The sequence below is a fragment of the Lepus europaeus genome, chromosome 1, assembly GCF_033115175.1.
Source record: "Lepus europaeus isolate LE1 chromosome 1, mLepTim1.pri, whole genome shotgun sequence".
Taxonomy (NCBI): domain Eukaryota; kingdom Metazoa; phylum Chordata; class Mammalia; order Lagomorpha; family Leporidae; genus Lepus; species Lepus europaeus.
Genome location: NC_084827.1, coordinates 66,514,467 through 66,583,957, shown reverse-complemented (window position 1 = coordinate 66,583,957; position 69,491 = coordinate 66,514,467). Strand labels below are relative to the sequence as shown.

At 56.7% G+C, this 69,491-nt stretch overlaps 1 protein-coding gene across 2 annotated transcripts; it reads left to right on the top strand.

The window, feature by feature from the left end:
- The first annotated feature begins 27,208 nt into the window (after nt 1–27,208).
- STEAP3 (STEAP3 metalloreductase) lies at nt 27,209–68,867 on the top strand. 2 transcript variants are annotated; one of them, XM_062184962.1, is made up of 5 exons: nt 27,209–27,388; nt 47,342–47,841; nt 49,719–50,246; nt 58,356–58,520; nt 64,902–68,867. In XM_062184962.1, exons 1-5 carry the CDS (start codon nt 27,283–27,285, stop codon nt 65,181–65,183), a joined length of 1,581 nt encoding a protein of 526 aa, XP_062040946.1. In that variant the 5' UTR covers nt 27,209–27,282; the 3' UTR covers nt 65,184–68,867. The 2 variants fall into 2 exon arrangements, with proteins under 2 accessions (XP_062040946.1, XP_062040988.1); XM_062185004.1 differs by lacking the exon at nt 27,209–27,388 and adding an exon at nt 32,648–32,722.
- The last annotated feature ends 624 nt before the right edge of the window (nt 68,868–69,491 follow it).

Here is a 69,491-nt window from a genome sequence, read left to right as displayed (position 1 = left end):
ACATGCTCCCAGCCAGAGGGTGCCCCTGGGGACCAGCCAAGGGACTGGGAGATCTTTCCCTCCTCTTACTTCCCTGGTCTTCCTTCCCACAATCGCCCACTCACTCTCCCAACACCCAGATTATGCAGTTCTAAGGCTCTGGGCTATCTCCACTTTCTAGGGTGAGTTCCAGGCAGGAAGAAAGATCAGGACTCTCCAGTCAGCTGCGTCCCTTAGTCCGTTGTGTGCCACTGACACAGACATAGACATAGACCCCAGATTGGGCAATATAAAGAACAGGGCTTTATTTCAATCAGTTTGAGTGGCTGGGAAGTCCAAGTTCAAGAGCTCTCTATCTGGCTTTCACGCTACATCATCCCATGGCGGAAGGCACAAGGTCAAGAGCGCAGGAGCTCAAACTCACAGACTTATGTTTTTATAGATCTATTCATGGAAGCAGAATCCCTATGATCCAAACACCTCCCATTAGGGGCCACCCACCCCCCACCAACATTGTAGCTTTGAGAACTAAGTTTCTAACACAAGCTTTTTGGGGGGAGACCCATTTTCTAACCATAGCAATCATGAACCTGCTGTGACTAGTCTCTTTCCATCTCTGGACTTTCAGACCAGGAAATCTAGACAGTCTCTCATGCCTGACAGGCTACAGGCAGCAGATCAAGGGTCCAGAGGTGGGAGATACGGTCCCTACAGCAGAGGAATCCTGTATCCTCCCCTGCACCAGGCCACAGGCAAAGGGACAAGATGCCAAGGCCATAGGCATTGGGAGAGCAGTGGCTTAAGCTGCCATGTGGGATGCCCTCAATCCCTTATTGGAGGCTGGTTCAAGTCAGGGCTCCTCTGCTTTCCATCTAGCTTCCTGTTAACAACCTGAAAGGCGAAAGATTGTGACCCAGCTGCTTGGATTTTCTGCCCCCTAAGTGGGAGAACTGGATATAGTTCCTGGCTCTTATCTTCAGCCTGGCCCAGCCCTGGCTGTTGCAGACATCTGAGGAGTAAACCAGAGGATGACAGTGTGCATTCTCTCTCTCTCTCTCTCTCTCTCTCTCTCTCTCTCTCTGTCTTTCAAATAAAAATAAATAGATGAATAAAATAAAAATAAATGTTTTTAAATCAAAATAAACACATCCTAAAAACATAAATAGATTTTTAAAAATAACAAGAGACCCCAAGTCCCCAGAAGGGACCCCTAGTACTTCGGCCTTCACTGTGCACTGGCTCATGGGCCAAGGCTGCGGAGTGGCACTCTGAGATGGCGACCTCCCGGGTGACACACTGGGCCCTACACTGCGGTCCCATGGACCTGCCCCGTCACCTCTCCTCGGGTGCTAGAGCAGTGCCTCTGAATCGCCCGCAGCCTGGTTAAGACCCAGCTGGCCTGGCTCCACCCCCAGACGTTCTGACTCAGTGGGTCAGGGGCGGGGACCCCAGCATTGGCAGTTCTAACCAGCTCTGAGCTGACACTGAGGCTGCTGGCCCGGGAGCACACCTTGAGAAGCGCAGTTCAGAGATGAAACATCGTAGGGATGTCATCCACTGAGCCGGGATGCACACTCCCTGAGGACAGGGCACGGGTCGGATGCCCTGTCTGCTGAAGCTGCCTGGTGAACAGGGAATTAGATTCATAATTGGAAAGAGCACCAGGTGAGCAGTGAAAAGCTGGGGCGGGTCCCAGACATTGGAGCAAACGAGCAGCCACTACAGGTCACTACAGGGGCTCCCGAAAGGCTCTGACAAACGTCTCCGGTGCCAGCAGACAGCTCTGGGGGGAAGCCAGTGAACCGGCCATCTGCTGCCTTTCCCTGGGAAGGAGAGGCTGAGCAGGACAGAAAGGTGACACCCCAGGTGAGGCTCCTCGTGTTGTGGGAGGGGCAGGGAGTCTGTGACGGACAGAGGAGCTGAAATGCTTCCATCAGGCTTTTTTTTTTTTTTTTTAACCATTACTCAGAAGAATTCTTCTTTTTTTTAAAGATTTATTTTATTTTTTTTTTAAGGCGCAGAGGCAGAGAGATAAAGAGAGAGAGAGAAAGTCTTCCATCCACTGGTTCACTCCCCGATTGGCTGCAACGGCCAGCACTGAGCCAATCCAAAGCCAGGAACCAGGAGCTTCTTCCAGGTCTCCCACATGGGTGCAGGGACCCAAGCACGTGGGCCATCGTCTACTGCTTTCCCACGCCATAGCAGAGAGCAGGATTAGAAGAGAAGCATCCAGGATTCGCACTAGAGCCCATATGGGTCAGGACTTGAATCAGCACCCATATGGGATGCAGATACTGCAGGTGCTGGCTTTGCTCACCAGCCACAGCTCCGGCCCCCCTCCATCAGTTTGTGCCACACCCCTGTCTCCACGCCCTCCCATGGAGTTCAGCACACCACTTTCCCATGATGCACCTGGGCTTGACCCACCATGAAGACGCCATGAGGACTACCAGTGTGCTGGGCACCACCTGGTGATGCCAAAAAACATTCCCAGGGCACCTCATGCGCACTGAACCCCACCCAAACTCCACCCTGCTTGTATATTCTGTTAGGGCTCCACCCCCTGCTCAATACAGGGGTCCCTGAACTGAGGTGGGGGCACACAGGTCACCCCATTGGGGGCCGCTGCACCCACCTCTGAAAGTGTACTCTCGCCCTCTGTAGATGAATTCCGCTCCCACTCCTGCACGTGACCTGCACCGACAAGACCCAGCAGGGGAACCCATCCCCACAGCACAGAGTCAGGGGCACGGTGGGTGAAGCCCTCGTGCCTGGCTCAGCCTTCCCCACAAAAGGACAGAGGTAGGCTGCACAGGTGAGCCACGGCTCTCTGCAGTCTCCTTCCAGGATGCGGTGCAGGGAGCAGACGCCCCCTGAACCAGGCCCGCCGGGCCTCATCCCTCCAAGCCGTCGGTGCTGCGCAGGTTCATATCACTAGCTACGCCTGAGTTCCTGCAGTGCGCCAGACGCCCGGCTTCAGAGGGGAAGCACTGGGCAGAGAATTACCGGAGACGGAACCAGTACTTAGTGCGTATCTGAGTGAGTGTCACTGTAAGGTGTGCACTTACGTGGTTAAAGAGGCTGTGCAGTCTCAGGACCGGCTGTGCGCAAGCGGGAGACCCAGGGAAGCCGGCAGCTTGGACTAAAACCAGAGAGCTGGTGCCATAGATTCCAGTCCAGGGCACAGGGCCTCAGAACCACGAGTGCCAAGGACAGAAGGTCGAAGTCTTTAAGGTTTAGATATTGTTTGAGTGTGTAAGTTTCCGCGCAGGGAGCTTGGTGCCTGGTGTGGTAGTGTTGAGGTGGTGGCACCTTTGAAAGATGGAGCCGAGAGCTTGGCAGAGTGGGGTGCCTGCAGCCCATGTTTGAGTCCCAGCTCTGCTCTCCATCTGCCTTCCTGCTAATGCACACCCTGAGAGGTGGCAGGTGGTGGCTCAAGTACTTGGGTTCCTGCCACCCGCAGGGGAGACCTGGGTGGAGTTCCTGGCTCCTGGCTTTGGCCCAGCTGAGTTATGGCTGCTGCAGGCCTTTGGGGAAGTGAATTAGTGCTTGAGAGATCTCATTTGTTCCCTGGGTATCCCTGCAAGAGTGAGTTCTTTTTTTTTTTTTTTTGACAGGCAGAGTGGACAGTGAGAGAGACAGAGAGAAAGGTCTTCCTTTGCCATTGGTTCATCCTCCAATGGCCGCCGCGGCCTGCGTGCTGCGCTGATCCGATGGCAGGAGCCAGGTGCTTCTCCTGGTCTCCCATGGGGTGCAGGGCCCAAGCACTTGAGCCATCCTCCACAGCAGAGAGCTGGCCTGGAAGAGGGGCAACCGGGGCAGAATCCGGCACCCTGACCGGGACTAGAACCCAGTGTGCCGGCGCCGCAAGGCAGAGGATTAGCCTAGTGAGCCGCGGCGCCGGCCAAGAGTGAGTTCTTATAAAGGGAGCAAGCATGGTCCTTGAGTCCTTCTTCTTTTTTTTTGTTTTGTTTTGTTTAAAGATTTGCTTTATTTATTTGATAGGCAGAGTGACAGAGAGAGAGAGAGAGCTCTTCCATCTGCTGGGGGTGGGGGGTGGGCCAGGGCAAAGTTTGGAGCCAGAAACTCCATCCAGGTCTCCCACAAAGGTGGCAGGGGGCCGAAGCACTTGGGCCATCTTCTTCTGCTTTCCTGGCCCATTAGGAGGGAGCTGTATGAGAAGCAGAGCAGTCGGGTTTTGAATCAGCCCTCCTATGGGCTGCTGGTGGAGCAAGCTGCAGCACCACACCTCCATGCCGGCCCCGCCCACCGAGCCCCTCTGGGTTCCTATCTTGGGGTCTCCGCTCTGCTCATGTGTGTTGCTGAGGCCCAGGCAGAGAGCTCTCAGCCGAGCTGAACAGCTGCTGGCAGCACGCTCTTGTGCCTCCAGAACCAGGCGCTAAATAAACCTGTGGGTTTTTCTTTACAAGTATTTTGTCATAGCAACGGAAAATGGACTAATACAACGTCCTGGCTCACACAATCAGCAGAGATTGAATTCAGCTTCCTTCCACTTTTTTGTTCTACTCGGATCCTCAAGGAGTGTAGGACAGCTCCACCAACACCAAAAGACACAGCTCACAGGTCACCGCTGGGGGAGCGCAGGGGGTTCCACTACAGCCTGAAGACCAGCGGAGCTGGCTCCGGTCTTGCCTTCTAGGAATCGGACATAAAGCGGCCAATGCATCTGTGCCAGCACGTTGCTTTTGCTTTTGCCTTTCCTTTGCTACACCCCCAGTGGCATGCTTTGACGGACATCCAAGTGGAGTCGGGGTTGGGGCTGATTTTGTAACAATGTCTCCATCATGGGCTTGTTCATTCAAATATGCAATGTTTTACATTTGTTATAAAACCAACAACAGGGGCTGGCGCTTTGGTGTAGCAGGTAAAGCTGCTGCCTGCTGTGCCAGCATCCCCTATGGATGCTGGTTTGAGTCCTGGTTGCTCCATTTCTGATCCAGCTCCCTGTTGTGGCCTGGGAAAGCAGTAGAGGATGGCCCAAGTCCTTGGGCCCCTGCACCCATGTGGGAGGCCTGGAAGAAGCTCCTGGCTCCTGACTTCGGATCAGCTCAGTTCTGGCTGTTGCAGCCATTTGGGGAATGAGCCAGTGAATGGAAGACCGATCTCTCTCTCTCCCTCTGCCTCTCTGTAACTTTGCCTTTCAAATGAATGAACAAATCTTTAAAAAGAAAATACAACACAATAACAACTTTGCCACTCTTTTTGTTCCTGGGTAGCCAGTTCGTGTAAGAAAATCCATCTTTGGGACCGGCGCTGTGGTGCAGTGGGTTAAAGCCCTTCGGTGCCGGTTCTAGTCCCAGCTGCTCCACTTCCGATCCAGCTCTCTGCTATGGCCTGGAAAAGTAGTAGAAGATGGCCCAAGTCCTTGGACCCCTGCATCCGTGTGGGAGACTGGAAGACGCTCCTGGCTCCTGGCTTTGGATCTGCACAGCTCTGGCCATTGCGGCCACTTGGGGAATGAACCAGCAGGTCGAAGACCTCTCTCTGTGTCTCTACCTCTCTCTGTATTCTGTCTTTCAAATAAATAAAATAAATTAAAAAAAAAAAAAAAAAGGAAATCCATCTTTAGGTAAAACTATGGCGCTTGAGCCAGCATTTTTCCCTGGAGTCCAGATTCTGAAGTTGTTGATTCTGAGGATCTGGATGGGCAGGAATCTGCGTTTTGAACAAGTGAACAGAGTGAGGCTGGTGCTGCAGGTACCCTGGAGCCTTCGGCACCTGCTCTTCTAATCCACACTGAGAAGACAGATCTCACATATACCATGCAACACCGGAAGCGCCGTTTGGGGCAGCCCCTGTCTTGTTTGCCAAATGAGAGCAAACTTTGTAAACACCAGGTGGAGCCCAACACAGCACATTCTGACCCAGGGTCACAAGGGGGCAGAAAGCAATCTCTGCCTCAGAGCATTTCACAATCAGATGAGGGAGGGGCACAGACAGGGAGGGGGGCTGCACCCCGGATGTCTGTGGCGGTGAGAGCTGGAAGCAGAGGCCAGGTCAGAAGCCTCAGGGTTGTGCATCAGGTGGGCATTGAGATACAACACTATGGAGCCTCCTTAACGGAGCTGGGGGCGGGGCGGGGAAGGGACTACTTTCTCCTGGGACTGTCTTGGGTCCTCATCAGCCCTCCGGGGCCCAGAAGGAGCTCTGCTTGGGTGGGTGTTGAGGGCTGGACAGGAGGACATAAATCGCAGAGGACAAGAGATGGACAGAAAGACCTGCAGGTAGTCATGCGCCCCAGCACCACAGCTCCGTGGTGGGGTCCAGGCGAAGACCCCAGGTGACTGTGTCCCTGCCTTCCCTCTCTTTCCGTCTGTGGGGCTTTTTTCCTCCTTCTCTCCTGGAGACAAAGGCTCATTTCCGGTCCTTTTCCACGCGGGGCTCACCCTGAGTCCGTCTTTGCCTGGCTCTGCAGATGACTCAGAGAGCAGGGCACGAGCAACAGCAGCCCAGGGAACAGTTCCACTCCTTCCGGGCAGGGATCCATTTTCCTATTATCTCTTCCTCCCATTTACTTAATGACCAAATCGAGTGTCATCCCATACTGTACGGCCATGAGCAGACCCGTGATGAGGAGAAATGGTTCAGCCTCTGCCACCGAGGGGCTGTGCTCCTCTGAGCCTGGAGGGACCCGGGGATGCTGGCAGGCTCCACCTGCCTGCACACCCGCCACTGCCTCCAGGGCCTGCCTCCCCCTTCCCATATTCAACTCTTCTGCCTGCCCCCTGCTGGGACCCCGTCTTTGGCAGCAAACCCCAACCCTAACAAAGCCCTTCTGACTCTGGCCCCACTGCCTCTGACACCTGCCACTGCTGACTGATAGCCCATCCCTCCCCCCCACCCCACCCCCCACCACCACCATCCCAGCCATGGCAAGGCAAGAAGCACTGTGCCAAGTGTTTGTTTTCAAGTATTGTGTCCTTTAGTCCCCATGACAACCACAGAACCCAGAGAAGTTAAATGATTCCTCCAAGGCCACAAAAAAAAAAAAAAAAAAAAAAAAAAAAAAGGCTACAACCTGGACCCAGCTCAGATTCCAGTTTCCAAACCCTATAATGCTATAATGTCTCAGCACTGCCCCGGCCAGCCCCCAAGGCCACCAGAGGGCTCCCAAAACCAAGCTCAACACAGCTCTCGGGCTCCGCCTTCTAGACCTGCAAGCAAGGGGTTAGACCCTAAGGAGCCCTCTGAAGCCCTATGCCTCTGCTCCAGTCTGCAGTTGGTGTGCTGTTGACTCTTCTTTCTACCCTGCACCTGCTAAATCCGGGTCTCTAGCCCTCTCTAAACCCTCCGCTTCAGATGCGTGTTTGCAAAAGCTCCCTCCATGCTCCCCACACTTCCTCCACCAGCGGGACCCCTGTGTCTCCATCTTCCTGTCCACGCAGTCTGGAGGCTCCGGGGCCGGAGATGCCTCCTGCCACTGTGCTGTACTGTGCACAGCCGGCCGCCCACACGTCCCTCTGCGTGGATTCTCATCCTTGCTCAAGGTGAAAGGCACCGGGAGCTCGTGATTGCCACCTGTTCAGGACCCTGGAGCCCACTCACGGGCACCAGTCCTGGAGTTCCTCATGCAAGCTGAGCTCTCGGCATTTAGCTGGCCACTCAATGGGTCCACGCTGACCCTGCCCAGAGGCCACCTCCACCTGGAAGCCATCTCACACAGCAGGGTGCATTCTTTTCTCCCCTGCACTGAATTAACATGCTGTGTCGCTCTGTGCCATGTGCTAGTGACACCGGTGAAATGAACGTGTGCCCCAGAAAGTGCTTTGAATGGAGGAAGTTAAACAGGAAGGCTTCCTGGAGGAAGCAAGCAAGCAAACAGGAAGGCATGGAGGAAATGCATACCTTGGCCTAGGTGGGGTTTGCAAGCAGGGGTTGTCACTGGTCAGGAAAAGACAGAGCCAAGACTGGGAGGAGGGAGACGCAAAACAGAGATACAGTCCCAAGAGGGGCTGCCACAGACCCTGGGAAACCATGCTGCACTTCAGAGCTGTCCCAAATGGATGCAAAAAGACCTTCTAGAATAGGGACTGCTCCCAGACAGGCCGAGGGTTTGGGTCAAGCATCTGCCTTCAGCAGAGAGCAGTTTCCCGCGAGGGCGGCAGTGTCCATGCCACCTGCAGCCAGCACCCAGGGCAGCTGGGGAAAAGCATGTCTCTGTGCAGAAGGGGCTCTGGGCAGCCTGCCCTCAGCAGGCACTACAGGGCACATACAAGGCTACCCAAAGGAAGGGCTGGTGGCCAAGCCCGGGAAGGAGAAAGACGTAAGGGAGCAGCCAGATCTTGCCATTTGGCCTGGGCCTTGAAATACAAACAGGTGTTGGCAGGCAGGCAAGCGAAGCATCATGACTCCTGCAGCTCCTCTTCAGACAAATCCACCCACGATGGTTAATGCTTTCTCTGCCCTTACCGTGTGCCTGGCCCCGTGCTAAGCTCTCCCCATGCACAGCCTATGTAATTCTCCCAGAACCCCAAGAATTCGGTGATGTCGTTGCCCCCATCATAAGATGGTTATGTAAATGGGAAGTGAGAGGTGAAATGTCTTGTCCAGGCTCACACAGCAAGGAGCAGGCCGCCTCCTCTGGCCCTTCTTCTCCCTGCCGTTTCATCCTTCACAGCTCAGCCCAAACCTGCTCTGTTAAAGCCTTTGCTATTCTCCTTGGGGAGACTGGTCTATACCTGGTCCTCAGGCAGCAAGCTGCCCTGAGCCACACACTTCAGTTTCCAGCTGTTACCATCCTGGGCTAGGTCATCCAGCAGGTCCCAGTGGCGAATGTCCCTGTTTAGCCACAGCCCCCAGCAGAACTTCAAGGACATGTGGCCTTGCTGAGTTAAGTGTAATTTCTTTTTTTTTTCCTTTGACAGGCAGAGTTAGTGAGAGAAAGAGACAGAGAGAAAGGTCTTCCTTCCGTTGACTCACCCCACAAATGGCCACTATGGCTGGCACACTGCGCCGATCCTGGTCTCCCATGGGGTGCAGGGCCCAAGCACTTGGGCCATCCTCCACTCCCTCCTGGGCCACAGCAGAGAGCTGGCCTGGAAGAGGAGCAACCAGGACAGAACCAGCGCCCCAACTGGGACTAGAACCTGGAGTACCTGCGCCGCAGGCAGAGGATTAGCCTAGTGAGCCGCAGCGCCGGCCTAAGTGTAATTTCAAAGCCCTTGCTCTGCATTTGGTTTCTCTTGACACCTCCTACCCCCCCCCCCCCAGTGGCATGGGCTTATTGGAGCCACACTGGGGTCTGAACCAGCACACCTTTCACACCTGCACCCTATAGAGCTGCCTCTCCAACTTAGCCTATGCTGGGGCAGCTGGTCATCTGGTCTACCCAGCTGAGCCAAAGGACGCTAGGTGAGACTCAGGGGTCCTTGGTGCTCAGAAGCTTGGCTTTGAAACCCTCACTGCATTCATTGGGGGAGCATCTGGAGTGGATAGCAATTTTTGTTTTGTGCTCCTGGATGCCATACATCAGGTCTCCCTAGAGGTGAGCATCCTACAACTGATTGAGGACATGCTCCCAGGGGAAACAGGTAAGCGGGTAGAAGAAGCAGAACAGGAAGGGGAGGAAACCAAGAAGATGGGCTCCCTGCAATTGAGAGATGTTGCTAACAGGAGGCTCCCCAGCTGTCCATCATGGTGTAAAGGCTACCCCAGGAGGCTGCCAGCTCCCAGCACTCCCAGGCCTCGGAGCATGCAGCCGGTGTGTTGGCCCCTGCTGCTCAAGAGAAGTCAGCTAGAGAGAGTCGTAGACGTAGAAGATTAGATACAAGGCACTTGAGCCAGAGATGGATGCACAGATATAATGATGGGGGTTCATGGCCCTTACGTGACTGCAGGTATACATGGGTATTTTTAAAGTTTGTGGGAAAATGCAGTGGAAAGGTAATTTTATTGTGGTGCAGAAAAATTTAGAATCCTTGCAGAGCTGTTTCATACTATGCCCTGTCCATGAACTTTTTGAAGACCCCCTCCCTATTGCCAGGAAGGTCTTGAAGCCTTTGGGTCCCTGGGTTGTGCATGGTTCTACGTTGCTCAATCCACAAAACTCGGAAGTGGCCAAAGCAGCTGTGGAGATAAAACAGCTACCAAGGCTCTCGTTGTCAATAATCTGGGTTTAAGCTGAGCACCTTGCCCAGTGGTTAAGATGTTGGGTAAGATGCCCACATCAGGGGCTGGTGTTGTGCTGCAGCAGGTTAAGCAGCCACCTGTGAGGCCAGCATCTTATGTGAGTGCCACTTCCAGTCCCAGCTGCTCCACTTCCAATCCAGCTCCCTGCTAATGTGCCTGGGAAAGCAGCAGAAGATGGCCCAAGTGCTTGGACCCCTACCACTACTCATGTGAGAGACCCAGATGGAGTTCCTGGCTCCCAGCTTTAGCCCTGTCCAGTCCTGGTCACTGCGAGCATTTGGAGAGTGAACCAACAGACAGTTCTCTCTCTCTCTCTCTCTCTCTTTCTCTCTCTCTCTCTCTCTCTCTGTACATGTTTGTGTGTACATGTGTGTGTCTACCTTTCAAATAAAAGTTGTATATTCTTATTTTTTTTAAATCTACACTCATGATGTTAAAGACACTGGATTTCTCCAAAAGGACTCCATGGAGGAGAGGATTTGAAATCTCCCCCAGGGCCTAGAAATGACAATTAGAGATTTCTGCGAGCATCTCCAAGATGGCAGGAAGAGGCAGCTTCACCTGAATCTCTTCCCAAGCAGACAGAAAACCCCAAAGAGGAAGGTGCCAGCGAGGGGGGACTCCTGGCCTCCCCCCATATCTCAGCTTGCCCTGGAAGCTGAGGGGCACACCGAGGGTTGGGAACTTACTGGGATAAGCAGTGAGAAAAGCCAACCAGAGGGGTTCTCCCCCAAAAGGCTCACTTTAGGCAGTGCTGCCCCAAACCTACAGAGACAGAGTCCTCATCCATCTTGACAAATGGGGGCTTGCAGCCAGTTCGATCTGATGCAAATAAAATAAAATAATGTGACATGCTTTCACCGCCAGCAAGAACGGATCCCTTCCTCTGTGCTCCTACAGCCTGGAGGGTGTTCCCCTGATCCTGGCTCTTGGCAGGACTGTCCTCCCCAGGACACCCTGATCTCCTTAGGAGAGATGCTGTGGGTTTTTTCACCTTGCAGTTCAGGTCCCCAGCGAGGGCCCAGCACCCAGCAGGTCTACGATTAATGGAATCTACTGTAATCAGTCTTCCTCCATAGCAGCATATAAGACCTGGAACTATTGTTGTATATTTGCATGTCTGCATTGCTTCCCCGCTCCCCGCATCTTGCAAGTGCTCATCAGTGTTGCGTTACAAAAGGAGGTGGATGGATGCATGCGTGCAGGCAGGCAGGCATGCGTGGATGGATGGTTGGATGGACAGACCAGCAATTAGCACTAGTGAGCTAGTGAAGGAATGCTTGTCCCAGACTGATCTGTCTATTTGGGCCATGCCATTTCCTGTTGGCTGAGCATTGAGCACGCCGCAGGGCCAATCAGCTCCAAATGCAAGGGAGTGTGTGGCCAGAGGAAAGTTCCTGCCGTCTCTCCTTCACCCTGACAGCTCCTGCCCCCAGGACCAGCAGAAGCCCTGGAGACCAGCTCTGCCATCAGGAAGGAAAAGCTCTGGCAAAACATTTGCATTCAGGAAATTAGCATTTATAGCACAGCCAGAAAACTATGAAAACAGCTCCCCTGCCAAGCGCCGGGCAGTGCCACGTGGGGGAGTTCTGATGAGCACAGACAAACTTACTCTCACCTTTCCCACCCCACCCACCCCCATTGCAAATACCCGCATGCAGAGCAAACACCCTTCTTCTGTGCTGCCATGGGGTTGCACAATCTCCAACACAGGAACAATCGGGCAGCATCCACCCACACTTTAAATGTGCATACCATTTGATCCAGGCGTTTTATCCCGGGAGAATTTATCTTGCAAATAAAGTCCTCTGCATGTACAAGAAGCCCACAAACACTGCATGCAAAACCAAAGCATGGGAATTATTTAACTTCCAATCAAAGAGGGACTGAGGGAATGAATATGGACTATTCCGCAGCCATCAAAAGGAGTGAGAGGGGGTCAGGGCTGTGGCTTAGCGGATAAAGCCACCACCTGCAGTGCCAGCATCCTATATGGGCACTCAATTCTCTGCTATGGCCTGGGAAAGCAGTAGAAGATGGCCCAAGTCCTTGGGCCCCTGCACCCGCGTGGGAGACCCAGAAGAGGCTCCTGACTCCTGGCTTTGGATCGGTTCAGCTCTGGCTGTTGAAGCCATTTGGGGAATAATGGAAGACCTCTCTCTCTCTCTCTCTCTCTCTCTCTCTCTCTCTCTCTCTCTCTGCTTCTGCCTCTCTATAACTCTTTCAAATAAATAAATAAATTTTTAAAAAATAAAAAAAAAAAGAGTGAGAGTTCCACACGTTATGATGTGGCACGATCTCCAGGACATATTGTTAAGGGGGTATGGGAGGTGGGGTATACAGACCGTGGTATGTCATTTACTCCCATTTGTGTTGGTCTTAAATAGCATGCACCAAGCCTGGGAGGATCCTAAAACAGAGGTCCCAGGAGTTGCTTCCAAGGAAGGGACCATGGGGACTGGGAAACACTCGCATGGACTGGCACTGTGGAGTAATAGGTTAAACTTCTGCCTGGGACTCTGGCATCCCATACGGGAGCCGGTTCAAGAGGCCCAGCTACTCCAAGTCCAATCCATCTCCCTGCTGATGGCCTGGGAAAGCAGTGGAAGATGGCCTAAGTGCTTGGACCCCTGCACCCACTTGGGAGACCTGGATGGAGTTCCTGGCTTTAGCCTTGTCCAGTCCTTGTCACTGTAGCCATTTGGGGAGTGAACCAGCAAATGAAAAATCTCTCTCTGCCTGTAACTCTGCCTCTCAAATAGATAAATAAATCTTTTAAAAAAAAGAAACACTTGCCACGTCACACAGTTTGACTGTTGCATATCCTGTGCATGTATCACTTGTGCTTCATTAGATCCTTAACTTTGATATTAATGGTTTTAAAAATTAGTAACATCTCTTCACCCAGCCAAGTGCCACAGTATGTAACAGCTGCCAGTTGAGAATGATGAGGTTAAGATCCCAGTAACCATGACTCGTCAGAGCTCTTCCTAATGCACACTTCGCTAGAACTAATTGAAGTGTGATCTGTCTTACTGTTGGACTTGCTTCTTCCCAGCATCCAGAAAACTCACATTGAGCATTGATTCTTCTCTGTAGCTGTGTGGGCACTGGGGAGCCAGGGCTGACAGCAGTGAACACTATATATATATATATTTAATTTTGAGGTTTTTCTTAAAGATTTATTTTTTATCTGAAAAGCAGAGTTACAGAGAGACAGAGGCAGAGGCAGAGACAGGGAGAGAGAGAGGTCTTCCATGCCCCAAATGGCTGCAATGGCCAGAGCTGCACCGATCTGAAACCAGGAGCCAGGAGCCTCCTCCGGGCCTCCCCTGCGGGTACAGGGGCCCAAAGACTTGGGTCATCCTCCACTGCTTTCCCAAGCCATAGCAGAGAGCTGGATCCGAAGTAGAGCAGCTGGGACTCGAACCAGCACCCATATGGGATGCCAGTACTGCAGGCGGTGGCTTTATCCGTTATGCCACAGTGCCACCCCCAGAATGAGCTGCTAATTAGTGCCACTACATAGGGTCCAGACAGCCCTGCCCTGACATTTTAGGCAAGGATACCAGTGGAAGGTGAGGTTAGAATTTAGGCTTCTCAGACTCCCTGGGCTTCATGCTGGCAAGAGAGAGTTATCCTTGGCCTGTGGCCCATGTCCTTTCTCTTCCCAACCTCCTGCCCCAATTCACACACAAGGGGACACTGCAGCCCTCATAGCCAAGCCTCTTGAGCCCACACCCCTTCCCACACTGCTCCCTGGGACCCGTTAGACTTCCAGGCGAACCTGTACTTGCAGCTCTGCCCACCTTCAGGACAAAGAACCCAGGAAAGAGTCCACAGAGCCCTGGGAGTGGGCTTGATGTCCTGTGAGCATGGAATCCTGGAGTTAGAGATGCTCAGAGAATGACCTAGACCTAGACAGAAGAGGGCCCAGATCGGGCTGGCATGGCCCTCAGGCCCTGCAGGGGAGTGGGACCAGAGGAGGACAAAGTGCAAGACCCAGCTTACAGCGCTGTTACAATTTGGACAGGATCAGGGTGCTCCCCAAAGGCCATGCCTTGGGAGCTTAGTCCCCAGAGTCTTACGCTGAGATTCACAGACAGATGGTAATGGATTGAATGTGCAGACTTGGTTTACTTCTGGTCTCTCGGTGGTGGGCCCAGCAGGAGGTCTTGAGCTCCCGGTGCCCTCAGAAGGTGGCTCCCCAGTCGGTTGGTTAAACAGGGCAAGTTCATCACAGCTGCTCCCAGCCTGCCATGCGGTTGTCCATCCACCACATTCCACACCAGCAGGGCCCCCTGGTTTGGGACCGTGAATCTCCAAACCAGGAGCCAAAACACACTTTCTCCCTTCCTCAGTAGCTCCTCCCCGGGATTTTCGTTAAAGTTACAGAAAGCTGAATCCTACAGCTCCCTTGCCCCAACCCCGCAGCAGCAGCAGTCTTGGGAGACTCCAAGGTGCAGAAAAGACACGAGGGAGGCGGTGGCCCGGGACAGCTGGAGAGGGCTTCCCAGAACCCTGCATAAAGGGAAAGAAGAGCTTTCACTTCCAGGCAGAGCGAGCAGCTGCACCAGAGGCTGTGTGTAGAAGGCTAGCGGGAGAAGGGAGCGAGAGGGCCGGGACCCAGGTCTCCCTGCCTCTCAGCACCAGCCCTGCCCCTCTCTGATCTCCCCTCGCTCTCCATGCATCCATCCTTGCTACTCACAGGGTGGCCAGAGGACCAGCGCATCACCTGGGGGCTTGTTGAAAATGCAGACTCTCAGGCCCTCTGAATCAGAATTGGTCTATGAGCCAACGCCCCAGGTAAGGGTGAGCGCAGGTTACTTTGAGAATCGCAGGGCTACACCAGGCTCCAGCCCCTGGATCGTGCTCCAATTAGCAGGGGTGAACTTACTGCCTTGTAACTTCTGGAACGCAGCTTACAGAAGTGGGGAGAGAGGGGGCTGCACTATTCAGGTCCCCTTGTGCTCTGAGGGGCCCTTGGTTTCTCACTGTAGTCTGGGGGTGGCGTGAGCCTCAGCCAACCTGCATACTGTCATTCTCTCCTGATGCTGCTGTCCTTGGCCCTGGTCTTTTTGGGACAGCCCAGGACACACTGGTCAGAATGTCCAGTGAGTCACTCTGGGTACTGAGAGGGAGCAGGCAGCCCTCACCACCTGGGCCTTGGCTCGGGTCCCTGGGCACCCATTCTCAAGCTCCCTTTTGTTGGCTGTGAGCTCTTTGAGGTCAGGCCCATATTCTGCACACAGGCCAGGAGGTTACAGAATACACAACAGTGTTCACCCTGTGAGTTTCAGGATTGGTCCTTGGGTAAGGACTGGGAAGGGTGGGACCTGCCTCCTCCAGGAAAACTTAAAAGGCAGGCCCACAGCATCGTGGTGAAAGGGGTCAAGCCACCACCTGCAACGCTGGAGTTGCCTGCAGATGCCAGTTTGAGTCCTGCTTGCTCCACTTCACATCCAGCTCCCTGCTGGTGGCCTGGGAAAGCAGTGGAAGATGCCCCAAGTGAATGGACCCTAGGAGACTCTAACAAAGCTCCTAGATTCGATTTGGTTCAGCAGCAGCCATTGTGGTCATTTGGGGAGCGAACCAACAGATGGAAGTGCTCTCTCTGTCCCTCTTGCGCTCTCTGTAAACTCTGCCTTTCAAATAAATAAATCATCCTTTTTTTTTTTTTACAGGCAGAGTGGACAGTAGAGGGAGCCAGAGAGAAAGGTCTTCCTTTGCCGTTGGGTCACCCTCCAATGGCCGCCACAGCTGGCGAGCTGCGGCCAGCGCACCACGCTGATCCGATGGCAGGAGCCAGGTGCTTCTCCTGATCTCCCATGGGGTGCAGGACCCAAGCACTTGGGACTTCCTCCACTGCACTTCCTGGCCACAGCAGAGAGCTGGCCTGGAAGAGGGGCAACCGGGACAGAATCCAGCGCCCCGACCGGGACTAGAACCCGGTGTGCCGGCGCTGCTAGGTAGAGGATTAGCCCAGTGAGCTGCAGCGCCGGCAATAAATCATCTTTTAAAACAAGGCAGGTCCCAACTTGCTGTCCTTGTCCTGGGCAGCCAGGTAGCAGGATGCTGCCCCATATTCTGACAGTCACAGAAGCTCCCCTGAAAGAGTGGGCAGCACCTAGAAGTAGGATGGGCAGAAGTCCTGCCAGCATTGGGGGCTTTGCTGCCCCCAGTTGCAGAGACAGCCGAGCCAGTGGTGACATCTGGGGCCCACACCGATGACCACAGGGCCTTTGCAGCTGCTCATGGTTCCCCCTGGTCCTCTCCAGCCGCCCTGGATTCCAGCAAGGGCCGTGTTCTACTGCAGATGCCAGAGTCCAGATTTGTTGTGGGCAGATGCCTGCAAGTCACTGAGGGGAGGTTGGGGGAGCAGGGGCAGACGCCTGCGAGTCACTGAGGGGAGGTTGGGGGAGCAGGGGCAGATGCCTGCGAGTCACTCAGGGAGGTTGGGGGAGCAGGGGCAGGCTGCTGCTAGCATCTGGGGCACTGCAGGCCCTTTTCAGCCTAAGTTCCCATCCCATCCACACCAAGGATAATTCTGCTGTTCTTGGTACACACCTTAGCCGTCACCTTTGCTCCCTGGTACTGGCCAGATGCCTGCCTCCTTCATTTGCTTGCAGGTGTGTGGAGAGCAATGGAGGTGATTAGATTTGATTGGGTTGGGTTGGGTTGGGTTGAATTGGGTTAGATCATCTCTAGGGCCACTCCCACTGGCCCAGGCATTCGGCCAGTCAGTTGGTCATCAAGCACGTCTTCCTGCCAGGCTCTAGCAGGGTTGCAAACATGGGGAAACTGAGGAAAGACGCATCAGCCAAGGTTAGAGAAGCAGAAGTGCAGGTAAGGGAAAGAGAATTTGTATTACCATAGGACCCCAAAGTACGCCTCAGGAATGGATGCCCGCTCTTTAAATGGAGTCCTCAGCGCCTGCATTTCAGCTTCTACATGTCGATCAATACTATGCATTAATAATTGGAGATGGACAAAGACTCTGGTAAACATCCCCAGGTCTTCCCAGATGTGTCCAAAACAACGGGAACTCATCCCTCAGGGCTTGGCTATCCGTGCCCAGTAGACCTATGTGCACACATGGGCCATCTTCGGGAGTCACCTAACTCCTCTCTCTTTCCACTGTCATCAAGCAGGTGTGGCCATTGCATGAATGAGCAAATGCGCCTCAATTTTCCCGTCTCTACATAAAAAAGGTTGGACTGACTTAACAAGAGGCTCCTTGGAGTTCCTTCCTGCTCTGACATCCTCATCATCCAAGGCTGAGTGGTTGTGACACTGGGTTATGTAAGGTCCTCTGGCCTCCCTGACTGCCTGGTGTGACCACCTTCTGCCCGGCTGGCTAATGACGGGCCTCAGGAAACAGCCGTGTGTGTGAGTCAGTGTCTGGATTGGGTGGCCCTGCCCCCTGCTGGGCCAGACGTCTCATGTGCCCCATTCCACACCCCTCGGCCAGCAACTGACCACAGCCTTGTCCCCTGCAGGCTGTCACTCCCTCTCCTGCCACCAGGGCTTCTCAGACACTGCGATGTGTCACCTGGAAGGGCTGTCCCATATGCAGGCATGCACAGCTCAGGACAGCAGGGCCATCCAGGACTGGTGGCGCAGCCCTCAGTCACAGGGGTTGGTCTGCAGGGTGCACGGTGGACAGGAGGGAGGGTTTATAGAAGAAGTTTCCAACAGAACAGAGATCAGCTCGGTGACCCAGTCCTGACTTGACTTCCAATTCTCCACCCCACTCTGCCAGCCTTTCACTCTGCCCCCGAGCCAAGCTCCCCTCCCAAGTAAACTGCACGCATGCACACACATGCACACTCACACGCATGCACACGTGCACACGTGCACACACACTGCTCTTGGCCTCCAGACAGACACACGTGCACACACACTGCTCTTGGCCTCCAGACAGGCACACGTGCACACACACTGCTCTTGGCCTCCAGACAGGCACACGTGCACACACACTGCTCTTGGCCTCCAGACAGGCACACATGCCTTGGGGATTTGAGTTTAGGCCAGGAAAGGCAGGAGTAGGAGTCCCTCTAGGAAGAGGGGCAGCTAACGTGGAATAAGGAGGCGAACACCCAGGAGAGAAAACTCAACCAGGGGCCTCCTCGCAGACACGTCCCTGGCTCAGTCTCAGTGCCCTGGGGTCCTGGCAGGGACACAGCCTGCTCCCTTTCCCTCTGACCCTGAAGCATGTCCACAATGAGACAGCAGCTCCCTGAGCTTGGGAACATCACTGGCACGTGGGACTGAATGGCCCAGGTGAGTGTTTCTTTTTTTTTTTTTTTTTTTTTTTTGACAGGCAGAGTGGACAGTGAGAGAGAGAAACAGAGAGAAAGGTCTTCCTTTTGCCGTTGGTTCACCCTCCAATGGCCGCCGCGGTAGGCGCGCTGCGGCCGGCGCACCGCGCTGATCCGATGGCAGGAGCCAGGTGCTTCTCCTGGTCTCCCATGGGGTGCAGGGCCCAAGGACTTGAGCCATCCTCCACTGCACTCCCTGGCCACAGCAGAGAGCTGGCCTGGAAGAGGGGCAACCGGGACAGGATCGGTGCCCTGACCGGGACTAGAACCCGGTGTGCCGGCGCCGCAAGGCGGAAGATTAGCCTAGTGAGCCGCGGCGCCGGCCCCAGGTGAGTGTTTCTAAAAGCTGCCCCTAGACCCCACTCTGTCTCAGGACCTCCTTCCCCCACTTCCCAGATCCTTCCTTCCACCTGGCTCTGGTCTCCGACTACTCAATCTTTTCTCCAGGTTGCCTAAGAGGCAAAACCGCTGTTCAGAAATGTAGGGCAGTTTCTCTAGGGTGCATGGGTCCCGTGCCCAACAGGTATGCGGGGAGAGGTAGGAGGGGGAGCTTGCCTTTCTGGGCTAAATGGCTCCTTACGGGTGCAGCCCCCGGGGGCCATCTCTGACTCTACCCCAGGACAGCTCTGCCTTCCTCCCAGTCTGAGTAGTGGCTCAACTTGAACCCGCCTTTGGAAAACAAGACCTTGTCTGTCCTCATTAAAGGAACGTCTACCTGTACCACCGCGAGAGGCTGCTGAGTAGTTCTGGTGCTGCCCTCAGGGGACTGGAGAGGGCGCAGTGAGGTGAGGAATGACAGGCAGAGGGCTTCCAAGCCTGTGAGGCTCCCACTGGGCCCCCCGAGCCCCCCGAGCAAGCCTGCCTGGCCCCCTCCACCACCTTAGCCAGCCACCCTCCTCCCCTGCCCTGGCCAGCTCCCTGTGGCGCTGCCCCCACCTCAGCCTCAGGTGGCTCCTCCACTCATGGCTCTGGCCTCTAAATGGGCAGGATTTGAAGGGCTGGGAAAGAAAAATGGAACACGGTTAAGGGAAAAGGAAGTCAAGTTCAAGTTGGGACAATCCCCAAAAGTCAAGGCTGGAGAGACCCCTGGATGTCACTGGTTCAGACCTTCCCTGTAGGCCGGCACCGCGGCTCACTAGGCTAATCCTCCACCTGTGGCGCTGGCACACCGGGTTCTAGTCCCGGTTCGGGCGCCGGATTCTATCCCGGTTGCTCCTCTTCCAGGCCAGCTCTCTGCTATGGCCCGGGAGTGCAGTGGAGGATGGCCCAAGTGCTTGGGCCCTGCACCCCATGGGAGACCAGGAGAAGCACCTGGCTCCTGCCATCGGATCAGCGTGGTGCGCCAGCCGCAGCGCGCCAGCCGTGGTGGCCACTGGAGGGTGACCCAACGGCAAAGGAAGACCTTTCTCTCTGTTTCTCTCTCTCACTGTCCACTCTGCCTGTCAAAAAAAAAAAAAAAAAAACTGTTCCAGACCTTCCCCGCACTCAGAAAAGGACATAACAACAAACAGAGCGGGGCCGATACTATGGCATAGCGGGTAAAACCGCCATCTGCAGTGCCAGCATCCCATATGGGCACCGGTTCAAGTCCCGGCTGTTCTACTTCCCATCCAGCTCTCTGCTGTGCCCTGGGAAAGCAGTAGAAGATAGCCCAAGGCTGGCACCGCCACAGCTCAATAGGCTAATCCTCCACCTGCAGCACCAGCACACCGGGTTCTAGTCCCTGTCGGGGCGCTGGATTCTGTCCCGGTTGCTCCCCTTCCAGTCCAGCTCTCTGCTATGGCCTGGGAGTGCAGTGGAGGATGGCCCAAGTGCTTGGGCCCTGCACCCCATGGGAGATCAGGATAAGCACCTGGCTCCTGGCTTTGGATCGGCGCAGCGTACCAGCCATAGTGGCCATTTATGGGGTGAGCCAATGGAAGGAAGACCTTTCTCTCTGTCTCTCTCTCTCACTGGCTAACTCTGCCTGTCAAAGGGAAAAAAAAAAAAAAGATAGCCCGAGTCCTTGGGCTGCTGCACCCATGTGGGAGACCCAGAGGAGTCTCCTGGCTCCTGGCTTTGGATCAGCACAGCTCAGGCCGTTGCAGCCAACTGGGGAGTAAACCGGCGGATAGAAGACACCCCCCCCCCCTTGCTTCTACTCTCTCTGTGTAACTCTGAATTTCAAGTAAATATAATAAATATTTAAAGAAAAAAAAAAGAAACAGAGTGAAAGGGCACTTGGGTCCCTGCACCTCTGACCCCAGCTACACCCTCAGGACATGCTCAGAGAGGATGTGTGGCTGGGATCGCGCTCCATCCATGTTGCTCACCTACGGTGTTAGGAGCCCCAGATGCTACAACCAGCCCCCAACAATGGCAACCGTGATGCCCTGGCAACATTTGCCTCCCAGCCTGGGGCGCCAGCCAGCGTTTGCCATGTTATTGCAGAGTTGGATAGACAAGCTTCTCCTTTGGTGAAAAAGAATGACCGGGAGCAGAATAAAAGCGTACGTGTCAGAACTGCAGCTGGTGGCTAAGACGCTGGTTCGGAAACCCCTGTCCCACATAGGAGTGCCTGGGTTCCAGCCCTAGTTCCAGCTCCCGACTCCAGCTCCCTGCTAATCGAGGCCCAGGGAGGCAGCGGCGATAGCTCAGGTAGTTGGGCTCCTCTCGCCCACATGAGAGACACCTGCATTGAGTCCCTGGCTCCCACCTTTGGCCTTGCCCAGTCCTGGCTGTTGTGGGTATTTGGGGACTGAACCAGGGGATGGGAGTGCTCTCTCTCTCCGCCCCTCTTAAATAAATAAATATTTCATATCACCCATTTAAGACCAAGCAGTGTCCCCTAACACTTGTGTCCCACTTGTGGGCACACAGCCTGCATTTGCTGTGCGTGTGCAGGGGCAGGCTGTGCGATCACATGAGAAAGCTCAAAAGCCACTGCCTTCTCCCACGCTGGGCAAACCCAGCAAAGGCTTTCCAACGTGAACCTCGGCCAGCCGACAGGAGAGGCCTGCAGGCTGGACGAAGCTCCTGTACCCAGTGGCCAGAAAGGCACTGGGGAGGGACTCCCACTCACCGCTGCAGCGGATGGTTCAGAAAGTGCTCCTGGGGGAGCAGAGTTCTCAGCCGGGAAACAGGTGGGTGGAGGGCTTTCTTGGAAGTGCCCAGAAGATGCTGGAGCCCAGAACAGGGGAGCCCGTGGCACACAGGAGCCCCTGAGCCCTGGTGAGGAGCCCGCAGCTGTCAGAGGGAGCAGCTGTTGCTTGCTGCCCTCTCTCCAGCACACCTTCCTGCCTCTGCTCCAGAGCGAGGCTTTCCTGAAGGAAGAGGCTGTGGGCAGGGGTGGCTGGGGAATGGGGCTGACCTTTACAGGCGCCAGGAGAGGGCTCCCCAAGGTGAGAAGGCAAGATCCAAGACTGGAGACTCGACTGGGCCCCAGCAAGAGACACCCCATCCTCAGGCTCACAGCCCAGACCCAGCCTCGAGGAAGCCTGGGGCAGGGCAACCTCTGTTTTCTCCTCCCTCTCCTTTTCCAGAAGGCAGACAAGGCCTGGCCTCCTCATGCCCAGCTCTTGGTCCCCACCATGCCAACGGAGCACCTGCAGGAAGCACCCCACACACACACCCCTGCAAAGTGCATTACCCAGGTTTGTGGTTAATTTTGCAACAGCCACTCACCTCGCTAATGGTCCCGGGAAATGGACTGGGCCTCTATCCCACCTAAGTGCTTGGGCCTTCCCCACCTCTGCCCTGGCCAGGCACCAGGCCCGGTGCTGCCCCGCGGCCTGGCTCTCCACGCTGACATCAGCTCCAGGCTGGCCTGTGCCAACTGCCTGGCCTCTGCTGTGAGCTTTGGCACCTCATTTTCCCAGGTCATTGCTCCTGCTCACCGGGGAAGTGAAAAGCTGTGTTGCATTTCACGTGGGATCTCGAAGTCAGATCCCGAAGTCCATGAGCTGGGGAAGATTCTTAGGGACCAGAGTTTGGTGGGGAAGGGGCCCGAGGACCCCAGACTGCTAAAGGCATCCTTGGTCCACGGCTAGCTCAAGCCACTCTGATGCCCTCGGCTAGTCTTGTTCTGCCACACTCTGCCTGGACAATCCACAAATCAGATTTAGGCTGATGGGTCTCTGAGCCCACCAGCCTGCGATCCCACGGAGACATTACTCTTGGATTTAAGGCTGGAGTCATTGTGACCTCAGCCCTACCGCCCTCTACCAACAACATACCCCCTGAAAGGTGCACCCCCCTCAAAGCCCACCACTGGGGCCTCTAAGGAACCCAGAAAACCAGCCCCATGGGTAGGGAGCCCTTCCTGCAGCCTCGTGCCTGGCCACCACTCCAACATCACACTGATGCCAACAGCCATGTGCCTGCTTGTATCGGCACACGGTTCTCTCCACTGGGAATCGCTGATGACTCACAGGTTCTGGAGAGGGTGTGGGGTCCCTCGTTGGCCACAGCGCAAATTAGTGCCAGCTGTGACTTGGAGCAAGATACCCTTGAAAGCCTGGAGCTGACCCAGGTGGTGCCACACTCAGAGCTCACAGACCTGACCCTGACCAGCAGCTCCACTCCGCTGGAGCCTGTGCCCCTTGGAGCCTCTGGGGCTGAAGGTGGAACAGGGTGACAGGGAGACAACTGGGGTGTTGCAGCTTGAACCCCACCAGTAAGAACACTTGCCCTCTCCACATCTGAGCGTCCAAGACAACTCACTCCAGGCCCCGAACAGGACCCCCGTTCCCCAAGTCCAAGGCTCCCCCACCTTCCCACCCAGCACCAATTCCCTTCCTGGATGGCTAAGAGGACACCCCATTCCTGCTCCCAGAAACTGCTGCCCCTCTCCGCCCGCAGAGCCTCGCCTAAAAGAGCAGCAATGAAGACCGTGGTAGCAGAAACAGACTTAAGGACCTAAAAAATGAGCTAGCACTCGCTAACAGCATTTAACAGCCTCCAGGGCCAGGGGTGGAGAGGTAGCCAGGGCTGTCCTGTGAGGTGGGCCTGGGCCTCGTGGCTCCAGTGAGCGGCCCTCACGTGGAGTCCAGAGGCTCTGGGCCACCCCGTGGCAGACACGTACACACGGGATGCGCTCATCAGCTCACCAGGTGCACGGAGAGAAGGCAGCAGCCTCTCCCTGGGAAGTCCCCAGGGGCTTAATGCAAAGTCAGAAGTAGAAATGGGAGGGGCGCCCCATCCCCAACCCATCCCAGGGCCCCAGCCTAAGGCCAGCTACATTTGCATGCTATTTGCATACATCTGCATAATCTCTGTATTCCTGGTGTCTCTTGTAGCCAATTAGTGCGTTCAGACAGCTTTGTGCTCCAGGAAGGGGCTTCAGCAGAGAGCTGGCCTCCTGAGCTTTGTGACAAGAGGGCACCCAAAGTCCCTCCCCACCCTGAGCAGAAAACCTCCTGGGCCTGCCTTGTGCCATCCCTGAGCTCTCTTCAGGTGCTTCTGCTGCCTCCTGTGGTGGCTCCCACCCACAATCCCAAAAGGGCTCAGCACCTCCGCTTCCCCCACCCTCCTGCATCCTCCTGCCTCTGGGGATGCCTACGCTAGGGCCATCCATGCCTGCTGGTGCCACGGATGGACCAGGCAAGAGCATCCTGGGCTGCAGGGTCTGAAATCTCTCCCTTGCTCTCTGCCCTCTATCCTTAGATGTACCTGCTGGGTGCCCGAGCTGCTCAGTGGCTCTGAAATGCTCCCCATCTCATATTTGGGGGAGCAGAGGGAAGTGAGACCCTGAAGCGAACACTTCAGCCCTTCTCAGACAGAGGCCTTGGAAGCCAGCTTGGAAGCAAGGTCCCTCTTGGCCTTGTCTTGCTTCTCCCCTCCAGATGCAGGGGGAGACTGGAATTCTCCAAGGAAGGCTGTTTCTAAGAGAAAGGCGGGGATTCTCTTAAGAATCTCATCAAATAGACCAAGCACCTGAGAAAGAAGACATCAACTGGCCACACCCAGGACACCTGGCCCACCTGGGGGAACACCTTTGGCTGCCTCTCCTCACCCCTCCCATGCTTGTTGTCACCACTCTCCAGGCCACTCCAAGCCCCTCCCTACCCAAGCCCCTATTCCCGCCGGTGGCTCAGGTCCTGTTTTACTCTCATGTCAGCCCCTCAGAGACGCTGCTCTCCTACTAAGATTGTCCCCTGTGCACCTGAATACACTCATTTGCCTTTTTCCTCCTATTGTCGGCTCATTTCCGGGAAGCTTCAGGGGGCTGCCCTACAGAGAGGCCCAGGGCGGGCAGGCATTCCCTGAGGACCCAGCAGGGCTGGAGATACTCCCAGGAGGCGCCCAGCCTGGCAGAGCAGCTCCTAGTGTCAGGCCTCCCGGGAGATGTATTTCTTCAAGGAACTGACTCTTTCAATGTTCTGTTTTCCTCTCTCTGAACACCTTTGCTTTTCCCTCTTGGATGGTGTGACTACTTTTTTAAGATTTTATTTTATTTATTGAAAGAGTTACAAAGAGAAGGAGAGACAGAGAGAGAGAAATTCCAACTGCTGGTTCACTCCCCAAATGGCCGTAATGGCCAGGGAGGGGCCAGACTAAAGCCAGGAGCCAGGGACTCCATCCAGGTCTCCCGTGTGTGTAGCAGGGACCCAAGCACTGGGGCCGTCTTCCACTCCTTTTCCAGGTACATTAGCAGGGAGCTGGCCTGGAGTGGAGCAGTCAGGACACAAACTGGCTCTCCTAAGGGATGCTGGTGTGCAGACAGCGTCTTAACTCACCGCACCAAAACACTGGGTCCAGTGTGTGACTGCTTTTTTTTTTTTTTTTGACAGGCAGAGTGGACAGTGAGAGAGAGAGACAGTGAGAAAGGTTTTCCTTTTGCCGTTGGTTCACCCTCCAATGGCCGCCGCGGCTGGCGCGCTGCAACCAGCGCACCGCGCTAATCCGATGGCAGGAGCCAGGTGCTTCTCCTGGTCTCCCATGGGGTGCAGGACCCAAGCACTTGGGCCATCCTCCACTGCACTCCTGGGCCACAGCAGAGAGCTGGCCTGGAAGAGGGGCAACTGGGACAGGATCGGTGCCCCGACCGGGACTAGAACCCGGTGTGCCAGCGCCGCAAGGCGGAGGATTAGCCTAGTGAGCTGCGGTGTGACTGCTTTTTAATGAACACCTATTAAGTGCCAGGCCTTTCCCCAGCAATTTCTCACTTAATGGGCACAACCAACCGAGGAGGTCTACACTTTCCCATTTTGCAGGGATGTGTGCATGGTGGGGGGCTGAGGCTCAGGGGAGAGGTCAAGTTTGAACCTCGGTCCCTACAGCTCCAAAGCCTGTGCATGTGCTAGCTGCCTCCACGAGTCAAAGTCCCGCCCGTCCCCTCCCCTGAAGGCTGCAGGCCTGGCTGGGACACACACAGCTGGACTCAGGGCTGTAATCTCCTGGCCACCAGGACAAAATTCAACTCCCAGTTGCTCAACGCTGGCCGGTCAGGACACCAGAGTTAACTCAGGGAGACAGTAGATTGGAGCAGCCACCCAGGGGACACAGCCTGCATGCCCTAGTGTGCTCTCTTCCCTTTGCTGGGTAAAGGGAAAGCACAGGAGCTGGCGAGGTGGTTAAACAGGTTTTGGGGTCGGAGGGAGCCTTCTTTGATAAGAAATCTGCCAGAGATAGCTCCCTGGTAAATTCCTCTCCCCTGGGGTTGCTGCTGGCCCTCTCCCTGTAGCTACAAGATGAACAAGAGGAGAAAGGTGTATTTTTTTTTTTTTTTAATTGCAAGTGCGAGGCTAGTCCCAAGGTTAGAATGCAAAAGAGAAAAGGGAGGGACTTGGTTTCCCCCTTAGGCAGCAAATGACCAAAGATGGTTCTGGAACGATGGCTCTCTCGGGTGCCAGACAGAGGAGACTCTCGGTGACTTACCTGGCATTCCCCACAGTTGCTTCCGGCTGTGCGGGTCTCAGAAGGACACAACACGGGGCTGGCATCCCCCTGCAGGCCAGGTGCACCATGAGCAGTGTTTGGGAGCAAAGCCCCTCATGTAGCTGCCTCCAGCCACGCAGCATGGACTACACCTGCAGGGCGCTCACCCCTGGCTGGCCCCATCCTGGGCACTAAGGGAGGCGCCCCAGGTGTGCGAGGCGGGCCACAGCCCTCCTGGCAGCCCTGTAACTACAGGAGCAGAGCAAGCAGATCTGGAGTGAGGGAGATCTGGCTCAAACGCAAACTCTGCCATCACTGTGCCATGCCAGCAAGTCACTGCCTCCTCCTTGGTGACGCGGGGCTGACCCCACTCACGTTGCAGGACTTCGTGGGGAGTAAAGGTGACCAGGCTGTTCCGCTTCTGATCCAGCTCCATGGTATGGTCTGGGAAAGCTGTGGAAGATGATCCAAACCTTGGGCCCCTGCACACACGTGGGAGACCCAGAAGAAGCTCCTGACTCCTGGTTTTGGCTTTGCCCAGCTCCAGCCCTTGCAGCCATTTGGGGCGTAAACCAGCGGATGAAAGGTCTCTCTCTCTCTCTCTCTCTCTCTCTCTCTCTCTTTCACTCTGCTTTTCAAACCAATAATAAATAAAAAAGGAGAGTGCTCTCAATGTCACCCAGTGCTTGCCTCAAGGTCACCAAATGTCACTTCTCTTCCCTGGTGGGGGCCAACACCAAAGAAAACCAGGCAGGTGGCAAAGACATCCCCTGCCCTGGAGGGAGGCCTTATCTCTGCCCCTGACCTTCCAGTGTTTGCAGACCCTGAGGCCAGTGACCGGCTTGCCCCGCCTATGCTGGGTGGGGCTGCCACCTACCTGTCCCTGAGCCTTGGCTGACACTAGTCACTGTGCTGAGGGAGCTCCAGGCACCCAGCCGGGGGTCCCAGCAGTGGAGGGAGCAGCACACCCGGAGACATGGCAGAGGAGGCTCCTGGAGCTCTGGGCCCCTGCCCCACGGTCCCTGGTCTGGGCTGTGGAGAATCACCTAACACCCAGGACAGCGCCTCAAACACCAGACCTGGTGAGCTGGCCTCTTTGGGCAGGGAGGATCTGGGTTGAGGACCTTGGCCAAGTCCACGGATGCGTCCATCTCTAAGCCTCTCTGTCCTTTTCTCAAAATGCAGCAGAGGATGTAGCAAGATCACGACAGGCACGGGGAAGGGGGTGCGGAGAGGGAGGATTGCCCACCGCAGTGCACAGATACACCCTATTTGTTCTGCTTACACGGTCGGCTTATTCCAAAGGCCACTTGAGACAGCTTACCATGAAAAGCCTAAAAGGCTACTACTACTAGTAGACCAGGTACAGAAAAGCCGTGGACTGGGGGAAAAGAAAGTAGAATTTAAATGTGTTTGATCAAAATAATATAGTCGTGCACATGAGTGTGAGCTTCCCAGCCGCCATGGTGACGAGGGAAATGTGCTCAGCTATTGGAAAGGAGTAAGCCTGCTTGTGTTCGAATATTTTTTAGTGCTTTGAGCTTTGTCTGCTGGGTACTGAGTGTTGCAAAGGGTCAAATCGCTGACCCCATATTTCTGGAAAACCGGAAGCAGGTGAAATGAGGCTCTTCGGCTCACAAGGACCCTGAGAAAGGGAAGAGCATGATCTTGACTCTCAGTCCAGTGAGAGTGAGCGGCCTGGAGTTCAGGGTTTCTATCCGTCTACCCTGACCCAGGTGTTCAGTCTACTATGGACTCAGCATCTCTCCAGCTTCAGTGTGCCATACAATTCCCCAGGGACATCTGATCCGGGGGCACGGGGCAGGCCTGACAGTCCGAAGTTCTGAAACTGCCCAAGCCAGAGGGCACCACCCCCGGGGTGGTGCCAGGGACTAACGTCCAGACTTCTGTCTGGGGCCTTTCGAATCCTCCCCAACTGAGAAAGTAGTGCTGGGTTAGTGCAGACAGACAGGATGAACCTGCTCCCAGGTGTAGAAAAAGTCCCTACCTCCCTGTTGGCCACCTGGGTCTGAGCCCCATCCAAGACTCTGGATCTGACACAAACATTTCCTGAGACCTACTGTGTGCCAAGGGAACCCTGTTAGAAGAGCAGCTGGTGCCCAGCCCAGCCCCCATCCTCTGTCTACATCCATGTTGAACCCCCGCCTTTAGAAACTTCTCTACTGTCTGTGCTGGCCACAGATGAAGCCTCCCAGTGGCTGCAGGGATCCTACACTGGGCTCAGAGAGCTCGGGTTTCAACAGCGCGTGGAAGGAGGGCAGCCTGGTGCCACCGCAGACTGTTACTCAACTCGGGCGCAGGGAGGTTTGGGGTGTGCATGGGGGAGGGGCGGTTCCAGCACCCGCAAGGCACAGCTTGCACACAGCCATGCTATGTATGACGCTGCTTCCCAGCTATGTGCCGAGAAAAATGCAGCCTAGAAATTTTCCTCCCAGGCCGCACGCACACTTTGGCCAGCGCGCCTAAGACCCTTCGCAGGGCTGCTCCCTGCTTCCGCTCCAGGTGTGGCTGCTGTGGTTTTAACCTTGGCTCAAGGTGATGGCAAAAGCAATTCCTCCATGGGCCTGAATCACCGGCAGGAATCTGCACTCGGAGTGCAGCCTCACTGCCTCTCTCATTTACGGGGGCAGCTTCCTGCGTTCCAGGAGCTAGGAGTCTCAGGGTGCTTGGTCATGGCAGCATGGGGGAGTGGCGGCTTCTCTGGGGCCATAGCCTGAGCCCACTTGGCTCATGCAACACCAGATCCAGGGGGCCTGACTGCTGGCAGGACTCTCACAGTACATGGGGGCACACGGCTGTCTGTGACCATCTCATTTTTTTTTAAAAGATTTATTTATTGGCCAGCGCTGCGGCTCACTTGGCTAATCCTCCGCCTGTGGCGCCAGCACCCCGGGTTCTAGTCCTGGTTGGGGCACCGGTTCTGTCCCGGTTGCTCCTCTTCCAGTCCAGCTCTCTGCTGTGGCCCGGGAAGGCAGTGGAGGATGGCCCTAGTGCTTGGGCCTTGCACCTGCATGGGAGACCAGGAGGAAGCACCTGGCTCTTGGCTTCGGATCAGCGCAGCGCGCTGACCATAGCGGCCATTTGGGGGAAGAAAGACCTTTCTCTCTCTCTCTCTCTCTCTCTCTCTCACTGTCTAACTCTGCCTGACAACAAAAATTTTTTTTTAATTTTTAAAAAAGATTAATTTATTTATTTGAAAGTCATAGTTACAGCTGTGACATCTCATTTTAATAATCAACTAGAGTATTTTGTGAGATGGATGGGCCCTGTCCTGGCCTGTGCATGCTGGATCAAGCCAAGAAGGCCACAGTAAACAATATCCCTCTTCCATTGAGCCACAGTGGGAGTCTAGATTCTCTTGCTGGGCACTGTTGAATCTCAAAGATCTTTGCACCAAAAGAAACTGAATCTTTTAATTCTGTTTTCCATGAACGTTTTGAAACACAGCCATTGGTTTGCTTTTCTGAGCACCTACTATGTGCCATGCCCTGCTCTAGGCACTAACGATACACGGGGGTGAATAAGAGGAGAAAAAATGTTGCATGAGGAGCTCGCTTTTCCATGGGGGAAGACAGTTGCTAAACAGCAAACGTGCAAAGTCTGCGGCACAGTGTGTTCGAAGGTGACAAAGGCTAGGAAGGAAAGCGAGAAAGAGCAGGTGTCTCGGCTGTTTTCCGCTGCTACAACAGAAAACTCAATGTTTATGCTTGGGTCTCAATGCTGGAAACTGACCATGGGGCTGCATCTGGCCTCACCTGCATCATAATATGTTGAGAGAGAGAGAGAGAGAGGGAGGGAGGGAGGGAGAGAGAGAGAGAGAGGAGAAAAGGGACCTCCCCTTCCATAGCTAAATCAACCCTGCAGTAACAGCCCTAACTCACGATGTAGGCAGTGTCCCTGTGACCTTTGGCCCACCTCCCAGTAACCTAGCACTGGCAATTAAATCCCAACAGGATGCAAACCACAGCAGCTGGGAGCATGGGTGAGGGATGGGGTGACCAGGGTGCGTGTCACGGAGATGAGGTTTCAGCACCGACTTGAAGGAGGAAGCGAGGGGCCGCGGGACACCTGGGATCAGGCAGAGGGATCAGCGAGGGCTGGGGACACTGTCTGAACTGATGTGATGGGTGGTGCGGGACAGTCAGAGGAGGGGAGAGGAGGCAGCCAGCCGACAGGCTGCCCCGACAGCCCTTCCACACTTGATTTTGCTCTGGGAGCCCTGGGGAGTGCTGGGAGGGTTTTGAGCCGCGGAGGAGTAATCGGATCTGCCAACATGCTAGAGGGAAGGCTCTGCCCACCCCGCACTTGGCCTGAGCGGTTCTCAACCAATCTGGGCGCAGGCCCTGGCTTCCTGGAGCAGGAGAAAGCTCCTCTGCTTGGGGGAATTCAATCCTCAGACTCCCACAGTTCCTGCGCCAGGTGTGACAAGGTCACACGCAGGGCACTCAGAGTCCCCGAGGCATGGCTCACAGGCGTGCCCCCAACGGCCGGCAGCAGGATAGAGCTCTGTCCACCAAGGCGTGTGGGTCCCACCAGGCCTGCCTGCGCATTTCAGGGGCCCCTCAATGTTCTCTAGCACAAGCCCATGTGGCCCCCCAGAGCAATCCTCTGGAGACCTCTGCCAGCTCAGCTCAGCTTTTACATCTCTCTCTCTCTCTCCAACTCATGGGGACTCCCCCCCCCCCCCCGCAAACCAGAGACTCACCATGTCCCAGGGATGCTACAAGGCTCCTAGGATCCCACCCAGGATGCTGGATGACCTCCCAGCACCCCCATTTACCCAGCTCCATCTCCTCGTGCAAGCACTGGTGCCTCAAGAAGGACACTCGGAGACTCCCATCAGCCACAGCGGTTATTTAAAGAACTCCTCTGTGTTTGTTGTGTGAGCAAGGGCACCGTGCTAACGGTGACAGAGGGGCCTAGGAACTGGTTCTGGTCTTCCAAAAGATGGCAACCCGCTGCAGAGGCCACTGGCCAGACCTGGCTTCCCCAGGCCAGTGGCCAGCATGGGACACCTGTGTCCCCAGCACTGCTTGGCACGGCAAATGACGAAGGACCTAGGAGCTCAGAGTGGGTGTCACCCCGTGGCAGAGTGGGCTGCAGGCTCATTAAGAGGCAGGAGATATTCTGGGCCTTGGGCTCTGGCTGAGCTGAGAGCTGGCAGGGGTGGGCACTCAAAGCCAGAGGCAGCCGGGAGGTGAGTGAGAGGGGGGAGGTGCTCCCAGTAGCAGCAGCAGGTGGAAGAATGGAGGAGGCTCCTCACAGCAGCCTCTCCAATTCATCTCTCCTCTCCCCACACCCTGCGGGCCTCATGGGGTCCGGCCGTGAGCTATTCCTGAGGCCCAGGTCCCCTGCCTCTGGCCTCTCTTGGTCTTATCTGCCCAACACAGGTTGGTTTCCTGGAAAATAGGATCCGAAGACTTCTGAAGAATAACCTGCAGCTACTTATCCGGGGCTAATGGAATCTGCCTCCTGCTTCAGGAATATTCCAGAAGCCTCCTAAGGGCCGGGAAACTCCCTCTCGGCCTTCCAGAAGCTGGGTGTATTCAGCACACTCCTTAACTATCAAAGCCCCTGCCCCTTTCTCTCCCCCGTGTCCCACCTGTAAAGGGAGGGGCCATCTCAGCAGCCAGAACAGCCCTAGATGAGTAAGGGCTTCAGCCCACTGCCCAGGTCTCTCCAGAGGTGGCCAAGAGTACTCCTCCAGCTCAGCGCACCGCAGGCCGCCCAGTGAGGGGCAGGGAGCAGTGCCCAGGGCAGGCGCACCTCTCAAGGGCAGGGTGGGGCTTTGGAGCCCCCAAGGTCTAGACACTGAGGCAGCATGGTCAGCAGCTCCTGGATGCTAAGGCTGCCCACTAGCTCCCGGCTCCAGATGGCCCCAGGACCACAAGGGCCTGTGTGCAGCCTTGTTTACAGGGAAGGACCCCGTGGTCTGGCGACCTCGCCCCGCCCGTGCGCCCCTGGGCTGCCACTCAACCGCTGTTCAAAGAATGGACATAGACTCCTGGGGTTAAGGCGTGGCGGGGTGGGGCATCAGAGTTTGCCCTGGCTTGCACTCTCTGCTCATCCGGGTTAGGAGGGGTCTCGGAGTTCGGCTCACTTTAGCCACGTGCACATGAGGAAGTGTCGCGCGGGGCTGGGCCGGAGAGGGAGGGTGGTCGCCGGGGTTTCTGAGCGGGGCAGCTACTAGGGACCCTGGGGCTACCCGATTGTGCCCCCGGAAGGTGGCTGAGCCGGATAAGCAGCGGCGGGCTGGCGGGCAGCCACCTCCCGGGCAGGTCCGGCCCTCATGAGTGGGTGGGGCACGCGGGAAGGAGGAGCCTGGAGCCGAGCCACCGCCTCCACCGCGGACCTGCAGCCGCCGCCACCGCTGTTCTGAGCGGCGGGCCGCAGAGGTGAGTGCTCTTCCCTGGTCACCGTGCGGCTCTAGGCTGTGCCGGGACCCCAGCCCCGGAGCCCACCCGGCTGCACCCAGCGCCATCCGCGCGCGCGGAGCCTGGGCACCACCAGGCGTTTGGACGCCTCCCCCGCCCCCCTGGGACCGCGCCACGTGCGCCCGGCGGCGGAGAAGCCGGGTCGCCGGTGTCAGCCCTTGCACTTCCTCCTCGGGAGACGTTAGTCGCTTGCGCTGGGCGGGGTCGGCAGGGCCGGGGAGTAACTAGTGGGGAGCGGGCGTCCCGAGGCGAGCGAGCTGAAGGCGGCGCCCTTCGTGGCGGTCCCTGCTGAGCCACAGGTCCCCGGTGCCCCGCTGCCCTGGCCCGCCCGTCCCCGGGGAGGGGTCGGCAGCCGTGGGAGCGACCTTCATGGATCCTCCGGGCCAGGACTCCCAGCCACCGAGGGGCAGGGGCGGGGGCGGGGGCGGGGACGCCCGACCCGGGCTGCTCTGTGTTCCGCTGCCTTTGCCCGCAGAGCTCTTCCCGGCAAAGTTCCCCGTCAGGCTCATTTCCCCGAAATTTGTGGACGGGCTGCCCGGAGAGGCGTGGCTGGTCACACTGGGCAGACGAAGGGGAAGGTGCACTCGCATGGGGGCCCAGGGCGACTGGAACCCTGGCAGGGGGCACCCCGAGGCCTCCCAGCATCCCAGGCCGCCTCCGAGATGGGCTCCAGAAGTGGGTTCTGGAAATACCACCCGGAGGCGTTTTTATCCATCCGAGTGTGGCCATGGTAAAATTAATAGCAAGCTTTTCTTGCACCATGAGGAGTGTTCTGGGCAGCCGGCTGAGGCTTGGTGTACAACATCCCGGTTGAGGACAACAGGAAGGCGCCATTGCTGTCTCGTGTGGGCAGATAGGGAAACCGAGCTCAGAGAGACTGCGAGGGTACGCCTTAGCAAGCTGCAGAGTGGGGTTTGAACCCAGGTGTGTCTGGCTCAGCAGCTCTCTCCTGGGGCGAGAGACAGGTCTTGTCCTCAGAGAACCCAGGCAGCTTACAGAGTCCCAGCCTACCTGCGGGGAACCAGGTTGTCTACAGACCAAAGGGTCTCACCTGGGTGGGCCCCCTCAGTTACTTTCAAGGTCTGTTACAACTACGGATGCCCGCGTCCCAGTCAGCCAGGAGCACCCAGAGAGCCTACGCTGTGTCTTACTCACCTCTGACTCCGGTGCCCTGCAGAGGGGCCGGTAGGGAGCAGGTGTCTAAGTGTGATGAGTGCATGGGTGTAGTGGGGCAGATGGTGCCGCTGGGAGGAAGGGGAGGGGAGGAGGTTTGCTCAAGGAGGCCGAGAACTAAGGGCAAGTGCCTCAGGCAGGCAACCTGGGAAGAGAGGACAGAGTTGGCACGGAGTCGTGCTGGCCTCGGGGCCAGCAGAGAGCTCAGGCAGGGCCACCTGTTCCCCTGCTGAGGTCCCCAGGGCCTGGCCTGGTCGAGCTGGGACCACAGATGTGCACTCTCAGCCTGGAGATGTCCAACATGTAGGTTCCTCTCCTGCTCATGTTTGCTGTCCTGCTTGTTCCATGGCCTTCTCTCTCCCTCTGGGCTTATCAGAGAACAGAGTGCAGGGTGGGGCTTCAGGCAGTTAAAAAGGGAAAGTTCTGAGCTCAAGTCGGAAGCTGCCTGCCCGAGTGCTGGCCGGGTAGGGAGCAGGCAGCTGACTGTAGAGGAGAGAGCCTGGCTTTGGGGCCCCAGGGACCCGCCATTCCCAGCTCTCTGAACGGCATTTCTTCATCTGCAAAATCTTGCCAAGGACTTGGAACCTGATAGCTCCGTAAAACAGGGAGGATAATGCCCGCCTGGCGGGGGCGGGGGGGGGGGTGCTAATTGTGTAGAGTGCGGAGGTGCAGGGGCACAGTAAACAGAGTCCTTAGCTGGGACCCTTCCAGGCTCATTGCTCTTCCAGTCTGAACCCTTCAGTTCCCTGGAGAAGGCAACGGAGGCCCAGGACGCGGTCTCCAGGGTCCCCTTGTCCGCCGCAGAGCTGGCCTCGGCGCCAAGTCCCAGGGTTCCCAGCTCAGTGTCTTGGCTGATGCTTCCCAGCCTGGAGAAGGAACTTTGTGCACCTGCTTCCTTCCCCGTGCAGCCCACAGATGAAAACCTCAGCGGGCGGGGCGGCAGGTTAGGGCGGTGGAGGGAAGCAGGCCATTCAGGGACATGGGGTTCCCTTGCCTTCCAGGTGAGACTGCATCCACCCCTTCCTGCCCTCCCTAGCGAGCCTGGTCAGTTCTTCCTGGGCTGGCAGGAAGTCGAGCACGCCATGAGATACTTTCCAGCATCTGGACCAGAATTGGACTTGGCCTCTTGATTTAGAAGAAGGAAGTTTGCCAATTGAAGTAGTCATTAAATCCCCAAGGCCAAGTTGGCACTCTTGCTGCCTCCTGGGGGTGGGGGGATGGGGGGCAGGGGCAGGGCAGAGGCAGCAGGTGCATCTTCTCCACGCCCACTCTGTTCTGCCAGCCCCTTCCTATTTGGGAGGGAGCACTTTAGGTGGTATCCAAACATTCAGCCACAGAAGCCTCACTTCCTCTCTCTGCCCCCTGCCTGCAGGCCCGCCGGCCTGTCCAGCAAGCATGGCCCCTCGCGGTAAGAGGGGCCTCCTGGCAGAATGAGTGTCACACCCATACCCTCTGAATATTTCTGAACACAAGTGAGGGAGCAGCATGAGTGAGACCCAGGAACCCCAGCTAAGGTGAGCCCCTATTGGAAAGTAGAAAAGTCTCCTCCCCCCACCACCCCCCAAGCTGGAGGCCGTGTCCATGGTGCCTGCTGTCAGGGCCGGAGGCGGGATAGCGAGTGAATGAATCAGAAGCTCCTGTTCCTCAGCCTAGAGGCAGCTTTCGCTCCTCTTCAGGTGTGGCCGGCTCACCGTGAACACATCTCTCATTAGATCAGGGTTCAGCGCTCCGGCAGCGTAAGCTCCCTGTCGCTGGAGATTACTCAGTTCGCAACACTTCCCAATCAGGCTGTCCTCGCGCGTCACCATGGTCACCCGCAGGCCAGGCAGCAGGTGGGCGCGGACTGCTCCGCAATCAGCCAGCGGCTTAGCCCTGTCTTTGTCTCCTGCTTAATGAGAGCCAGGTGGGATCTAAGCAAGCAGCCCCTTTTAAGCCTTCTTGAGTTATCAGATTTAGGAGATGGAACTGAGAGAGGAAAAGCCAACCCCAAGGTGATAAAACTGATCCTGGGCATAATTGGACATTGGGGGGTAGGCCTACTAAGCTTCATGTGGTGGGTGGAGCCTCTCGGTTCACCTGCAGCGAGCAGGGCTCCCGCAGCTGGCATGCCGGGGCCGTAGGATAGGAGGCGTAGCCCTTCCCATTAACCGCGCTCACACAAAGTTTGGGGAGTGGCTGCCAGGCCACGTGGGCTTGATGTCATCATGCATGGGCCCTCTGGGTGACCAGCCAAGTCTGCACATGGTCAGCAGCACACTGGACAGAGTGGGAAAGGGGGTGGGGGGAGTCACCCAGCAAATCAGCCCCAGCCTGAGTGTGAGCAAGGCCCAGGGCAGCTGTGGGTGGTGAGACCAAGGCTTTCTGTGGCTGGCCCTTGGGAGCGGCTCCAGATTGGCCAGAATGAGGAGGTAGCTGCCTCTGGGAGGGAAGGGGTGAGCCCGCGCTGGGCCTGGCGGCCAGGGATTATGATGGGGGAGGGGGCCGGGGGTGGGTGGGCTTCCATCTGGGAAAGACCTGTGCTGATGGTGTTCCTGGGTCAGAAGGCTGGAGTTGGGGGACCTTGCAACACCCATCTGCTGTGAGTTCCCGCGCGCTGCCTTTTGTCCTCCCGTGTGCCCATATCTGCTGTGGCTATGCGTGGAATGCAGAAGGGAAAGGGGCTTCCCAGGATTAGGGGAGCTCCAGGTGAGACCCGCCTCGGGAGCAGGTGCCACCGTCCACCGGGAGCCCGCCGGGACCTGTGGGGAGCTCGAGAGCTTCTGTCCATGGGACTGGCGGGTTTGCTTTCCTAAGGAAGCGTGGTTTCCCCCACTGGGAGCTTCTCCCAAGGGGTCTGGAGCCCACCCAGGGGCACTTACAGGAACACAGAGTACCGAGTGCCTCCCCGCCCTGCCACCTGCTGAATCAGGGGTGCTAGCAAGCTGCCTCGTAAGCTTCCAGATGACTCCAGTGGGTCCAGGTGTTTACCAGTGGTGGTCCACCCTGCGTGAGCCCCACTAGCCCAATCAGTGTCCAGGGCCTCCCGGTGAGCAGAGCACGGTGGGAGGGCGTCCAGGGCCCTGCCCATAGCTGACAGTGCCAAGTGACAGTGGAGCAGCCACAGCAGCAGAGGGAGTGAGGTTTGGGGGCCCCGTGTGGGGAGTGGCCCTCAGCAGAGCAGGACAGGTGCAAACAAGGACGATTCCTAGTTAACATGGGGCTTGAGGGAGGTTCACACATCCGAGCGGAGCGGGAAAGCAGCCTGCTCACTGTCCCACTGCTGGTACTGAATTCACACCCGGTCTGTCTAAGGACTTGCACCAGCAACACACAGGGAGAGGTGGTTGGGGGCGGGGGAGGTGCCCTAAGCACCGGGAGCTTGGGCTGCATCCTCCAGGAAGGGCATTTGGATGGGCCGGGACCTAAGGTAGAAGCATGGCATTGGCCAGGTGGGGAGGGGCAGGGGCTGGGGAAGGCGGGCTCTGCATCCTGGCCGCCCGTGCTGGGCTCTAGGGAGAGTTGAGGACCCGCACCTGCCCACAGGAGGTGTCGCTTGAGTAGGAGAGATAGACCCTAGGGGCCACAGCCGTCAGAGAGCCACGTGGCCCCTGCTGGGGTTGTTGGTCCTAGCAGAGTGAGACTGCCCACAGCCTGGTGGGACGCGGCCAGCCAGCCGGTGCCTGGGACTGCTCAGAGCTACCCTGTTCCCAGACCACTGCTTTTCCCGCAGACGGGAGCAATGCAGTGCACAAGTGCTGGTCCCTAAGACTGGCCCTGGCGTGATTTCCCTGACCCAAGAGCCTGCAAGCCTTCCAAGCCTTTTGGCCTGCAGGGTGGACTGGAAGGCTGGTGCCATCCACGCCCTGCCCTTGTGGTGGTGTAGTCTTGTGTTTGTGGCTCTTCCTGTCTGCCTGCCTGTCTTCCTCCTCACCATGAGCACTGCATAGCAAGTACAGGGGACAGTGAAGCCCTGCTCGGCCCCCAAACTGGCAGAATCCTCGCTAAGGCCAGCAGCAACAAACCATGGTGCATGCAATGCCTCGCTCCTGCACGAATTGACAGATTACCACTTTCTGCAGCATTATGTTGGGTTTTGTATCCTGAGGAATCAACACCTCTCTCTCTCTCTCTGTCTCCACCCCCTTCTTCCCCCATCCTGTGTCTGTGTGTGGCGGGGTGTGTCTGCCTGTGAGGGATGACATTGACTCGCTCGATGCATCCCGGGCACTGCTGTCCGTCCCCCTCAGTTCCTGTGGCAGAGGGATTCGAGTCTGAGCCACTAATTAGCACCAGTGAGGTTTCCTCCCCAAACAGGAAGTCTCAGGGCAGAGCCCATCTCTCTCTCTCAGTGCTCTCTCTGACCAAGCATCAGTCACCACTCCCGGTCCCGTCCCTGTGGCCGGGAGCTGGAGCGCAGGCTGCTTGGCGGGGGGTGGGGGGTGTGTGGTGGAGCCCGGCTCTGCACACACCTGGGAAACCTCAGGTCAGAACCCAAGTCAGGCTGGACCAGGTTGGAGCCCCTCGTGTCGGCCTGATGGCGCAGCTGCCTGTCGTTGGTAAGTGCCTGGGTCCAGGTTCCAGGGGGGCGTGGGGAGTGTCGGACTGCCGCCACCCACTGGCCTTCCAGGCTGTGCCTTGTGTCTCCAGGGAGGGGGGAAGAACTCAACACCTCCCAGAGAACTTGTCTGCCTAGAAAGGGGTAGCCAGGACGTCGTCTCATGAGGCTCTTGCTAAAAGAAAGCCAGAAATCGTGTCATCTTTCCATGTCCCTGGCCCCTTTTGGAAGAAAGAGAGTCTTGGCTATTAGGAGCCTTTGCAAAGAAAGGAGTTTGAGGATTTATCACAGCCGGTGCCTTTGGTTAGTGAGAGCCACTAGCCTTCTGCATTCTGGTGTGTTTGGTTTTTTTTCAAAGATGTTAATGTTCGCAATGCATTTCTGTAGACTGCAGGTCCATGGGGGATTATAAATTTTACTTATTGGTAATCATTTCTGCATGGGTTTATCACGGAACTGCTGCTGCAAGTAATTGAACCGGATTTTTCTAGAATGATTTGAAAATCTCAGTGTTTGTAAAGAGCTCTATAAATTATTCATTCACTTTTAGTTTGCAAAGTGGTGTGGTGATAAACTTCTGTCTTCCCTGAGACCCAGCTTGCATGGCCGTGCGTGTGCGCACACGTGTGCACCTGGGCCGCCTTCTCTTTTGCAGCAACTTCTTGGCCTTCCCTTTACAAATATAACGATTTTTAAAAATCATGTCTAAATAACGATTCCAGGTGGTGTCAGCAGAAAAGTAACTGTAAAATGTTTGAGTCCATCATGGCCTGAGGAAACACAGATGCACCTCTTGGGATGCATGACTGTCACCGGCTTTCAAACCCTCTGTCATCTATCCCCTCAAGTCAGCTGTAGAAGCCCAGGTGTTGGGGAGGGAGAGGGATCCAGGGCCAGGTGGAGCCTCCCAGACCCCTAACCCTGAGAGGACCCAGGAGGAGCAAGGCCTGGGGACTGAGCTGCCAGTGTAGGGTATCTGGGCTGGAAGACACCACAGTTTTGCAGAAACAGCCTGGGAATGGGAGACTGGAGGATGTGAGTTCACGCGGCCCCAAGAGTAGAGGGAACATAGAGAGGAAGTGAGCAGATGCCTGAGTCTGGTGCTGACCGGGTGACCGCCTGTTACTCATGCCCATGGCCACTGCACGCCCTCACCCCTCCAGCGGCTGCGGGAATGCGGGGACAGGATGGGGTTGAGGCACAGTAGGCCCAAGCTCTGTGGCTTAGAGGAGGTTGCTCCAGCTGCCTGGCCCTCAGTCTGCTCACCTGCCAAGTGGGAGTAATGACAGCCGTCCGCAGGTCACGCTGCTGGTGCGCCAGCCTCGTGCGTGGCGACTTCTCTGCATTTATGCGCCGGGGCCAGGCCTCTGCTGGGTGCTGAGTGACATCTGCTCAGCCGCCCCTGTGTTCGAGATTTCTACATGGGGTGGTCGGGCTGCGGGGCTGTGAGCACGGGAGAGCCCCGCCCCTTTTCCCTCCCTGCAGGCTGTCCCCGATTTCCAATGGATTCACTGACTTCACCTTGCACATGCAATGGGAAGCGTACTTGGGATTTTGGATTTTGATCTTCTCCTGGGCTGGGGATAGGCGGTCCAGTGCTCTCTGATAGTGCCAGGAAGCAAGCAGAGTCCCAAGGGTGAGACAGCTGAGGCTCTGCAGCGCCCTGGGTTGCTGAGCCGGAGTGTGGAGCAGCACAGGGATATACAATGTGTTTTCCACTTTGTGGGACATGTAGTTCAGCTCCATGAAGTAGCAAAGACTTTATGGAAACTGTGATTCATCGTCCCTGACTGAGGCATGTCAGGGAGGCCATGTCGTTCTTCCCAGAGGGTGTAAGCTGTAGGGTTAGCATTTGTGGGGGTTCTGGGGGTGGGGGTGGGGGTGGGGCTAAGCCCTGGCCATCCACCGCCGTGGGCTGGCTCCATCCTGTTTCCTATGCCGCAGAGGAGCCAAGGAATGGGAGGATTGCCCATGAACTCTGCCTTCCAGAGGAGCTGAGCCTTCCTGTTGGACCTTGACACTTGGAGAGAAGGGACTTTCCAGGCAAAAGGATTAAATCTGTGACCTGAGCAGGAAAAAAACAAAAGCCCAAGATCTGGGTAGGGAGTGGCCGGGGACAAGGCGGTAGACCAGGCAGGAGGGAGATCTGCCCGGGAGGAGACCGCACATCTGCCAGTCACCCCAAGGAGACTGGGCGGACCCCCCAGAAGGCCTGCTGCGCCCTGGCTCAGATGCCCACAGCCCTGGAGCCCCCATGGCAGGCTGCACCCCGACGTGCTGCTCATCTGGTGCTTGGTTTTCTACTTTGACCAGAGCTCCTGTTTGTGTTTTTATATCTTTCTGCAGGGTTTAAACTCATCCAGGCCCAGGCTGTCTGTGTTAAGTTTTGTCAAATAGCAAAACGCTTGGCCAGGACCACCAGCATCGCCGGGCAGCTGTAGGGCTAGGCACTCGTGATGTTATTACTTCGCCGCCCCTGGATGTAAGGGCGCCCCAGCTGGAGCATTGCTTGTCCTCAGGCATAGGATCTGGCAATCCCATCATTCAAGCCACAAAAGCAAACTGAACACCTGCCAGGTGCCAGGCCCCAGGCTGGGTGGTGGGGACACAGGAATGGGTCTAAGTGGTCCCTCTCTGGTGGGGTGACAGGCAAGTGAGCCAGCGTCGCGCTCTTGGAAGAGTCACAGGTGGCCCGTGGTGGGTGGCTGGGAAGAGGCTGTGCGCCCCTCCCCACACAGGGAGAGTGGGAGCGGACTTCAGAGTCCCCTGGAGACCACAGCAAGAGACTGCCAAGGGTCAGGCCAGGGCCCCCCAGGAGCTTCCTGGAAAAGCCTGGGCAAACCAGGGGGAAGTGAGCCCAAGCATCCGCAGACGGGAGGCAAGTCGAGCTCTTTGGCAGAATCCCTGGAGCCGCCTCTGTGAGTCTTGGCTGCTTCTCCCCTGGGAGCAAGGCTGAGACCCAGCCCTGATTCTGCAAACCCTGCACCATGGTGAGGGGAGGAGTGGGGGCAGCCACAAGCCCGCGAGACCCACCAGTCCCAGGCGTTGCAGCTCTGCGTCTCCCTGGAAAGCAAGAAAACGCCCAACCCCAGACGCTGAGGCTGCAGAAGCAGCTGCTGCCGCTGCCTGATGGCCTCCAGCCCGGCAGGATTGAGCAGCCCGGCCCTTAAGGAGCTGGCTGCCCTTGTGCCCCTGGCCTCCATGGGCAGAGCTGAGCTAAGCCGGTCCACTCCCACTCCTGCAGCCACCGGCCACGCCCCTCGTGCCGCACTTCGCTCCTCCCCACACTGCTTAGCTGACCCGAAGCTGTCTGCTGGCCACTCGCATGGCCCCAGCACCCTGCTTCGTGCTGGGTGCTTGGGAGGGGTCTCAGGGAATGACACGAGGAGGGGACCTTTTGGAACAGACTTGGCAGCACTGACGGTTGAGTAAAATTGAGTGGCCTGTGCACTGCATGATTTCAGAGGTTGCCCTCTAGGTGGATCACAATGAATGTGGCTCCCCCTGGGGATGTGAGCTGTGGGGCCCCTGGAGTTGGAGCATCCGCAGCCCCTGCATTGAGCCCCTGGCCTTGGTGCTGATCTCTGGGTCCCTCTCCCCACCCCCCTCCCCCTTCTCAGCCAGCTCTGACTACCATTCGGCCGGTGGGTGGTGATGAGCTATTCCAAAGGGGCAGGTTATCAAATAACGGTAGGAAAAGAGTTGGGAGCGGAGTCCGCCATCGGGAAACTGAGTCAGCCAGGAGACTCGATCCCCTGGAAACAGTCCTCCCAGTGGGGGTGAGAGGGTGTGGGAGGGATCTTCATGTCGCCCCCCAGCACTGCTCTAGTCCCCCAGCCCAAAGTTGTATGTGTCAGAGGTACTGTGACTCTCACTGCCTTCTTATTAGGAAGACCCCGCTCTGGGCCACCGAGGGCTGTGCAGGAATCAGGCACACGAGTGCACCTGACCCTGAAGGCCCAAAGCAGAGAGAGAGAGAGAGAGAGACAATGCCAGGGGTGGGTGTATTCAGGGAGGGCCTCTCGGAGGAGGCAGGCGGGAAGCTGGGCTGACTCTAAGGCCCTGGGCAGAAAAGTGGGACCTGGGCCGGCTCCTGCATGCAGGTGGCTTGTTCATCCCCTCACCGCAAGTGTCATTCTTTATTGAGCACCTGTTATTGTGGTTTACAAGCTGTGGCCCTGAGACCAGCAGCGTCAGGAAGAAATTCCAGGCTTGGAGCCGAGCAGCAGGCTTTCCAGCCCTCCAGGCCACACCAACGCAGCTCCTGTTCTGTCTGATGGGTGCCCAGCGCTGCGCTCCCATGAGGAGGTGGGGCCTGGGAAGGAGACATGGGGGTATAGAGACTGCTGTCCATGCACGGGAATGCAGGAGTCCCTCGGTGCCCTGCCCCTGCCTCTCGTGCCCACTCCCCGGGTGCCACACAGCAGCGTCTCCTTCCCCCCAGGCCACCTTGGGGGCCGCGTGGCCACAGCCCATTATCTCAGAGCCCGAGTTTTAGAACATTTCTAAGTAAGGTTTTTCAGTCGGCAGAGAACACGCTATTGATTTAGGCGCATCTATTTCTGTTTCACGCAGACAAAAGGGTTTTAGAGGGAGAAAAAAAATCTTCGAAAGGAAGGAACAAAATGAAAAATGAGTGAATTTAAGAGGCCTGGAGAGAGGAGGCACTTTACTTATCTCCCAGAATGCCTTCCACGCCTCCTGAAAGTCGGTGATGTCACCCGCCTGCGCAGGCGAGGAACCGACTCAGAGAGGTACAGTGCCTGGCCCAGGCGGCCTGGCCAGCCAGCGCTCAGGCCAGGGTGGGAGTCCAGCTGCCTCCAAGCTGTGCCCTTGCTGGCTGACCGAGGAGTTTACCGAAGGCCCTGGCTCGTGCATCGATCCGTGTTCTGAAGGCTACACTGAGGGCAACAGCCTGGCCCAGAGCCAGGATTAATCTGATCCTCTGCCTAATTAGGGGCAGGAGAAGCCTGGAAGCCGGAGGGGATGCATCTGGCCTTATCTGCCACCTTGCCTGCGTGCAGCGTGTGCTGGCTGCCCGCTACACTGATAGAATGACCTCTGGGTGTTGCACGGGGCAGGAGCTGACGGTGGGCAGGCCTGTGGCCTCAGGCCACAGCACCCAGTCTGTGCTCAGCACCAGTGAGGCCTCTCACAGCTGTCTGCTTGCGTGGTGTAGTTCAGAGGGGTAGCTGTGTGAGCCAACGCCGCAGGCGCCCTCTGTGGCCAAGGGGACCACTCACCCAAAGCTATCGTCTCATGCACAACAGCAGGTGCCAGTAGTACTGATGACCAAATCCTCACCTCTCTGGAGGTCACCTGGCTTAGAAGCCCTGAGCTTGTAGAAGCCAGCGAGGCAACAGGTGCAGAAGCTGTAGGACCAACTTGTGGCGCAGAATCCACGTGTAAAGTTCATGGAATGTTCTTCAGCCCTCGCCCCAAACCTGCTTGCTCTTAGTTTACACACACACTAATAACAGGCTGTGGTGTTTCCATTTCTTTTTATAACAGCTTTTAAAAACAGCAGCTGGACCTCCAGGACCTGTGAGAGACACCATACAATTCACCCATGTAAAGTGCACATTAGTGGGTTTTGGTATACTCAGAGTTGTGCAACTATCACCATGTTGTTGTTGTTTTAAGATTTGTTTATTTTATTTTTTTTTTTTTTGAAGATAAAGTTGCATAAAGAGAAGGAGAGAGAGAGAGCACTTCCATCCGTTGGTTCACTCCCCAAACGGCTATAGCACCTGGGGCTGGGGCTGGGCCAGGCTGAAGCCAGGAACCAGGAGCTTCTTCCAGGTCTCCCACATGGGTGCAGGGGCCCAAGGACTTGGGCCATCTCTTGCTGCTTTCTCTGAGTGCATTAAGCAGGGAGATGGACAGGAAGTGGAGCTCCCAGGACTTGAACTGGCCTATGCTAGGGGATGGCCCGTCAGCATCACAAGCTGTGGCTTAACCCTCTGCACCACGACACTGGCTGTGTCTTTTTATTATAGTCATCACTCTTATTATGGCCATTCTAGTGGATGTGACTTGGTACCTCGTTTCCCCGAGGGCGGGTGAGGTTGATATATTGACCATCTGTGTATCTTCTTTGGAGGATTGTCTATGCAAATCTTTTGCCCATTTTCATGTAGGTTGTCTTTTTAATATTGAGTGGCAAGAGCTCTTTATATAACATAGAAATAAGCCCCTTATCAGACTTGCCAGCTACACATCCCCTTTCACACCTTCTTGAGGGTGTGCTCCCTAGTTTCTTACCTGCAGCAAATTAGCAGGGCCTGGGGCCGTGGAGGCAGACAGACAGACTGACAGCTTTGAGGAAGCCCTGGCAGGGAGGGAGGAGGAGGCAGAGACCTCTAAAGAAGGGAAGCTGACACTGCTTAGTGGGACCCTGGGTTTCGGGGGCGGGGGCGGGGGGGGGGACCCTGGGCTTCGGAGCTGGCCCAGCTTGTCCGCGTGCCTGCTGTCTGACCCCTCCGCATCTGGCGGGGTGTGCGCAGCCCATGAAATAGTCCGCGTCGTGACCGCGCACAGGGCAGGCCGGCCAGCCTCGCGGCCAGGTGTGGCTCCCAGCCACAAACGCGGCCTTGGTTTTGGCCCCGCTGGGCAGTGGGAGGGGACGATGAGCTCGGGCACACCCCAGCTGCATGCCCTTTTGTCCGCAGTTGCTGGGAGGCGCGCAGGACTGCATGTGTGGCTGCCATCTGATCCTTCCCTGCCCCTCACCCATTCTATAGATAGAAGCCCCAGGGAGGCAGGGCCTGCCACCGGCTCCGGCAGGGTTGGACACGCCCTCACCCTCAGGCCACAGGGACAGGCAGTGGGGGCTGCGCAGGACTAGCACCGCCTGGGCTGCTGGCCCTCGGACACAGCGACTTGGAGGACAGTGTGCACACACAGGCTCCCACATGTGCGCACCTGCCTGGCAAGCTGACTCCGGGCTCTGGCGCACGCTGTCCCTTCTGCTCTGCCAGTGCCCCTCATGGAGGGACAGTTAGTGTCTGCAGGTTAAAGATGAGGGCGCTGTGGAGCAGAGAAGCTAAGCAACCTGCATAAAGGCACCTGGCTGGCGAGGGTTGGCCGTGAGGTGGTTGCCTTTGGGGGAGGGGATCCCTGAGCCACGTGGTTAGGGGCTCAGTGGGTGGCTCCAGTGTCCCAGGGTTGGTTAGGGGCAGGGCTGCGGGTCAGCCCCAATTCCTCAGTCCCTGCACATGGCTTCCCACTGCCCCAAAGGAAGCCCAGCCGGAGTCAAGTTCTACACGGCGACCTCAGGGCCAACCCCCAACAGTCCCTTCCCACCTGGGACACTGAGTCTGGGGCCCAGCGTGGACGGGGCTCATAGTCAGGACCTCTCGGCCTTCATTTTGGTTGTTTTCCCTTTGGTTTTGAGGCAGTCAACCCTTTGGACTTCTCCAGGCATCGTGAAGGCCCCCTTGGCTTCCCCTTGGGAGTGGCAGCTGCCCCCTGGACAAGAGCCCTGGCCACACGTGTGCCATTCTTGGGCTCTGTCCATCCCCAGTGGCCCTGTGTCCTGTCGTTGGTGGAGAGCTAGGATCCGAGTCCCTCCCCCATGTTCAGCGTGAAGTGACGGGGAGATGGGAGAGAGCACAGATGGAGGACTGTCTTGGGCAGAACCTGCTCAGGATGGTCCAGCTTGCTAGCAAATGTGGGAAAGCCCCTGTGGAGGCCTCAGAGTGCCTCCTCTCCCTCCCTATCTGGGCAGAGCTGTCCTGGCCCAGCCCCTGCTCTTGCAGACATTAGGGGAAGTGAACCAGTAGGTACATCTCTTTCTCTCTCTGCCTCTCCCTCTGTCTCTGTCACCCTGCCTTCCAAATAAATACATCTTAAAAAAAAAAAAAAGATGCATGGAAGTAGTATGCGTGCTTCTATATTAGCACATTAATTAACAAAACCCAGGGACATGGACATGGACAGTGCCTACCGTGGTTTCACATTAGTGCTGAGTTTTAAAAGTATTCGGAGACTCCTTATGATTAAATGATGCTCTGATTCTGGTCATGTGACGTAGTGCTGGTGACGCGCTCGCAGGCACTGTGGATGCTCCCGTGGGTTGTTGTTTGCCTGCCTGCTTGCCTGGAGCTGCACATTTCGGCTAGAAGTTGGTGGCGATGCAAATGCGATCTTTCCCGTCCGAGTGTGCCCAGGTCCAGGGTTTCCTCCACGTCCACGCACATCTCAGGCTCTGCCAAGGTGATCCCCAGGGGCACCAGCCTGTCTTGGGGCCCCCTTCACGGCCCTCTCTCCCCAGTCCCACCCCTGGAGAGTGGGGTTGCCGTGTTCACTCAGTAGTGCATGCAGTCATTCAGCGAACGTGAGCACTACGTGACAGCAGGGGGTCCAGTGTCAGATACAGGCTCAGGCTGCTCATCCTGCATCTGAGACACAGCGAGAGGTCGTGGTCCAGAATGCAAGGTGAAAGCCAGCACAGGAAACACAGCACATGTTTCTTTTTCCTGTCATCCAGACAACACCCAGTGATGGGCAGGTCAGAGTGCTTGGTCACTCCTGGCTAATGTCCCCTGCTTTTAGAAAGAAGTGTGGCACTGCCTAGCACTGGGCGCGGCATTCCATACCCTTCTTCTCCAGAACCCTCACTCCTGCCAATCTGTCCCCAGGAGATTTGTTCAGCAGGAGGGATGGGGTGAGGGACCCAGGGTCCTTTCCCCTCCTCTTCCTGAGTCTGTGCCCTTGGCTCATCCCTCTGGTACTGGCACAGGGTAGCTCTCAGTGAGCACCTGCTAGGTGAACCTTTGACCACTGTGCCATTGCCTGGGCAGAAGGAAGGAGGGAGCAGGAGGGCCGGCCCAGGAACCCTTCACTGACCAGGTGCCCACCTTCTCTTGCAGCTGCTGCAATGCCAGGAGAGATGGACAAGCCGCTGATCAGCCGCTGCCTGGTGGACAGCGATGGCAGCCTTGCTGAGGCCCCCAGCGAGGCCCCCAGAGTGGGCATCCTGGGCAGTGGGGACTTTGCCCGCTCGCTGGCCACACGCCTGGTGTGCTCCGGCTTCAGCGTGGTTGTAGGAAGCCGCAACCCCAAGCGGTCAGCCGGGCTGTTCCCCAGTGCGGTGCAGGTGACTTTTCAGGAGGAGGCTGTGAGCTCCCCGGAGGTCATCTTCGTGGCTGTGTACCGGGAACACTACTCCTCGCTGTGTGGTCTTAATGACCAGCTGACCGGCAAGATCTTGGTGGACGTGAGCAACCCCACAGAGCGGGAGCACCTTCGGCACCGCGAGTCCAACGCTGAGTACCTGGCCTCCCTCTTCCCCACCTGCACCGTGGTCAAGGCCTTCAACGTCATCTCTGCCTGGACCCTACAGTCTGGCCCAAGGGATGGAAACAGGCAGGTAGGTTCTGGGGCAATAGCAGATGTCCTAATAAAAAATATAAATGGCACATTTTCGTTGAGGACCATCAGTACGCCTTGCTTTCTACAGTAGCATCTCCACGTCTCCATCACTGCACAGTTCCATTTTACAGAGCAGAAAACTGAGGCTCAGACCTGTTCATGATCTGACCTTCTCAGAATCCCACAGCTGGTGCACTGGGACTTGAACCCAGTTCCTGTGGCTCTGAAACCGATGTTCTTTCAGCTGTGGCAGCTGGGTTTCCCAGGGGACAAGAAGGAAAACATTGATGGCTTCTTACTGTCTGGGATTGGAATTGGACTCAGAAAGTGGTTATCTTTTTTTTAAAAGATTGATTTATTTATTTGAAAGTCAGAGTTACACAGAGAGAGGAGAGGCAGAGAGAGAGAGAGAGAGGGAGAGGTCTTCCATCTACTGGTTCACTCCCCAGATGGCCACAACAGCCAGAGCTGCACTAATTTGAAGCCAAGGAGCCAAGAGCTTCTTCCATGTCTCCCATGTGGGTGCAGGGGCCCAAGCACTTGGGCCATCTTCTACTGCTTTCTCAGGGAGTTGGATCAGAAGTGGAATAGCTGAGACTTGAACTGGCACCCATATGGGATGCTGGCACTGCAGGCAACAGCTTTACCCGCTACGCTACAGCACCAGCCCTGAAAGTGGTTATTTTTTGTTTTTCTTTTTTTCTTAATATCTATTTATTTGAAAGGCAGACGGAGAAGGAAAGAGAGAGAGAGAGAGATCTTCCATCCACTGATTCACTCCCCAGTAGCTGTAACAACCAGGGCTGGGCCAGGCCAAAGCCAGGACCCAGGAACTCCGTATGTCTTCTATATGGGTTTTCATTCCAAAAGGCCACTTGCATTTCCCTGGAGGAAGAATGCCAGACTTGGCTTGTGTGTAAGAAATTGCCCCAGTAAAGTTTGTCCCTGGTGCCCGGCTGGGGGAGAGTGGGAGAGTGCAGAGGTGCCCAGCAGCTCCTCGCTGCAAGGCCTTAGATGCAGGCTGTGTCATGGGACTCATGTGTGTCCGGCCAGGAGCAGTGGGCAGGTGTTGAGTGCAGGGCCTGGAGGCACTGGAGCAGGCAGGTGGGCTGGCTGGAGAAGGCTTTGAGGTGGAGCCTCCTCGTGTCAGGCTCTTTCCAGGCTGAGCGAACAACCTGCAGAGGTAAGAAACAAAGCTCCCAGACCTCAGTTTCCTCATCTGAAAAATGGGTGCAATTGTACCTACCTGCAGGCTTGTGGCAAGGCTGAGGCATCCTGTGGGTAAAGCCTGGCACACAGTAGGTGTTCAGTGTTGGGAGACCAGGCGGACCCTAGCAGTGCCAGCAAGGCCCGTGGAGTACTGGGAGATTGTGGGGACCCCAGTGTGCCTGCATGGGGGGTGCATGGGGAGCAGTGGCTTTCCCAGGATGCCTTGGGAAGACCTTGTGTGTTGGCCGATGGCCCTGTAACACCGAGGGACGTCATGGGAGGGGATATTTCTGCACTGAGGGATGGAGCTACAGCCACAGCAGCACATGCTGAGCCACACACAGAACCCTGTTGCTAAGCAACTCCCAGGGCATGTGTTTCGTTGCCAGGGTCCCTGGGTGGCTGCCTTGATGGGCATTTTGCTGAGGTTGGTGAACTGAGCGAGAGACCCTGTTAATGGCTTCTCTCCTTGAGTAGTGGGCTTTGCTGAGAGCACTGGGCCAGAGCCTGGAAGACCACAGCGGGGTGAGCCAAGACCCCAGCTCACTTGGAAAAGTCTCTGCCCCTTTTGGGCCTCGATTCCTTCAGTTGCTCAGTGAGGACTTTGGATCAGGTGCCCTCCGAACCCTGCCCTCATCTGACGCCCCCCATCTCACCTCCTCCCAGGTGCCTGTCTGTGGTGACCAGCCGGAAGCCAAGCGTGTGGTCTCAGAGATGGCGCATGCCATGGGCTTCATGCCAATGGACATGGGCTCCCTGGCAACAGCCCGGGAGGTGGAGGCCCTGCCCCTGCGCCTCCTCCCGGGCTGGAAGGTGCCCACCCTCCTGGCCCTGGGGCTCTTCGTCTGCTTCTATGCCTACAACTTCGTCCGAGACGTGCTGCATCCCTACGTGCAAGAGGGCAAGAACAGGTTCTACAAGCTGCCCGTGTCCGTGGTCAACACCACACTGCCATGCGTGGCCTACGTGCTGCTGTCGCTGGTGTACCTGCCCGGCGTGCTGGCGGCAGCCCTGCAGCTCCAGCGGGGCACCAAGTACAGCCGCTTCCCCGACTGGCTGGACCACTGGCTGCAGCACCGCAAGCAGATCGGGCTGCTCAGCTTCTTCTGCGCCGCCCTGCACGCGCTCTACAGCTTCTGCCTCCCCCTGCGCCGCTCGCACCGCTACGAACTGGTCAACCTGGCCGTCAAGCAGGTACGCGCCCACGCCCTCCTCCCACCCTTGTCCAGAGCCACCGTCCAGGTACCAGGTGGGTCAGCACGCACAGGTGTGCGGCTGTGTCAGACGCGGAGCGTGGATTCTGTCCCGTTTGGGCAATGTCTACCTCCATCTTTTGGTTTGAGAGGCAGAGGGACAGAGATGGGGCGCTCCTGTCTGTTGGATTCCTCCCCAATGCCCTAATGGCTAGGGCTGGACCTGAGCTGTAGTCTGAAGGGGAGGCCTTGCTGAGTAGGGAATGGGTGAGCAGGAGCCAGGCAGCTGGGGGTGGGGCCAGAGGGGGCGTGGCCTGCGGAGTCCAGGCCTCTGGTGGGAGCACACCTGGCACATTACAAAACAGCCAGCAAGCTCAGCGGTTGAAGCCACGCTTGGGGGTCTTGAAGGCCAAGGAAGGGAAGTTGAGAGGCAGCAAAGGGCTTTGAGTGGAGGTATGTTGGAGCACCTGCTGTTCTCACCAGCTGAGGTCAGGCAACAGGATCAGGGGCCAAACCTGGGAGACCACAAGGAGGCTGTGCCTGAACCCACACGTGAGGCAGTGGAGGCTGAGAGCGGGTTGTGAGAGCAGAGGAACAGGAAGCTACTGACAGCATATGTTTTTAAGATGTATTTATTGGCCGGAGCCGTGGCTTAACAGGCTAATCCTCCGCCTTGTGGCACCGGCACACCGGGTTCTAGTCCCGGTTGGGGCGCCGGATTCTATCCCGGTTGCCCCTCTTCCAGGCCAGCTCTCTGCTATGGCCCGGGAAGGCAGTGGAGGATGGCCCAAGTCCTTGGGCCCTGCACCCGCATGGGAGACCAGGAGAGGCTCCTGGCTTCGGATCAGCGAGATGCGCCGGCCACAGCAGCCATTGGAGGGTGAACCAACGGCAAAAAGGAAGACCTTTCTCTCTGTCTCTCTCTCTCGCTGTCCACTCTGCCTGTCCAAAAAAAAAAAAAAAAAAAAAAAGATGTATTTATTTATTTGAGAGGCTGAGTTATAGAGAGAGGGAGAGACAGAGAGATCTTCCATCCGCTGATTCGCCACTCCCCCAGTGGCCGCAATGGCCAGAGGCAGGCTGATCCAAAGCCAGGAGCCAGGAGCTTCTTCCGTCTCTCCCATGCAGGGGCAGGAGTCCAAGCACTTGAGCCATCTTCCACTGCCTTCCCAGGTGCATTAGCAGGGAGGTGGATCGTCAGTGGAGCAGCCAAGACTTGAACCGGCACCCATATGGGGTGTCGGCACTGCAGACAGAGGCTTAGCCTGCTGAGCCACAGCACCGGCCCCACTTGATGACATATTTTGAAGCTAGAGTACCTTGACTCACTGATAGCAAGGACAGGGTGGTCAAGAATGACTGTGGGTTTGTGGTCGGAGCACCTGGGAGGGCAGAGGGCCCATCAGCTATGGGGGTGGGGGCAGGCTGCAGGATTGAATGATTTGGGTTTGGGGTTTTTATTTATATTCGTTCATTTCTCAAAATCCCATATGGCGCTCTTGAGCCAGCAGGATTCCCGGGAGGTGGAGGGCTGTGGGGCCATACCAGGCTGGAAATGTGGGTGGCGTGACGTGGCCCCTGCACCCATGGTGACAGACCGGCCCCAGTGCTCGCTCCCGGCTCACAAGGCCCAGGTCTGCAGCAGCACTGCCCTTTGTTAAATAACAAGACCCCAGCCTTGGGCTTCCATGTCCATGGTCAGTGCCCAGGTCCTGCCTGATCCAGGGCACGAGTCACATGGCAGGTGTCCAGTGGGATGCCTGCACGCACCCCACCCCCCCTGCACCCAGTCCCAGCCAGGGGCATCCCTGGAGCTCCTCCCATTCCTGCCCACATGTTCCCCGCAGCCGTGCCCTCGGAGGGCCGGGCACTGGGGCTCCGCTAGCAAGGCTTGGGAACCGCAGGCCCCCCCCTCCTCCCCTCCTCCCCGATGGGTTCCTGCTCCCCTGCCGGCAGCTTCTCAGCTGGCCTCATCCCTCCCCACCCACGGACACCTGGCGTCACGGCTTCTGTGGGCTCAGACTTTCCCAGCAGAAGGGAGGAACCACAGACTTCGGGCACAGAAGCAAGTTGCCTGCTGGAACTGAGCAGAAGCTACAGTCACGCACCCTTAGAAAGAGCTCGCTGTGTTCCAGGTGCCACTCTAAGCGCTTTGTGTGCCCACCCTGAATTCCCTTCGCCCTTATCTCATCCCACCCATATAGGCACAGAGAGGTTGAATGACGTGACCAAAGTCACACAGCCAGGAAGTGTCAGAGCTAGGATTCAGATCCAGCTATTCTCACTCCATATCCATGGCTCTCTACAGGGAAGATAAATCCAAACATTAACAGTGGGGTAAATGCACTCGTTCCCTGAGCACCTGCTCTCCCAGGTCCCCTGGCCACGGAAAGGAGTAAGAAAGATGCAGCCAGTCTGGCTCCTGCCGCAGCTGGAACAGTGCAGTGTGGGGGCTGCTGTCCTGCAGCCTCACTGTGGAGCACGAAGACCCTGACCTTGGGCAGGTCCCCAGGGCCCTGTGTGCACAGCAAGGTCTCTCCTGGTGCTGGTGTCTTTGCTGCTTGGAGGATGTTTTCTCACTCACTTTTATCAAGAGCAGACGGCTCAGCCAGAGGCTCCGTGGGGCTCCTCAGGAGCCGACGGTACAAGGACTGTGCCCGGGAGGGAGTGGATCTGAGTAGGGGCGCTCAGCCCTGTGTGTGGGAGCCCGTTTCTGAGCTGCCAGTGGTGGGGAAGCCGGCAGGACCCCCATCCCCCAAATCCTGCCCCTGCCTCCCTCACAACGCAGTGCCTTTCTCTAATTTCTCTTCCTGGCCAAGGCTCTCCTGGATTTTGTGTGAACCCAGTTTGGGTTCGATGCAGGCACCAGGGCCCAGAGGAGCTCAGAGGAGCTCATTTCCCCTGCATTCAAAAGCCCTCTGGGGCCGCAGGCACTGGTGGGTGGTGCCAGGCAGCTACCCCTCCCCACCTCACTACACACACACACACACACCATACACACACACACCAGGCTGCTAGGGGTGTGTCCGGGGAGACAGCAGAGACAGGTTCAGCTTGGAGAAGTGAGCTGCCCGAACCTGGAGATGCCCCAGTGGATGCCCTGGTGTTCTGAGCCTGGACTCCCGGGCTGTTCTGCCTGGTGGTGGCTTTCCCTGCCTCCCAGGATACACCCGCCCTGGGATGCCCCCCCCCCCCACTACATGCACACGCCCGGCCCCAGCCCTCTAGGGAAGGGGAGCACCTCAGCTTGGACACAGCAAGCCCCTCCAGGAGCTGCTCAGAGCACTCGCGTCTGCAGAGTTGGCGGCACGGCCATGCCGAGCTGCAGAGACAAGCTTGGAGAGCGAGGTGGTCAGCTGGGTGATGACCAGCAGTAGCTGGCATGTGGACGGCGCTTTCTGATTGCTGTGTGGGTCCCTGGGGCTGTGTTCCAAGATGGAAATCAAAGATCGAGATCAAAGCATTTAGCCTGCGTGCTGCTGTCCAGTTCCCCTCGCCCAGATCTCATCTGTGTGCAGCTGTCACTGAACATGCCGTTCTGAACCACGTCACTGCCCACATGCCTTTGTGACCCCTGCTGTCCTTGGGAGACCCCTAGCTGGGAGCCACGCTGCCTCCCAGCCTCACCTCCCCCACTTCCCCGGTGATGCATCCCACACGTGTTCCATATGGTTCTCTAGATGGGCAGAGCTCATCATTCCTCATGGTGTGAGATACCCACCCCGGCACACCTTGGAGCCTGGCAAGTCCTGTTCCACCCACGGGCCGGTGCTGTGGTACAGTAGGCTGGGCCATTTACTGGAGCGCTGGTTCGAGTCCCAGCTATTATACTTCCAATCCAGCCCCCTGCTAATGCACCTGGGAAGCCAGCAGAAGATGGTCCAAGTGCTTGGGCCTCTGCCACCAATATGGGATGGCCAGATAAAGTTCCAGTTTTCTGGCTTTGGCTTGGCCCAGACTTAGCTGTTGCAGCCAATGGGGGAGTGAACCAGCAGATGGAAGATCTCTCCCTCTCTCTGTCTCTCTGTCTTTCAAATAATAAACCCTTTTTCAGTTTGTTAACTTTATTTTTATTTTTAGTTTTTTTATTTCTAGTTTTTAACAGATTCAGTATAGTTCATAGATAGAATTCTACAATTGTTTAAAGATTTATTTATTTTCTATTTGAAAGTCAGAGTTACACAGAGAGAGGAGAGGCAGAGAGAGAGAGAGGTCTTCCATCTGATGGTTCACTCCCCAAATGGCCACAACGGCCAGAGCTGCACCGATCAGGAGCCAGGAGCCAGGACCTTCTTCCGGGTCTCCCACATGGGTGAGGGGCCCAAGGACTTGGACCATCTTCTACTGCTTTCCCAGGCCATAGCAGAGAGCTGGATTGGAAGTGGAGCAGCCGGGTCTCGAACCAGCGCCCGTATGGGATGCCAGCTCTTCAGGGCAGGGCATTAACCCGCTGCACCACAGCGCCAGCCCCAGAATTCTAGAATTATAATGATATTCCCTCCGTCCTTCCCTCTCCCTTTCATTTTTCTTTTCTTTAGCTTTTGAGATAGCATATTTTTAATGCACATTATAGTCAAGGGCTTAATGCACCACCAAATAAAAAGTTTAGCAAGTAAAAAGCAAAAAGACCCTACTGACCTCTGCCAGCAGGTCCATGGTTCCTGATAGAATCCCAGCATGTGTTTGTTGAGTGACTGACTGAAATCAGCCACCATGATGCCAGTACCAGGCATTTATTTCTTAAGATGAGTGCATGTGAAGCTTGGGGCGAGAACAAGTGCAGCTGCCGAGCTGTCACCAGGAACAGCAGTGCCAGCCACCTGGGAAGCCCCAGCCGTGTGCCAGTGAGAGAGACACAGCCGTGTCATTAACCACAGATGGGACCGTCCGCAGCCTCGTGACCACCCTCCAGCGGCAGCATTGGCCCCAGCGTCCAGGCCTGGGCGCTGTGACACAGGCTGCCCCTTCAGCCCACACTGCTCTGGGTTGGCAGGTGGTGGGCACCCCTCTCTTCCCTGGAGATCAGCCTCACTGGTCCTCCCAGCCCTGGGTCCCACAGTGACCAGCCTGCCACCTGGAGGGGGAGAAAACCCCACACCTGAGTGCCAGCTTCCAGCTGGAGAATCACAGGGAAAGTGACGAGCTCTCTGGTCTACCTCGCAGGGGCGTTTGGCCTAGCAGTTAAGATGCCTGAATCCCACATCATAGTGCCCCAGGTTCAATTCCCAGCTCTGGCTCCCGACTCCAGCTTCCTGCTAACGCAGACCCGGCTAATGCAGCTGGGGCGGCTCACGTGTCTGGGCTCCTGCCGCCCACATGGAAGCCCTGGTTTCGTTCCTGGCTCCTGACTTCGGCTGGAGCCCTATGAGGAATGAACCAGTAGATGGACGTCATCTCTCTCTTTCTCACACTGCCTCGGCAGATAAGTGAATAGATAAAATTTTTAACAAGTCTACATCCCAGATGGCCAGGTAGGTATGCCGCTGCTCGCTGGGGAGCTCTAGGTGCAGTGCCAGGTGGGGGACAAATCCCACACGTGATTAAACGTGGCCAGGGTCCAGGCCCTCCAGCAGGCTCCTCGCTGTGCACAGCTCCACTGCCCACCTCTCGGCCCTCCCCAGCATCCCTGCGGAGTGGAAAAGCTGCAGGAAAAAAACAAGACATTTACAAGGCACTGTGCTGTGCGCTAGAATCATCCACAGCCCGACTTGTGACATTAACTGCCTGATCCTACCGAGACGCAGACAGCAGTGACTAATGAAGTGCCGCCAGGGGAACAAACACCCCGGGCGGAGATGAGTTACCCAGCAGAAGTTGTTAGCGCTGCGAGGAGTGAGTAAGAGCCGGTCCACCGTGATGGAGGGCCGGCCGCACCATCGGGAGAGTGCCAGCTTCCGCCACGGCAGGTGCACAGGCCGAGGCAGAGTCTCAGCACTGCCTAATCCACATCGCTCGGCTAGAGCAATCAGGGTTCCTGTGACTCGTGGTCAGGACAGAAAGAAGGGGGGTCCTGGGGCAGTTAAGATGCCGGTCCATTTTGGAGGGCCTGGGTTCGATACCTAGCTCTGGCTCCTCACTCCAGCCCCCTGCTAATGCGCACCTCAGGAGGCAGCAGGTGTGGCTCAAGCAGTTAGGTTCCTGCCACCCATGTGAGAGACCTGGATGGAGTTCCTGGCTCCTGGCTTCAGCCCTGGCTGGGGGCTGTTGTGAGCAGTTGAGGGGTAAACCAGTAGATGACAGTACCCTCTTTCTCTCTCCCTCTCAAATCAACAAATAAAAATTTTAAAAAGTAATACTTGTTTCTAAAGAGTTACTTATTTATTTGAAAGGTAGAGTTACAGAGAGAAGGGGAGAGAGAGAGAGAGAGATTGAGCTCTTTTATCACCTAGTTTGCTCCCCAATGGCCACAATGGCCAGGGCTGAGTCAGGCTGAAACCAGGAGCTACATCCAGGTCTCCCATGTGGGTGCAGGGGCCCAAGCACTTGGGCCATCCTCCCCTCTTCTCCCAGGCATTAGCAGGGAGCTGGATCAGAAGTGGAGCAGCCGGGACTCGAACCTGCGTCCATATGGGATGCCAGTGCTACAGGTGGTGGCTGAACCCACTGTGCCACAGCACCAGCCCCAAAATACTGCGTTTTTTAAAAAGAAGAAGGAGCAGACTCCTGGTCCTTCGTGACTCACAGACCCCGGCAATTGAGAGCCTGCCCTAACTTAGACTCAAGATAATCGTTTTTCCCGAATTGCAGAAAAAAGCGCCGGATGAGTGGCTCTTTTTCTGTTTCTTTCCACTTCCTCTCTCATAAGCTCTTGAGCTGTTCTTTGCTCGGCCCCTGGATTCCTCTGTTAATATTTTTTCTGGTAACTGGGCTTATGTTCTAAGACTTCCTCAGAAGCCCCCTGTGGGTCAGACTCAGGAAGCAGTGTCGTGCCTCTCGGTTTCTCATGGCGGCGCCGTCTTGTCCTGCGGAGAGAATCCCAGCACCAGCGTGTCCTGGTCTTTCTCAGCCAACACCCGCACGGGCAGGAGCTCTGCCACCTGAGCCTTGACCTTGACCCCAGCTCGGCCTCCTGCATGCCCAGGGCCATGGAGGTCGGGGGCCCAGGAGCAGCTCAGCTGTGGGCACTCAGGGTCGGGGAGAGTGGGGGTGGGGGACCTCAGAGCCCTGTGAGAGCTGCTGTCCGCGGGCTCTGCAGCCTTGGACCTTGGCACACAGTAGGTGCTTCAGAAGTGCTTGCTGAGCTCGGTGAGTGGGTGCGTGACTGAGGCCTGGTGGCAGGTGAGCCAGAGCTGTGTGCCTCAGACAGAAACAGACAGGTGTGCACAGGGTCGGGGAGAGAGGGGAGGCCCCGGGGACTCGGGATCAGGAAATGTGGGAGGGTGAAGTCAGTGTCAACAGGGTCTGCTTGGGGGACCTGGAAGACGGGCCCAGGATGAGGCCAGCTGGGAGGGGAGGCAGTCGGCAGGAGGTGAGCCCATCAGCAGGGGGTGAGCCCGACAGCTTCTGTCTCCTGTCCTGGGCTGCAGCTCTGTGGGACTGTGTAGCCTGTGGCTCTCTGACTCCCTGCTCTGGTTGGCCAGTCCCCAGGCAGATGTGTGAAAGCCACCGAGAGCCCATGTCTGCAGAGCACCCCCTGAGAGTCCTCACCCCATCTCTACTACCCACGTGTGAAGTGGGGAAGGGCCTTGCCTCGTTTTCTTTGTCTGTAAAATGGGAGGACGGGGACCCCACCTCATGGGGTGCTGGTGAGGAGTGAGTGAGTGCCTGGAGGGGTGGATGTTTGGCACAGCGGTGAAGATGCCACTTGGGATACCCACAACCCATGTTGCAGGGCCCGGGTTCGAGTCCTGGCTCTGCTCCTGATGCCAGCAACAGGTGAAGGATCGAGCAGGCGAGTCCCTGCCACCCACGTGCGAGACCTGGGTTAAGTTCCCAGTTGTTGGCCTTGGCCTAGCTCAGCTGTGACTGTTGAGGGCATTTGGGAAGTGAAGTAGCAGATGGGAGCCCTCTCTCTCTCTCTCTCTCTCATCCTTAAGTGGTGCTCGCCCACATCCCAGGGCCCCACCAGCCTTTGCCATGCACCTCATGGTTTTCCTTCCATCCATGCCAGGTCTTGGCCAACAAGAGCCACCTGTGGGTGGAGGAAGAAGTCTGGCGGATGGAGATCTACCTCTCCCTGGGCGTGCTGGCCCTCGGCACACTGTCTCTGCTGGCCGTCACTTCGCTGCCATCCATCGCAAACTCACTCAACTGGAGGGAGTTCAGCTTCGTTCAGGTAAACTCCGTCTCACCTGCTAGTGAGCGTGTGGCCCTGGCCGCTTGTCATGGACAAGCCCCTGTCCCTCCCTCCGTGCACTGCCTCCATGTGATGCTGGGGCCAGGGCCCGCCCAAGGCTCGCAATGAAGGGCCCGCCTGGGGCAGGTTCATCCTTCTGACGCTGGGGAAGCCAGAGAACAGAACATGGGACGCTGAGTCATGCATCCTGTTTCCAGTTCTTGATCTCCCTAAACAAATCCCAGTGCGTGCTATTGCGGGACCTCTGCTGGTCTGGGTGGGACTTGGTAAGCTGGGGAATGCGCCTAGCTGGTCTCATGGGCTGCTGGATTCACGCAGGGCGAGTGGGAGGGGAGCATGAGGACCTGCTGACCAGGGATGCGCATGGCCCTTTCCCAAAGGACAGTGCAGAGCAACAGGAGGTGTAGGGGCCCATAAACTGGAGACAAGATTGGCTTCCCGGTGGGCGGGTCCAAGGCATTGAACCACCTTAAGTGTAGGGACAGATACAACGCACAATTGACAGTTCACGTAAAAGGTGAGGAAATCGCGTGCGCGCACACACACACACACACACGTGGGCATTGTTCAGGGGTGCAGGGGGCCAGGAAGGGAAAAAATGGGGGAGGGAGGTAGAGAGAGAGCCCCTCCCAGTTGAAAGGGGAGTGGTTACATGGCACTTCCCTTAGGTCCCAGGTAGAGGGAGTTACATCCTGGGAAAGAGGTTATTTGACTGACAGGTAGGTGGAGAGGATTTCATGGGACCAGGGGAGGTGTGGCTTCCAGCCAGAGGCCCTAATCTAGCTCCCTCCCTTATCCCTGTATCAAAAGACCCCAGTCCCATCTCCAACCAACAAACCTTTGTTAACCAGACTTGTGGGAGTGCCAGCCCCCCAGCACCCTCCCTCTCCTTTATCCCCAGATCACAGCTCCCCCCACCCCCAGCACACAGCTGCTGGTGGCCAGAGGGTCCTCATGCACTTGTTCTCTTAGCAAACCTTCCTGCACCCCAGACAGCAGGCAGGCGAGGCCTGGGATGGACGCGAGGGGACAGGTGGAGCCACGTTCCGATGACAGTGACCACGGAGACGTTGCTTACAGTTCTCTGGCGTCTCCCGTTGCCCTGCACACCGGGAGAGCGGTCAGTGTTGGCGGATTAACACATCCGCTCCTGGGATGGCAGCTGAGTAACGCCGGATCCTGCCTCGCATTGGATCAGGGCAGAGAACAGCTGTCCTGCCCACTCCCACTTGCAGCGGAGTATCTGCAGAGTGTCGTCTCTGTGCAGCCAGGACCGAGAGGGACAGTGAGAATGAAGTGCTCTCGTGCAATCCAGTCATGGCTCCTAACTGGGGGCCCTTACCCTACCTTGCAGCAACACACGGTCAGGATTGCTTGCTTTGTACACACGTGTCTGTTCATGAATCACGCCGCTCTGCCCCTCTCCGAAGGCCCCTGGAGGGCTGCTCCGGCTGACAAGTGCTAGCGGAAGAGGGGTAGAAAGTGAATGCGATTTAGCTGCCACTAATCCCCCTGGGTCTCGCACCCAAATCTAGGATTTTCCTGTTCCCGGCTGGAGTATCCTGGATACACAGTTTGTCCACAATTAGAGCAGGGCCGTAGGCTGCTCCCCTCGGCAGCAGGCTGCTCCCTTAAGCAGCTGGAGATTACACGCCCCGGCTCAGGCTGCTGGAGAAAACCGGGGGATTTGATTCTGTTAGCAAAAGTGACTGGGACCCCGCAGCCGCGCTCTGCTTTACATATTGAAGAGTGAAATGAACACAGGAGAGTCCTCTGCCCCTGCGGGAATTAGGTGGGTGGATAGAAAGGCAAGGTTTTCTTTGCAGAAAACAAACATGCCTGCACGCCAGCCACAAAACCCAACCGCTGTGTCTCCCCGCAGCACAGATCTGGAAGAGGCACCATCGGCGCTGGGGCGGCCCGGGGGCCCCGCTCTGCCCACTCAGGCCCTGGCTCTGTGACCGGGGAGCTCCGTGTCCCCTCCCGGAGCCTCAGTTCACACTCCTGAAAAATGGAGGTGACGCTCTACAGGGATTTTTGTGGCACCACAGCAAGAAGTCAAGTGTAAAAGGAAAAGAGACGGCATTTTGCTGTTACACCTAGGGGACTGGCCTCGTGTTCGCGTTATCCCTGGCTAAGCTACCCACTGCGCATTCTGAGTTCAGTGCGAGGCAGCGAGATAGAGGTTAACAGGTTGCAGTCATCCAGGCCAGGGTTTATGATCTGCGGTGGACACACACTAGTGGGTCAAGCATTTTATTTTATTTTAAAAGATTGTATTTATTTGAAAGTCAGAGTTACACAGAGAGAGGAGAGGCAGAGAGAGAGGTCTTCCATCCGCTGGTTCACTCCACAATTGGCCACAAGGGCTAGAGTTGCGCCAATCTGAAGCCAGGAGTCAGGAGCTTCTTCTGGGTCTCCCATACAGGTGCGGGGGCCCAAGCACTTGGGCCATCTTCTACTGCTTGCTCAGGCCATAGCAGAGAGCTGGATCAGAAGTGGAGCAGCCAGGACTCGAACCAGTGCCCATAGGGGCTAGGGGCACTGCAGGCGGCAGTTTTACCCACCTAGCCACAGCCACCCCAGGGTCAAGCATTTTAAAATGAGACAGAATAGGATGGCACTTGAGAGTGTTTTGCATGTGGTTAGGATAGGTCTTCTGTTGTTTTCCTATCGATTCTATAGTTATAAACACACTGGGATACTTGCCTGTTTCCTAGGCTATATGAAATAGTTTCTTTTTTTTTTTTTTTCCAAAATTTAATTAATTTATTTGAAAGCCAGAGTTACAGAGAGGGAGAGAGAGACAAACAGAGAGAGTTCTTCATCTGCTGGTTCACTTTCCAAATGGCCTCACTGACCAGGGATGGGCCAGGCTGAAGCCAGGAGCTTCTTCTGGGTCTCCCATGGAGTGCAGGGGCCCAAGCATTCCAGCCATCCTCCACTGCTTTCCCAGGGAGCTGGATTGGAAGTGGAGAAGCCAGGACTCGAACCGGTGCCCATATGAGATACCTATGCAGCAGGCAGAGGCTTAGCCCACTATGCCACAGCGCCAGCCCCAAAATGCAATTCTTAACTGCAAGTCACCATCTGAAAGACTGGAAGCTACAGAGCACTCAGAGAAAACGGGTACCCTGCCCTAACCCACATGGGTGTCTGCAGCTGTCTCCCGACCCCTAGGCGCCTGTGCAGCCGTACCCAGCAGACCTGGCTGTCAGTCCCAAGACCCCCACTCACCTGTCCTGCTCCAGCAGACACGATTCTGAGCCTCTCAGAGCTCCACTCTGTCCCCCGTGCCCCTGGCCACTCATGTGGTTGTCGGGAGGATTTGAGCTGGGCAGGGGCAAGTGCAGGGGGTATGCCCGTACTCACTCACGGCCCGGTGATTCCTCAGGGAAGCTGTGACCTTCTCCCGTGAAGGGGGCATGGCCGGCGAGGAGCAGCCCAAAGATACTCAGCCAAACACAAGCACAGCGGCCACGAGCACTGGGAGCCGGCTGTGGGGCTGGCCGTGGCACTCAGGGGGGCCTGGGCTGGCCCCTCTCTCTGCAGGGACTTCTGTAGCCAACTGCGAGGATTCCAACGAAGACAGGACTGTGCTGGCCGTCACCCTTTTCCTCCCAAGGCTGTTTGCAAAGCTTTGAATGTGGATGTGTCATGTCTTTGGACCTTCTTGTTTGACTTGGGCTCTGCTAAACACTCCTAACTCAGCTGGTTAAATACCAGTTGATTTCCAGGTCAGATATTTCACCCAGGCCAGAGCAGCTCACCGGCACAGAGAAACTAGTTCGCAGCACAGAGCATATTCATTCCACTCCAGAGTTAGAGGCCCCAGCTGGGACCTTGGCCGCCTCGGCCGCTACCTGTGATAATGACAGAGACCAGCCTGGCCCCAGCTTCATGAGCCATCGACCAGAGCCCCTTCACGCCACAGTAATTGAGCACCGCTAGCAGTGGCCACCGACCCGGCTGTTGCTTTTCTCGCTAACGAGCTTGCACGCAATAAAAATGGCCCTTGCCTGGGAGGTTATTAATTGCCCCCGCTGACAATCCCTCGCCCTCTTTTGGCCTCCTTTGGCTGCTGTGCGATGTACAAATCGTTTCCAAGGAGAGAGAGTCTTAGGGAAGCAAACTTGCCCAGAGTGTCCAGGCGTCTCCCAGTGGGACTGTGAAGTCACAAGGCCCTTTGTTGTTGGCTAGCCCTTGGCCGACAGCCCTTGCTATGAACCCTTGGCCTGAGGCTGGGGCTCCCTGCTGTCTGCACTGGGTGTGTGTGTTGGGGGGGGGGGGGTCTTGGGAGGCAGAGTGATGCGGATGTATGAAAGGGAGGGGTGGACTTGCTGCTGGGTTCAGGAATAGCATCCCCTTGCTGTCCCCATGCAGGGTCACGCATGCCCAACACAGTTCCTCACTGTCCAGATCAGGGGCTGGGGGATGGTGGTCCACGCAGGGGCCGCAGGGCACAGCACCCAGGGGTGTTGTCAAGGCCTCACAAGAGCCACCAGAGCTGCTTCCTAAGCCAGAGAGGGTTGCCTTGTCTGGGATGCCCCTCTCTGCCAGGTGAGGACACCCCGAGGCCCTCAGTGGGTCTTGGTCTGAGGAACAGGTGGGCCCAGGCACCCCCCAGTCCCCTGACCTGGGCTCAGGAACCCTGGTGTGCGTCTCACCTGGCAACTACAAACACCTGGGTGACGAGTGTCCCCTAAATGAGTGGCTGAGTCCTGGCTGCGCGTTAGCATCTTTGGCTGCACCTTAAAAACAGGTGCCCAAGCCTCACCCCAGACCTCTTACTCTGAGTTTCTGGGGGAAGACATGGACATCTGCGTGTCCCAGGCTCCCCCGGTGACTTCAGTGCGCAGCAGGCTTACAAGCAGCCACCTGGGACTGGGTGGTACAAAGCACTCACCAGCCCCGGTCGTCTCAGCTGTCCCGGCAACTCCACAACGGTAGAGGCAGGAGGGCCACCAGTTTGGGGACATAAGGGTGACTGATAGACTGTTGGAGACTTAGCCCCCATGGTCACACTGGCGTCCTCTCAACCCCAGTCTTCCATTATGAGATCAGAATGGAGAAAAAGTCAGTGAGACCCAGGTCACAAGAAATAAGTAAATGTTTTTAAAAGATTTATTTATTTACTTGAAAAACAGAGTTACAGAAAGAGAGAGAGGAAGAGAGAGCTTCCCTCTGCTGGTTCACTCCCCAAATGGCCACACTGGCCAGGGCTGGGCCAGGCTGAAGCCAGGAGCCAGGTGCTTCATGTGGGTCTCCCACTCAGGTGCAGGGGCCCAAGTACTTGGATCATCTTCCAGTGTTTTCCCAGGCACATGACCAGGGAACTGGATCAGAAGTGGAGCAGCCAGGACTTGAACTGGCACCCACATGGGATGCTGGCATGCCGGGCAGCAGCTTAACCTGCTCTGCCACAGCACCAGCCCCAGAAATATCTAATTCTTGATGGTCACTTCTGGAAGTGACTGGGTTTCTCTACAGGTGACTCACAGTCATAGGAGCTTGTATTTGGATACTGATTGCATTTAAATCACCTACCAATTCACCGTAGGACAGCAGGAGCCAACCAGGTTTCCCACTGGCCATGTAGAGCCAGCATGTCAGAAAGAATGGGATGAGAACCAGACATGGCAAGGAAAGACAGAGACTGGGGATCTTGCTGGCTTTGGGGTCTTACAGATGTTGTATATGTTTAAAAAATTTTTTAAAGATTTATTTATTTATTTGAAAAGCAAAATAAGACATCTTCCATGCTCTGGTTCACTCCCTAAATGGCCTTCATGGCCAGCGCTGGGCCAGGCCACAGCCAAGAGCCTGGAGCTCCATCCCCATCTCCCATGAGGATGCAGGGGCCCAAGCACTTGGGCCATCTTCCACTGCTTTCCTAGGCCATTAGCAGGGAAGGCAGTGGAGGATGGCCCAGGTGCTTGGGCCCCTGCACCCACATGGGAGACCAGGAAGAAGCACCTGGCTCCTGGCTTCGGATTGGCGCAGCGCGCCGGCTGTAGCAGCCATTTCAGGGGTGAACCAACGGAAGGAAGACCTTTCTCTCTCTCTCTCCCTCACTGTCTATAACTCTACCTGTCAAATAAAAAAAAAATCTTAAAAAAAAAAAAAAGCACGGATAGTTCAGTCCTTACATGCCAACAGTGTGAAAGCATCATTCCCATTTTACAGCTTGTGTGACTGAGGCTCAGAGTTTAGTTAGGTCCCCAGTCATAAGGTTGCACCTAGAGGAAGGGATAGACCTGAGATCTGAACCCAGAGCCCTGAGTCCCAAAGCCAGCAGAGGAGCAGACCCGCCGTGGTTGTCGTCGCCCAGCCTCATTCCAGCCCTCTCTCCCTCCACAGTCCACGCTGGGCTTCGTGGCCCTGGTGCTGAGCACCCTGCACACGCTCACCTACGGCTGGACGCGCGCCTTCGAGGAGAGCCGCTACAAGTTCTACCTGCCACCCACCTTCACCCTCACGCTGCTGGTGCCCTGCGTCGTCATCCTGGCCAAGGGCCTCTTCTTCCTGCCCTGCCTCAGCCGCAGACTCGCCAGGATCCGCAGGGGCTGGGAGAAGGGCAGCGCCCTCAAGTTCACGCCGCCCACAGACCACGCCCCGGTGGAGAAGACCAGCCACGTGTGAGGGGCCACACGGGCCCCGGAAGGGGGCCTGTTGGGGTTGCTCTTTCCTGGACAGTGTGGGACAGCGTCCTTGCACATGGATGGGTGGTTTGCGGTCGGAATTCCTGGGACACACACGTGTGCGCTGGTGTTCACGTCGACACACAGCTGTGTGATGCTGGATGTACATATGTTTCCTACAGAGAGCAGCATAGCGACTCTGCTTAGCGGAAAAGTTGCCTCCCTGAGAGTTCACCTTGTAGGTCTCAAAGCCAGTGTCTGTCGGGTGTCAGGAGGGGAGCAGAGCACGCCCTTGTGCGTTGCACTCTGTACAGAAGAGGCTTTGGCTGTGATGCATCCGACTCACCCCTGCCCCTTTTGTTCCCTCCCCAAGGCTTGTGCAGACCTGGTGCTCTAAGGGGGCTGGGAGGGCAACAGCCCTGCCTGGAGCCCACCCCAGTGGGCGGGATAAAGTTGACCTGGGCAGGGGCAATGGGGGTGGGGGGCACTTCCTCCTTCCTCCGCCGTGGGCAGCAGCGGGAGGCTCAGGACCTGCAGAGGTGCAGGCACCCGGTGGGCCTGGAATCTGTGCCCTGCTTCCCTGTGCCTGGCTTTTGTCCTAATGCTTCCCGAGCTGGGGAGGTACTTTTCTTTTCCCCCTTAAAGTCAGAAGTCACCATATAGCCTGCATATTGATCCACCTGTAGGAGTGTGAAGTCCCCCTCCCGGCCAGAGCGCGGTAATTAGCGCTGGCTTGAGGGCAGGTGTGATCTCTCTCGCTCTCCATTAGGCTGCTCGATGCCTTCTCACCTTCCCGTCCTTGGTGAGAACATCACCCGGCAGGCACAGAGCAGACCCCTTAGAAAGCAGGCCCGGGCTGGGGGCGGTGGGGACATGACAAGAGCACTCCCTCCCTATCAGAGCTGAGCCCTCTTCCTGGACCCTGGCGGGGAGGGGGAGGGGAGGGCAAAGGACCACCCTCACCGAGTCAGCCCCGTGGAGAAAGAATGGAGACCCCTTCAAGTTTCATCTGCCGCCGCTGGGCAGAGGTATACCCGGAAAACCACCCTGGCTCCAGGTCCCCGCTCCCGGGATGCAGTCGGCCCGATCCCCGTGGGCTCGTTCTGCGGTCTCAGTCCCCATGGTCAGCTGCGGGCTGAGAGTACTGCGGTTCGCCTTGACTCTTCCAGGAGAGGATGAGGACGCGCCTAACTTCCTTCCGGGATGTTATCACTGTTCCATTTCGTTAGGAGTTACTGCTCTGCTCTTCCAGTGCCTGATGCACAAATGAAACTTTAGCCTAAGTCTATATAGTAAAACCATAGTATACCTAGGATTCTGTACTGGCCCAGTGCCAGGCGGCCCGTGGCGGGGGGAGGAGGGGGTCTTAGAACGCATGCCCGTGCCCATGCCCAGCACTGTGGCAGTGCCGGTTAAAGCCCCAGCCTGCAGCGCCAGCATCCCATATAGGTGCCTGTGTGAGTCCCAGCTGCTCCACTTCTGATCCAGCTCTCTGCTATAGCCTGGGAAAGCAGTGGAAGATGGCCCAAGTCCTTGGGCCCCTGCACCCAGGTGGGAGACCTGGAAGAAGCTCCTGGCTCCTGGCTTTGGATCAGTTCAGCTCTGGCTGTTGCGGCCATTTGGGGAGTGAACCAGCGGAGTGGAAGACCTCTCTCTGTAACTCTGTCTTTCAAATAAATAAAATACATATTTAAAAAAAAGAATGCATGCCCTGTGGGCATGGGGCTCTACTGGATTATATTGCAATGAAGCAGGGAGGGTCTTTCCCACTGCAGCTCCAGAGCGCAAATGCTACCGCCCCAAAGCACAGGAGGCGGGACCACGCCAGGGCCTTGGGATGTGTGTCTTCTACCCCCTGCAGGGTTCCTCACCAATCTGGGCTGTACTGGGGAGCCCGCCAGCCCCGCGGGGGGCAGGGCGATCTGCCACTCAGACACCTTTGAACACAAAGAGGTGGCGTGCCCTGGGCCAGAGGCCTCTGTTGATGAGATGCAGAGCATGGGGCTGGCGGAGTGGACCGACAGTGCTGGGAGGGGCTAGGCTCATTTGGGGAGCACAGTTAGGGTCCTGTGAAGAGGAGAGGAGAAAACAAAAGCCCATGGCTGGGAGGGAGGCAGTGGATGAGGGGAGGCTGGCTTTCCACCTGCCGCGCCAAGGCTGACCGGCCAAAGCCCATCTTACAAATTGGCCGTGGTGGAGCATCCGCAGCAGCCTGCAGAGAGCCTCGCTGAGAAGTGGGTGAGCGGAGCGGGGGTTTTAGCACCTGCTTGGCTCACGAGAGCCGTGGATCCCTGCTGGTGAGAAGCAAGGAGAACAAGGGCAACGCACACCCACCGATGACACCAACGCTGGTGAGTGCTGGCTGCCCGCCCTCTCCCGCCCTCCCTGGACCCTTATACCACGGATGCCAAGCCAGAGCAGAGTCCAGTGTGCTGCCTTCCCCTCCCCCCAACCCCCTGCTGCTGCAGGGCGGATCAGGAGGGAAATAACGCCTGAGGTGAGTGGCAGGAGGGGACAGGTGGGGCAGAGGGCCTGTCAGCTGCAGCCCATGAAAGGCAGGAAGGCCGTGCACTTGACCCTGACCTTGTGTCTGCTGCCGTTCCTCTCTACCTCTCCAGACAGCCGAACCCAGCAGCCCCAGCAGAGCGAGTCGCTCCCCACGGCCTGGGCAATTCCCTGCGCCTCTGGCTGCAAACGTGCCTCAGCCCCCATGCTCCAGAAATCCTAAATGCCACGGTCTGGGACTGGTGTTTCAAGTCAATGCCGTTGGGTCTGTGTTGTGGTTTTTGTCCCCTTGTCTGAGAAGACACACAAATAAACACCTAACCTCCCGTGAATGTCAGGCGCCACGAGCCCTCTGATAGGAGCCTGCTGTTCACTGGGTAGCGTGCACAGCGTTGGGGCTGCCATGGTAAACACGATCTGTGCAGGGCCCGGTGCCAGGCCGGGGAAGAGGAAATGGGCAAGGTCCAGGGGACAAGGCCGGGCTGGGATGCCTAGTGGTCAGCTTTTTGCCAGGATAACTGAATGCCCGGAACAAGCTATTTAGGAAGGGGAAAAAGATGGACTCACTAGCTTGGAGGCTCAAGTTCAAAATGGGCTGGCCCCACTGGCGTGGCCTCTGAGGAAGGTGGCAGTGTGGGGAGTTGGAGCATGTAGAGGAAGAATCACGTGGCAAGCCAGGAAGTAGAGAGCATGGCTGGTCCCAACTCCAGCTTTTATAGCTGACCTCTGGCAAGCACTGCACCCAGTGACCTAAGACCTCCCAGGAGGTTCACCTGCTTGACATCACAATTGCATTGTTTCTACTCTCTTAGTGCCAATAACATAGGACTTTAGGGTTAAAGTCCTACATGAGGGCAGGGGCCAAATCTTGGGCAACCCGTGGCAGGCAGGAAAGTGGGACCCCTGGCCTCGGAACAGCAGGGAAGGCTTCTTGGAGGAAGTGGTATCTGCCCTGTGGTCTGAAGGCTGAGGCCTTGAGTGTAGGTAAGAGCAGCAGTGTCCCTCAAATTACAGTGTCCCTGTGCATCACAGAGGGATGTAATTCAAACACAGGTTCTGATACATGGGTCTAGGGTGAAACCCAAGATTGTGCATTTCTTTCTTTCTTCTTTTTTAAAAAGATTTATTTATTTATTTGAAGGTCAGAGTTACACAGAGAAGGAGAGGGAGAGGGAGAGAGAGAGAGAGAGAGTCTTCCATCTGATGGTTCACTCCTCAATTGGCCACAATGGTTGGAGCTGCACCAACCAGAAGCCAGGAGTCAGGATTTTCTTCCGGGTCTCCCACGTGGGTGCAGGGGCCCAAGCACTTGGGCCATCTTCTACTGCTTTCCCAGGCCATAGCAGAGAGCTGGATTGAAAGTGGAGCAGCCGGGACTCGAACTGGTGCCCACATGGGATGCCGGCGCTGCAGGCAGCGGCTTTACCAGCTACGCCACAGCACCAGCCCCAATTGTGCATTTCTAATAAGCTCCGGCCGGCACAGATCCAGTTGCCCCTCAGACACTCGGAGGAGCAAGAGCTTCTATGGTTCTCTTGTAGTTTGTTTTGCGCTGCTGTAACAAAGTGCCAGGCCCTGGGGAAGTATGAAGAGACTGACATAGGTCACCACTGGGACAACGCAAGTGCAAGGTCAGGTGGCCCCATCTCTTTGGCCCCTAGTGAGGGTCTTCTGGCTGAGTCACATCATGGTGGATGGTATTACGCAGGGAGCGCAGGGAAGACAGACCTGGAGCACACGTGGAAGTCACGGAGCCAGGCTCACTCTCCTATAGCAACCTGATCTTGGGGGAACAAACTCACTC

Bases quoted from the DNA above. Each gene is read 5' to 3' on its own strand.
- STEAP3 (XM_062184962.1), top strand. From the start codon at position 27,283: ATGGCAGAGGAGGCTCCTGGAGCTCTGGGCCCCTGCCCCACGGTCCCT. The intron at 47,842-49,718 runs GTAGGTTCTGGG...ACCTCCTCCCAG, and splicing joins CAAGGGATGGAAACAGGCAG to GTGCCTGTCTGTGGTGACCA. The intron at 58,521-64,901 runs GTAAACTCCGTC...CTCCCTCCACAG, and splicing joins GGGAGTTCAGCTTCGTTCAG to TCCACGCTGGGCTTCGTGGC.